Genomic DNA, 53027 nt, shown 5'->3' with positions numbered 1-53027 from the left:
TGATGCTCTTTCGTGTAGTTGTAAATGAAAGTAGCCTACACTTAGTCAACGCCACACTAAGCCAGCTTCCTTAACTCCTCCTTGTGGGTGACTGACTAGCATCTCTGAAGCCATAATGTGGTTGTGCTCTGACCTACCTTCTCTATGAAGACAAAGTTGAATTTCTAGTAAGTGATGCCTACAAAGGAGTATTCGGGTACTACACTGTTGGCTGCAGCAACCCTTGTGCTGGAGTTTGTCACAGCTTATCCTGCTGCCTACAGTCAAGTCTCACAGCCAGCTGCCACCATCATTGTTCTCATCATCTGTTCAGGGGTCTGAAATGTGTCAGAATTGATGAAAACTAAGCTAGAGCTATTCTTGCAAATCTTTGCAGAACTGTAAGTAAAGCCAGGACTACAGCTGCACTTGAAAAATTACAGAAAAAGACTTGGGTCAGCATTCAAACAAATACACCTTTATTTACAAACAGAAAATGAAACATGGCCATCACACCAAAGTCTGGCATATTTACAGCATTCAACTGTAGGATGGAAAAGAGATTGTTACGTAGAGAGTCAGGAGAAAGGAGGAAGTTTCCTGTTGAATTCAGAGGAGATAAGCTGTAATAGGCCAGAAATACCAGATTTTTAAAGATGAGGTTTCAGGGAACACTAAACAGGCTGAACTGAGCAGGTAGAGATGTAGCTCCTGTAAAGCTTTTCCTTAACTCCTCCAGAAGAGGAACTGCTAAAGCAGAGGTGAGTTTGAGTGCCGGTGCACGAGGATCAAGGGAGAGGAGGGGTGTGATTTTTCCTGTTAATGAATGGTGAAGAGCAGCAGGAGACAGTCACGGGCTTGTACAGGCAAGGGGCACTGAAGTCGGCTAGCTGGAAAGCAGCCTGCTGCAGAGCTCTGAAAGGTGGCACGGAAGAAATGGGGAAGGCCTACTTCCAGTCCAAGAGACAGGAACGTGAGAGCGGCCAGCACGGATGTGAGCTCCCATCATGCACTCCATGTTTAAAACTCCCTTGGGGCTACCTGCAATCTGTGCTTATTTTTTCTTTAGTGAGCTTTTCAGCTTCTTCTCTGAGGACAACTGTTTCCGTACCTTCTCCTCCTTTTTTCCCAAGTTTTCATAAATTGTTGTCTCTTTCTGCCTGCAAGACCAGGAAGAAAAGGGAAAAAGTGAGCAGAAGGAAAAGCCTAGCCAAGCCAGCAGGTAAAAAGAGCACTGCCAGCAGCAGACATAGATTAGCCTTGGGCTTACACCAGCACTTACTTAGAGGATTTTCGCGAGACCTTGGCATGCAAATTCTTCACTGCAGGTGGGTAGGAGATGTTCCCGTACTCTGACTCATTTTGCTTGCTTTTCTGAGACTATAAGAGAGAAAACCTAAGCTGAGAAGAATGGGGTCTGGGAGAAGCATGAGAGGAGGCATAATGGAAGAACTGTGGTTGTTTAACCACACATGTATCACACTAGGATCTCAGTAGAGGTTGGTGGATTGCTGAGGTCCACAGGCACTGTGTGCTCTGCCCATGGGTGGCCCAGAGGTGAGCAGCAGGAACACACGTGCATCCTTGTACAGAAAGGATGAGAGGGGCAACACATTTCTGGAGGCACCAATGAACTTCACTGTCCTGTGCTGGCTAAACAGCATGAAACAGCAGCAGGTAGTGAACGCTGTCAGAGGCCACAAGGAGAGAAAGGATGCTAGTATCAGCAAGTAGGAGAAAACCCTTTTCACAGAGGTTCGGGAGACAACTACAAAACCAGGATTGGGAAGTCAAAGATAAAAGGAGAATCACAAATCTTTGCTTGTTTTAGATTCAGCCTGTAACTAAACCATGCTTAGTGAAGTTATATAGAATGTAGTTGAAATAGTTGCATTAAAACTTACTGCTTTTTAGTGGTTCAGAAGAGGGTGGCACTTGAGCTGCTGCTATAGTCCCCTGAATTTTAAAGGGTTGGGGAGAAGTCTCAAATCTTGGTTCATTGTCATAGTTTATGTAGGTCCCAAAACTAGCTTCACACTTAGGAAATGGAGCACTTGGGCTCAGGGTCAACACCATGCAGGGCAATTCAGAGGACAGGAAAGCCTATTTTCTCACCTGGATAACTTCCAGCTTTTTCTTTGTTGTCTCTATGAACTGGCAGATGGCCATGTAGATGAACTTGTACTGGGCTTCAGTCTGCACCATCCCTGAGCGCTGGGCCCTCACCATCTGGATGGTCTTCTGGATGTCAATGTCACAGTCCAGCCCTACCAAAGGGCACCAGAAAAGCTTTAGATGCATTTGCTGACCACCTCCCTCCCAATTATCCACCAAAAACAGTCACCGTGGAGCTCATTCAAGAAATTTTCACCTCCCTTCACCCCTGAGAGGACCTCCCATCCTTTCTTCTTGCTCAGGCTTTTCCAAGCCTGGCTCTGGAGGAAAAGCTCAGGCTCAGGGAAGGCAAAAGCCACACTAAGTGGGTACAGTTCAGAGAATGAGCAGCTGCCACAGACCAAGGATAGCACAGCTTTCTCAGGGTTGTGGCTCCCCTCCACTGAGACCTTTTGCTGCTGGCATTAAGCTCTACTGGGTAGGCCAGTTTACTTCAAGACACACTGAGGTCCTCTTACCCTTGGTGGAGATTGTTTCCACTATCATATCAATGACGATGATAGTCCCAGTGCGGCCAATTCCAGCACTGCAGGGAGAGGACAAGCAGAGATCAGAGCTGCCTATGCAGTTACACCTACATCCACCCAGCTACCATGGTCCTGAAACAATGTGCAGCTGCTTCTGGGGAAGGATGCAGCACTTACAGCAGCTGTTCATCACTGCCACAAAATAATCAAAGATCCAGCAGGCAGTAGAGTTTGGTTTGGGGACATCAGAAAGGAGTAAGGATTGTCAGTGGATTCAAGTCCTAAGGAACAGCTAGTGCAGCAGGACAAAGACTTAGCACCTTGCCCTATGGAAGGGATGGAGAATTATTCAAACCTCAGTCTTTGTACCAACCTGCAATGCACCAGAATAGGCCCAGCATCTGGAATGCTCTCCTGCTTCTGGTTTATTTGGTCAAGGAAGCTCAGCACTCCTCCTGGTTCACTGGGGACACCATGGTCAGGCCAGCTCAGGTACTGGTAGTGCCAGATCTCACGCACAGCCTCACTCTGACAATAAAAACATCTTACTGGTAAAACTGCAGCCCAGTCCTACCCATGGCCTCTGTCCCCGGAAGAGCTGGGTCTTAAGCCAAAGGCCCCTGAGCACTCCTTGGTGATTTTATCAGTGGTACAGCCCAAAACGGGTGGCACCACAGCACCCATAGTTCCCAGCCTTCGACATATAGTGACTGTTAGACCCATGAGTAACAGAGCAGTCCCCAGCCAAGCACACTCACATTATCTATTGGACACACAGAGAGATGCCGGAGTTTGTATTCCAATGCGTCGTGCTCCCCAACGTTCTCCACAAGGTAGGGACCATACTCTTTCATGCTGCCTGCCTCTGGCCAGTAGGGCACACATTTATTCTGTGTGGACAAAGGAGGTAAAGTGAAGACAAGCAGGAGGCAGGAGAGAGAATGAAAACAGCCACGACTGAAGAGGAAAAAAGGGCAGTTCCAAGACACCTACTTACCCGTCCTTTTTCTACCTCCCGTGTGGTCATAACAATAATATGTGTGTTCTCCTGCCACACCATTTGCCAGAAGTCATTAACAGTGGTGTCCAAACAACCTTGGCTAGCAATATAGGTCTTGGTGCACTCATCTGGACTGATCAGGTTGTTCTGTGGAAAGGGAAAGATCAGGAATGCTGCAGGAACTGGCAGTCCCACTGCGGGCATACAGCCACCTTTGAAAAAACTCACCTTTACATAGTTGGCATTGATATAGTCCGATCCAGGGATATTTGGGTCCCTTCCTTGGAGGATGACTCTAGAGTGATCAACTAGGGGTGCAATGAAGAATAAACAGAGCAATGAGATACCCTGTGACCTACCACACGAAGCTCCCTCACTGACCCGTGTCACCTCATTAACGTTGCCCAGCGTACACAGCACGCCTCAGATTTTCACCTCTCTTTCTCTTGGGTCAGAGCAATCTCAGTGTGTACTTCTACCTTTCTCCTCCCATTAGCTAGTCTGATGCATTCCTCCCTCCTTCAAGAGCATGAAAAGGCTGTGAGCTTTTATCAGCTTTTAAATTCTCTATGCTACAGACTTTGTAATCCACTCTGGAGGACAGAGCAGGCTGAGGCAGGGCCAGAGGTGACTTGGACACCTCTTCACTGCCTGTCTCAATTTCTGTTCTTTTTACAGTGGAGAAGATAGACTCACAGGGCAAGATGTTCTTGTATCGATTCTTGCTCTTGTTTTCAGGTCTCTGGCCCTCATGACGGTCAAATAGTTGTTTGGCTTCCTGTTTTTGCAGGCTCTGAAAGCAGGAGAGAGAAAGTTATGGCAAGGTCACAATGACAGGGTAGGTGGACACTCAGAAAAACAGTGGTAACTTTGGGGATATGTGGGCATGCTTGTCGAGGAGTGGAGAAATAAAAAGTTAACCTAGCCTTGGAAAGTCCAAGGTTCGTGGTCTGACTGTATTGGTGACTAGTTCTAGCAATGAAAAAGTACATTTCTACCTCACTGGGTTCACTTAAAGATAATGCTTACTCCTAAGATCTACACAGACTTCTTTCACAGATAAATTGACATTAATTTACAAGATTACCTGAGAAATTTCCAAAAAGAAATCAGGGATATATTGATAAATGGTGCACAGGAACAAAAAGCCAGAGTAATATCCCCCCACTGTTTCTTACATCAAATTCCTCCCAGAATCCAGCCTTTGATGTTTCCTCAGATAGACTCTTCTTGTTCAGTTCATGCACTCTGTTCTCAATGTCAGCAGCATTCACCCTTGTAGCATAGTAGGGCTGGGGATGGGAAAATACAACAGGTTGGCATGAGAGGGAAAGATTGCTGCAGATCAAAGTCTCCCTTGTGAAAAAAAAGGAGAGAAGCACAGAGCAAAAACAGTGAATCCCTCCAAAGGATCCTTGAGAAATGGAGGAAACAGAATTTACCTGCTTCAGGTATACAAAAGAGCCAGACATCTCTTCAATCCCAGTCTTCTTGAAATGCTCTACAAGATCTGCCAAGCTGTCAAACTTCTCAGTACCTCCAATTGTGTAACGCCCATTCTAAATGGAGAAAGTACATGTTACATCCATAACACTCCTACATGTGAAGCTGATAGTGCTCAGGAAGAAAGTGGAATCTGAGGTTCAAAGTCATAGGCACCACTTTGTGCCATCTAGAAAAAGGTCATCACTGAGTTCACAGTGAGCTGACTCCTTAGCGGATGGAAGCCTGGAGGAGGTACTGCCTTCAGTTCTCATTGAAGGCCAGTTGCTTTCTGTCCTTGAAATCTCCCTCCATCTCCTGTATCACTTCACACGAAAAAGAGAGGAGTACTTGTTACAGAGGGGTGCAACAGCCTCCAGAGTAAGTTAAGAGACCTTGCTCCACCTCTGACAAGAGCTTTTAATTCTTTTGATAAACTCATCATTAGACTGTGAATCCTCCTGTCTCTTTCACTACACTCTCTGTGCTGGAATTCTCAGACACATTTGCATCCTGCTTCCTTTCATGTCTGAGCACCCAGCACTGCCAATGGTCATCCAGTCCTAACTGAGGTCCAAATTCATGAACACTGGTCATCAAGATAACAAGGCTTTTGAGAACAAGACCAGCAGAGATGTAGAAACATATTCCACTCCCTTAGATGTAGAAACATATTCCACTCCCTTTTCCTTTTGCTCTCAGACCTGCTCACCTCACACATGACTTTGATGTGGGTGACTTTGAGCCGCACCCCAGAGGCACTGGTTGCTCCAGCTGGTGGAGCATCAGACCCAGGTTTAGGTTGGTCAGTCAGGACAGACAAGACAAAATCTCCAGGTTTGCTGAGGCTCTCCCGCACCAAGAATGTCCAAGGGGTGGCTTTGGCCTGGAGAAGTGACTCAGCTGCAGCACCTGACAGATGCCCATGGTACCACCTGGAAAAAATAAGAGAAGGTCAGAAGAGAGACGGAGATGCAAGAAAGTGGATGTCCTTGAGCTGCTAAGTGCATGACAGCAACACTGGGGAAGGAGAGCAAGGTGGATGAACAAAGATGAGGGGAGAAACAGAGGAATGAGGAAGGGAGGGATATTGACAGAGGAACAAGATCTTAGGAAAAGCTAGTAACACAGCAGTTAGACAGCTGACAAGGAAAGGAAAGAGTAAGAGATGAGTGGAGCTAGGAGGGACCAAGGAGCAGAAAGTACAGTGGGAAAGCATCAAGTGTGATCCATTTGTGTTACACATAAAAGCACAGGTAAGCAATGTTCACTGGCTTTCAGATCAGTTCAGGGAGGGTATCTGTGGGTTTCAGTATCCCTGAGCATTATCAGGATTCTAGCCTCACTGCTGCAGGATGCTTTGGAAATTCAAACACTAAACATAAAAGAGCTAGGCCCCTAGTGAGTCAGAAACAATCCCAACAGATTTAGCAGCACTCAGATGGCTTTGTTGAGTTCAGACCCAATAAAGAACCAACCTAGGGAAAGATCCTTTTCTTGGAACTCTAGTAACAGTTCTGTTTTTTGAAATGCAGCTGTCTTTCCAGTCAATGAATGGATAATTCCCATTCAATGAGCACATCACAATGCAGCAATCAGACTAGCCATGGGGACCATTGCAGAAGGTGCTGGGGGCATTACTGAGCTGACAAGTAGGGAGACACATGCAAATCGTAGCAAGCTGAGATGTAGTGAGATGTTCTGAAGCATCCCACTCCTCCCAGTACCACTTTGCTTGTGTAGGCTCTGCTGGATCTGGATGTATCTGAACCCAGGGGCCACCACAGCCCCAGGTGCTTCTGTGCTGGGCCCTTCCCACCTAGGTATCAGAGAGCAGATTTGGGCCCTTCTCCAGCAAGGATGGGTCTGGCTTAAACAGCCACATCTGACTCTGGGACAGCCTCATCAGCCACTGAAGCCATGCACTGGGCTCTGTGTTTGGAGGCTTAGAAGCTGCCATGCAACTGTGGGCTGTGCTCATGCAGCTCTGTCCTGCTCAGTAATGCTCAGTAACTGCAGCCACCACCATTTTGGCCATCTCCCCGGTGTGCAGCATTTCAAAAGCAGGTATCTCTTGCATCAGACTGACTTGCAATGCCTCTTCCTGCTCTGCTCACTTCAGGTACTGCAGTAAGCACCAGACATGTTCCATACATCACTGCACACACTGCAGTCAAGGCCAGGCAGACTCTGAGTGTGGGCAGAGCCGCAGCAGCAGGTTTGCTGCCCATTGAGTAACTAATGATGGAGGTCTGGGGCGGTAGTGGTATTATTATGGACTTTGAATTGCTACAGCTCTTCAGCTATCCCCAAGAATTAAAATCTAGTTCAGGAGCCCTTGCCACAACCATAGAAACAGTCAGGGTGTTCATTCACCCCTGCTCTGTCCAATGCAACACATCCTTCTACACATCATCTAAGAATCATTTTGAGAGCAAGATGTCGCAGTTACCATGCCTCAGCTAGTTGGGGGTAGCTTTGATTTCTATTGATCCTCACCCCATTCACTGCAAGATGTAGCTGGGGACTTCCACTGCATGGCAGTTATTAATTTCTGAACCTCTTCCCAAATAAATGTCCAGCCAACATTTGCCCTGGGGAACATCTGACTGCCTTCTTGATCAGGAATTGGGTCTAAGGGCCACCCCTCCACAGGTAGGAAGGAGTTAATGTGTCCTGTTCCCCCCTTCCCTCCCCCAGCAGAGCCCAGCTCTTCAAACCCACGTGATGGAAAATCACTTGGGGAGAGAGTGAGAGGAGCTTTCGTAAGAGCTGGGGGGAGAAGTTTCCAACCGCAGGAGGAAAGGAGGAAGCTGTAAGGCCACAGCCCAACGGCCTTGAGTGAAGCGGACAGCCAGGACACAGGGGCAACCCAGGGTGTACCCAGCTGCTTCTCATTCAGCACTGCAACTCCCTGTCCCTGGGTGCACAAGGAGGATCTGTCTGCTCCCCATGAAGCAATCTGTCCCTACACCAGAGTATGGCATGACACTCCCCGACCTGCGTCAGCAAGCCCAAAAGCAGGATGCAAGGGCAAAACCACCTGATTTGATTTAGGAACTTAGTGTCAGAGAGATATGCAAAGTGGGGGCAGGAAGAGACTCAACAGGCCAGGAATAGCAGGTGAATGTGGGCCCCACTCAGCCACATGAGTCAGCTAGGCCTGAACGAGCAGGTCTGGGGAAGGCTGAGGGCTCCCACACACCGTCGCCCCCACGTACCACTGCGGATACATATAGCTAACACCACAACCCCTGCTTTTTATGAACTGTACATAAATCACAAACACAACAAGAAACCAAAAGTATAAATAGATCCCCATCAGCTCTGCTCTGATGTCAAGTTATGTCCAGCTACTGCTGAGGATGGTGTCCCTATGGAAGCACAGGAGGATGCGGTAGCTGGGAGATGCTTTTTGCAAGGTTCTATCTAGAAACGTAGGCAAGGCAGAGAAAAAAACATGAATCGTCATCACAGACACACCAATGCTTGGTTTTCTCCATACCTCTCTGTAGTGGGATCAGAACAGTTGAGCGGATATCGCAAGTCAATGATGGTTCCATCTTTGTCTTGCAGTGAGCCCTGTTGCTGTGTGTAGTATTCAACCAGTTCTGAAAGTGTGGCAAACTTCTCTCCTCCGTATAGGTCATAGAAATCCCCAGTATTCTGGATACGGATGTGAGTTACTTGATCACCAACCCTGAGGGATGATGCACAGAGTATTCCGGTGAGGCAGTTGATATATAAAAAACAAAATCTGGAACCCCTGCCTGCATCACCTCCTACCATAGAACTGCAGCAAACCATCCCAATGGAAGGAGATGACTGAAAAAATAAGCTCCTGAGGAAAGTTAAGGGAGTGTTTACAAGGTACTGAGCAGCTCAGATCCTTTTACAGCTTGCAAAGAAGCTAGAGGAATAAGGACAGGTTGAAGGAGAGACTGTAGCACAAATGAGGATCTAAGTACTTTGTATATGTAACCTTGGGAAGACAGCAGTTGGGGTCCAAGTTACCTACCGAACTGAAAGGGAGAAATCCCCTTGATTCTTTCGACTGGGTCTAGCTAGAAAGCTCCCATGGACACCTCGTCCCTTCAGTAAGGCTTCAGCTTCCAGCCCACTCAGGTCACGATGAAACCACCTAGAGAAGGAGATGAAAACAGAACCAAGTAAACAGAAAATGACAGGCACTACTGTGGATTATTGTACAGTGAAGAATGGCTCCCAGTCATCTTCCTTAGGGATATCTATGCAGGCAACACCCACAACAGCATCAACACCCTTCATACCCACAACCTCCCCAAGCCTATGAAGGATTTCAGTTGACATGCAGCTATCAGTGCGATCCCCTCTGAGCTGCCCTATTTTGCTGGTTCCCCTGCCTACACACACACACATGCACACACTTCTCAGACCCTCTTACCTCACCATTGTGAAAGAAAAAAAGAAGAGGAGGTCAAGTAGCTATCACCAAAGCAACTCAAAAAACTCAGGGGAAAAATCTCTTTGCACTGCTGAGAAAAGGGAAGTCGGAGATCAGCGATGGAGCAACCAGCACCACGTTGTTTCTGCTTCGCTTGGGAGCTGGCCATGTATCTCTCCTGAAGTCTACTATTAGTCCGTTCAATCCCTCTCCATCACTGCTTCTGGATACGTGCCTTGATCTCCTGGCCCTCTGTGCACGGCTGTAGAGCACAGGCAGGAGCAACCTGGTGTGCAGCTGGGCACACGCAGCTCCAGGAACAGGAAGCGCTCTAAACCATCAGCTCCTCAGCCCCAAGCTGCTTTGCACAGACTTCTGCTTCTCCTTTTGTGTCTTTCCTCCCCAGCCCCCTTGTCACTCTCAGGCTCTTGCTCTTTTTTTTTTTTTTTTTTTTTTTTCACATCAAGTTTGACTCTACAAGTGCTTCTTGGGACTTAGCTGTGGTCACAAATTTAGATTCTGCAAGACCTCCGTTACCCTTGTTTTCCACGAGGTCAGTAAGAAACAAAAGTGCTCCCAACCCAAAGTCCTTCCAGCAGTCCTAAAGCTCTGTGGGGCTGCTCTCAGCCATGCAGATGAAACCTCCATGACCTCAATGGGCAGGTAAATATCCCATGTGCTCTAAACAGGTACAGAGGGAATCTGAGTAAAGCCAGGTCTGCAGATTTTCAGAGGCATAGGCTAGCACTCCAAGCACAGCACTCTACAGCCTACCTAGAGGGTACAACTAAAGAAACTCTAAAGGGCTGGGGGGCAGATGTTGGAGAGAACCTAGAACAGCAGGCAGAAAGCAGGACCATCAGCTACAGCCTATGGTGGGCCCGCACAGCAGCAGCAGAGCTTAATCTAGGACCTTCAAAATTGTAGTACAGCATACTAAGGTCAAAGCTGTAAATCCATACATCCAGATAAAAAGAAAGAAAACTGTTTCCACCTAACTACAGCTAAAGTACACGACTACTCTTTTCCATAGCACTGATTTTAAAGTCTGAAGTTCTCATGAAAGAATGGGAGCAGTGTATGGCCACAGAAGGCAATCCAGCTGGTGAAGGAGCATGACTCTTCCCTCTCACCATCTTCACCATGTGTGGTGTTGGCAGTAGGAACAGCAAGTGACTTGCTCATTTCAAGTAGCAGCAGTAGACATACCACGACTGTGAAATCTTGCAAAGAACTGAACGGGCTGTTCACAATGGCCAAGACATACAGAAACTAACACCAAAGGGAAGTACAGGAGACACAAATGGGGAAACTAAACTTCATTGCTAGAAAGACAGATCAGGCAGCAAAACCAGCTTCCTTTGAAATACTTCCAGTTTCACACAGATGATAAGCTGGGATGCGGTAAGCTGCAGGAATCCAGCTGTACTGACTTAAAACTGATATGAAAAAAAGGAAACTTTTAAAGGCACAGAGACTTAATGAAAAAAAACCTTACACAAAGAACATACTGCACCTAAATAAGCTCAGAACCACACAGTCATTTGTTCACTCCCTGCTACCAGTGGGGTGAGGGAGAGAACAGAAAAAAAAAAATAGAACTCGTGGGTTGAGGTAAAAACTACTTACTAAAACAGAAAGACGGGAAAAAAAGAATAATAGTTATGATAGTAACAATATATACATACATAACAAGTGATACACAAGCAATTGCTCACTACCTGCCAGTCCCCAGGCAGCTCCTGCCTGGCCATCTCCCCACCGCTTTCAAGTTTTTTCACACAAAGCCATATGGTACTGAACATCCCTTTGTCCAGCTTAGGTTATCTGTCCTGATTCTGTTTTCTCCCAGCTCCCCGTGCCCCCTCAGCTCCCTCACTGGCAGGACAGTATAAGAAGCAGAGAAACTGAAATGTCCGTGGCTCTGTGCAGCACTGCTCAGCACCATCTAAAAACATTAGTGTGTTACCAACATTGTTTTTCTCCTAAAAACAAAACAGCATTATACCAGAAGTGATGAGGGGAAAATCAACTCTGGATGGTTTCACACACAGCAGCATGGGACATGGGGACATGAGTATGTTTCCAGTCATTCAGCGGTTGCTTCCACCATTGTAAGCATATGTCACTTGCCATGGCAGGTTTGTGAGAGTGTAATACAGTAAACCTGCCATGTCTCCTCATATTTATATTTTATCTCCTTGGCTTGCTTAATTCTAACACCTTTCACATTCATGGCTAACCTTTGCAATAGCATCCATGGTCAAGTCCACTCCTTGATCCTGAGCCCTTCTACATATTGCATTTCTTTCATGATGGCCTGAGGTATCATGAGCCCATGGAGCTAGAAATAACTCAGCCTTATGTTGCCACTCAAGGTCTACCTGAGCTACTTCAATCCCAGAAGCCCAATACATCTGCTGGTTGTTATGATGTTCAATGGTGGCACATTTCTTGGGTATGTGCACATCTAAGTGACATTCCTTTACAACCACGTTCTCTACCCAAGCAGCAATAACCTTCCACAGTGCAGTGGCCCAGATGGGTTTGCCACTGCCCTGTCAGTTGTTCTGCTTTTATTATTGTAAACACTCCCACAGGGCATCTGCTATCACCCAGGAGTCTGTGTAGAGATACAGGACTGGCCACTTCTCTCTTCAGTAATCTCTGAAGTAGTTAGGTGGCCTTCACTTCTGCAAATTGCCTCAACTCACCTTCAGTAGCTTCTGCAACTCATAATGTAGGACTCCATACAGTGGTCTTCTACCTCTGACACTTCCCCACAATACAGTAGGGCCTATCAGTGAACAAAGCATATTGCTTTTCACTCTCAGTCGCTATTACATAGCAAATCATAGAATACCTCAAGTTGGAAAGGACCCATAAGGACCATGGAGTCCATCTCCTGACTCCACAGAAGACTACATGTCTGAAAGCATTGTCCAGATGCTTCGTGAACTCCAGCAAACTCAGAACTGTGACCACTTCCCTAAGGGGACTGTTCTGGGGCCCAACCATCCTCTAGTGAAGAAGCTTTTCCTGATATCCAAACAGAACCTTTCCTTTTGCAGCTTCATCCCATTCCCTCAGGTTCTATCACTTGTCATTGGAAAGAGGAGATTGTCATGAGGAGCTGTAGGCCATGATGAGGTCTCCCCTCAGTCTCCACTCTTCTTAGCTAACAAATCCATAGACTTCAGGCACTCTTCATGTACCTTCCCCTCTAGACCCTCCACCATTTTTGTAAGCCTTTTGGACACTCTCTAATAGCTTTATGCCCTTTTTGTACTGTGGCACCCAAAACTGAACACAATGATCAAAGCAAGGCACCATCAGTGCAGTGTACAGTGGGATAATAACTTCCCTTGACTATCATGCAATGCCATGCTTGATGCACTCCAGGATACAGTTAGCCTTCCTAGCTGCCTGGGAACACTGACAACTCATGTTCAACTTGTTGTTGACCAAAATCCCCAGATTTCTTTCAGCTGGGCTGCTCTTCAGCATCTCATCCCCTAGTATGTATGTACAGTCAGAATTACCCCTTCCCAGGTGCAGAATCTGGTGTTTGCTCTTGTTAAAATTCATGTGGTTGATGATTGCCCACACCTCTAAATTGTTTAAATCTCTCCACAAAATCCCTTCACCCTCAATGGAATCAACAGCTCCTCCCAATTGAACATTGTTAACAAACTTGCTCAGAATACCTTCTAGTGCTACATCCAAGTCATTTTTGGAAATACTGAGAACTGGCTCTGAAATGAACCCTGGGGAACCCTGCTGGTGACATGCCATCAGCCTGATGTAACCTCATTTACTATGACTCGTTGGGCACAACTCATCAGCCAATTGCTCACTAATCACATTATGTTTTTATCTAGCCATATGGCAGACATTTTGTCCAAAATACTATAAGAAACAGTATGAAAAGGGATCCCTCTGTCTCTCCAGAAGTACAGATGGGTTCTGCCCCTTTAGAACTTGATGGCATTACAGTACTCTGTGCACTGGTGTCCACTAGAGCCACTCCTGTGGTTCTAATCCACACAGCCCAATAAAACTGATTATCCCTTTCCTCCACCTGGATGGAGGTAGGGCACCTCTGGTTCTGATTACTGTATTAATTACTTACTTGTGTATGAGAACCAGAAGGTACTTTGTCAATGTCAGAAATAAGATCAGATCATCTGTTCTTGTCACGGTGTTGTCCGTGACAGTGACCCAAAGGAAACCGAGAAGGGAGAGGGGAGAGAAAAAAGAAGCTGCGTCAGTGGCCGCGCGGCCGCCCGAGCAGAGCCGCGCTCCGGGAGGGGGAAACGGGGGAATGGATGGGTCTACAAGAAAACAACGGCACGATCTGAGAAGGAACGGTAACTTTACTAAATCTAATAAAATTGAACAATTGGAAGAGAGAGAAAAATTTTCAAACCAAAAGCTATGAGCTTACGCTAAGGAGGACCCGCAGGGGAAGCACACGTGCTGAACCTCCACGGCAGCCCAGAGCAACGAGCCCAGACCGAGCGCCGCCTGCATCCGGTGCGGAGCTCCGCCCCTCCCCTCTGCTGCTCCCCCAGCATTAACTCCTTCACTGCTGCATGATGCTCTGATGTGGAATACCGGCATCAAAACCACAAAACCACAACATTCCACCCCTTATTCCACATCATCACATCATGCTTAACACACATCTATACATAACCAAACAGTAATAACATGAGTTACATAGAAACATATATATATATATATATATACATACATACACACGTAATTACAGACTGCATTCCCCCAGCATCAAATTCCCTTGTGGGACACACTGGACGTCCCCATTTTTATCCATTACCCACCAGGTGCACCCAGGTCCCTGCGCAAAAACGGTTCCACGGAGGGGTTTGCCCTTTCCAGAGGCTGGAAGGACCCACACCGCTTTTCCCAACATGCTCCTCACATGTACCACAGGGACCTTATCTCCCTCTATGGTCTGTAGGGAGCCGGACTGTGTAGGACCCTCTCGGTTGACTGATCCCCTAGTGTTGACCAGCCAGGTGGCTTCTGCCAGATGCTTCTCCCAGTGCTTGAATGTCCCACCACCCATTGCTCTCAACGTGGTTTTTAACAACCCGTTGTAGCGCTCGATCTTACCAGCAGCTGGTGCATGGTAGGGGATATGGTAGATCCATTCAATGCCGTGTTCTTTGGCCCAGATATCCACAAGAGAATTTTTGAAATGAGTCCCATTATCGGACTCAATTCTCTCTGGAGTGCCATGTCTCCATAGGACTTGTCTCTCGAGCCCTAAGATGGTGTTTCGGGCGGTAGCATGGGGTACTGCGTATGTCTCAAGCCACCCAGTGGTCGCCTCCACCATGGTGAGCACGTAGCGCTTACCATCGCGAGTTCGTGGCAAGGTGATATAATCAACCTGCCACGCCTCCCCATATTTATACTTTTCCCATCGCCCTTCCTGCCAGAGGGGTTTCATCCTCTTGGCCTGTTTAATTATGGCACATGTGTCACAGTCATGGATAACCTGTGCAACGGCATCCATAGTTAAGTCCACCCCTCGGTCTCTAGCCCACTTATAGGTCGCATCCCTTCCTTGATGGCCTGAGGTCTCATGGGCCCACCGAGCTAAAAATAGCTCTCCTTTGTTCTGCCAGTCCAAATCGATCTGAGACACCTCAATTCTGGCAGCTCGATCTACCTGATGGTTATTTTTCTGCTCTTCAGTAGCTCGATTCTTGGGCACATGAGCATCTACATGGCGCACCTTTACACCCAACCTTTTTGTTCGGGCAGCAATGTCTTTCCACAGTTCAGCAGCCCAAATAGGTTTACCCTTCCGTTGCCAGTTGTCCTGTTCCCACTGCTGCAACCACCCCCATAAAGCATTTGCCACCATCCAAGAGTCAGTATAAAGATATAGCATGGGCCACCTCTCCCGTTCAGCCACATCTAAGGCCAGCTGGACGGCCTTTACCTCCGCAAATTGGCTTGACTCTCCTTCTCCTTCGGTGGCCTCTGCAACTCGTCGTGTGGGGCTCCACACAGCAGCCTTCCATCTGCGATGCTTCCCAACAATACGACACGATCCATCAGTGAAGAGGGCATACGTCTTTTCATTCTCTAGTAGTTCGTTATATGGTGGGGCCTCTTTAGCACGTGGTATCTCCTCTGATGGGGATGTTCCAAATTTTTTGCCTTCAGGCCAGTCCATGATCACCTCCAGGATTCCTGGACGGTTGAGGTTCCCCATCCGAGCTCGCTGTGTAATCAGTGCAATCCACTTACTCCAGGTGGCATCGGTAGCATGATGGGTGGGGGGAACCTTTCCTTTGAACATCCAATTCAGCACTGGCAGTCGAGGTGCCAGGAGGAGCTGTGTCTCAGTACCAATTACTTCAGAGGCAGCCCGAACCCCCTCGTATGCGGCCAAAATCTCCTTCTCAGTTGGAGTGTAGCACTCCTCTGAACCCCTGTACGCTCTGCTCCAAAATCCAAGGGGTCGGCCTCGGGTCTCCCCAGAGGCTCTTTGCCACAGACTCCAAGTGGGACCTTTCTCTCCAGCAGCAGTGTAGAGGATGTTTTTCACATCCTGTCCCAACCGAACTGGCCCCAGGGCCACAGCACGGGCTATCTCCTGCTTGATTTGCTCAAAGGCCTGCTGCTGTTCAGGACCCCATGCAAAATTATTCTTTTTCCGAGTCACTTGATAGAGGGGGCTTACTATGAGGCTGTAGTTTGGGATGTGCATCCTCCAAAAACCTACTACACCCAGAAAAGACTGTGTCTCTTTCTTGCTAGTGGGTGGTGACATACTGGTGATTTTGTCAATCACATCTCCTGGAATGTGACGACATCCATCTTGCCATTTAACTCCAAGGAATTGAATTTCTTGGGCAGGTCCCTTCACTTTGTTCCGTTTAATAGCAAAACCAGCACCCAGAAGAATTTGGATTATTCGCTTTCCTAACTTCCTCTGCTGTATCACCCCACACAACAATGTCATCAATGTACTGGAGGTGCTCAGGTGCCCCACCCTGTTCCAGTGTGGTTTGAATCAGCCCATGGCAGATGGTTGGGCTGTGTTTCCACCCCTGGGGCAAACGGTTCCAGGTGTACTGAACGCCCCTCCAGGTGAAAGCAAACTGTGGTCTGCACTCTGTGGCCAAAGGAATAGAAAAGAATGCATTGGCAATGTCTATAGTGGCATACCACTTGGCTGCTTTTGACTCCAGTTCATACTGCAGCTCCAACATATCTGGCACAGCAGCACTCAGTGGGGGTGTGACTTCATTCAGGCCACGGTAATCTACCGTCAGCCTCCATTCTCCACTGGCTTTACGCACCGGCCATATGGGGCTGTTAAACGGTGAGTGAGTCTTGCTGATCACTCCCTGGCTCTCTAGCTGACGGATCAAGTTATGAATGGGGAGCAAGGAATCCCTGTTGGTGCGGTACTGCCGTCTGTGCACTGTTTTTGTAGCGATAGGTACCTGCTGCTCTTTCACTTTCAGTACCCCCACAACAGACGGATCTTCTGACAGGCCAGGTAAAACAGACAGCTGCTGAATGTTGTCTGCATCTACAGCAGCTATTCCAAAAGCCCATCGGTACCCCTTGGGATCCTTGAAATGTCCCCTTCTGAGATAGTCAATACCGAGTATGCATGGAGCCCCCTGTCCAGTCACTATGGGATGCTTCTGCCAGGTTTTACCGGTGAGGCTTATTTCTGCCTCCAACACAGACAGTTCCTGAGAACCCCCAGTCACTCCAGAAATATGAATCAACTCTGTCCCTTTATAACTCGAGGGCATCAGAGTGCACTGTGCACCAGTGTCCACCAGTGCCTTATATCTTTGTGGCTCTAATGTGCCAGGCCATCTAATCCACACAGTCCAATACACTCTGTTATCCCTTTCCCTCCCCTGGCTGAGGGCAGGGCCCCTCTATTGGTTACCTGCAGTGACGGGAGCAATTTCATTGGTGGCTGATCTCTGCTGTAGTTCTCTCACCCGTGCTCGCAGTACAGGAGTGGGTTTTTTATGCCACTTCCTCATGTCCTCTCCGTTTTCTCGTAGGAAGCTCCACATGGACACATGTGACATGATGTTACTGCCGTCATTTGCTCGTGCAGAGGGGCGGTTGCCTTTGGTGGCCGAGACTTTCAACAGTTTGATAAATTGCTTCATCAGATTCTTTGCGTCATGCTCGTCTTCATCAGGTGTTTCCAATACTGACACAGGTTCATCCCTATTCATCAGTAATGACAGTTCGTCCAGTATAGTTTTCTGTGTCTCCTTAATCTCACCTACTTCTTCTGCTACTATAGCTGCAATGGAAGCACGTGATGGTGGAAACTGCTGTTCAAAGTTTTGGAGTGTAATAGTCAATTCATAAACTGGGAGTCTCCTGTCTTGACCCTCGAATCTATGGAACATTGCTACCAGTGTACTTGCGTACCTCTCTGGTGCTGTTTTTGAGAGCTTGCGATATACATCAGGTGTGCACCTTACTCTATCAGGATCACGGTCCTGGTGTGGGTTGTTAGGGACGAAATTGGGATCATACAGCATCTCTACTACGGCTGTTTCTCTCAAAAATTGGATGCCTTTCTCCACGGTGTTCCATCTTTCCACCTTAGGCTCCAGATCATCTTTGTAAGGGTATCTATCCTTTACAGCCACTAGTACTCGTTCCCAGAGGGTAGCGACTCCATTCAGACATCTGCCAATTCCTCTGTCGATAGCTGGGTCTCGGGCAATGCTTGCCAGTTGGCGGGCTTCACTGCCATCTAGGGACACACTGCTGGCACTGCTGTCCCAACACCGCAGCAACCAGGTGACAATAGATTCACCCGAGCGCCGTACAAACTCCTTTCTTGAACCTTGTATTTCAGTCATCTTTAGGGGCCGACGAGTAGTGGTAACAGTGACTCCATCATCATCGCTGTCTTCTCCATGTCTCTCACTTTTCTTAGTGGCCTTTTTAGGTGGTGGTGGTGGTGGTGGTGCTGAGGAGGGCCCCTCGCCTGGATCTTCCTTTTTTTTCTCTGCTTCTTCTTCTTTCCATTCTAGGCGCGAGGACGGCCGTGTCCATTTCTGGCCTTCCACAGGGGCAACCGACACTGATACCGGTGCTTCCTGTGATTGGTTAGGTCTAACTTCAAGGTTCTCATTTTTGCTTTGGACCTTGGTTTGGAAACCATTTCTCTCCAGAATATCAATTATGGCTCGATAAGCACAAGCCAGACCCCAAACAATACATTCCTTCTCAGATCGTCCTGAGTCCCATGACTCCTTACCTAAACACTCACTGAATTTCTCAGGGTCCCACAGGTGCTCAAGATCAAAATTGCATAACACCGGGGGTCCCCACGCTTCTAATTTCTTTCCTAATTTTTTCCACCTTCCCTGCCATTCAACACTCTCTGGTTTTGAGGAACGCTCCCTCCACATGATGTAAATTACTATTGCAGAGAGTGCATGCAGAAAAACAGATAACACAGTTGCCACAACTGCCGGGCTGACATCCTGAATATAGGTAAAGACCTGAAAAGAGTAATTGGAAACCGTTCCAAATGCCGCATAATCTGTCACGTTAGCCAGGGTGTTTAGGTAGGAGGCATGTAACCCCCTCAGCGCACTAAAGTAGCTGTATATCCACATTACTCCGGTGCTGAACGCGAGGAGCTTAAAAAGACGCCAGCATGCTGTAAGGTACATGAAAAGCCTTAGTCCACTCTGCACCAGATTTACAATGGAGAGCCAATACTGCAATGCCCGCATTCTCCACCAATAATTGTCACGGTGTTGTCCGTGACAGTGACCCAAAGGAAACCGAGAAGGGAGAGGGGAGAGAAAAAAGAAGCTGCGTCAGTGGCCGCGCGGCCGCCCGAGCAGAGCCGCGCTCCGGGAGGGGGAGGGGGAAACGGCGGGAAGGGATGGGTCTACAAGAAAACAACGGCACGATCTGAGAAGGAACGGTAACTTTACTAAATCTAATAAAATTGAACAATTGGAAGAGAGAGAAAAATTTTCAAACCAAAAGCTATGAGCTTACGCTAAGGAAGACCCACAGGGGAAGCACACGTGCTGAACCTCCACGGCAGCCCAGAGCAACGCGCCCAGACCGAGCGCCGCCTGCATCCGGTGCGGAGCTCCGCCCCTCCCCTCTGCTGCTCCCCCAGCATTAACTCCTTCACTGCTGCATGATGCTCTGATGTGGAATACCGGCATCAAAACCACAAAACCACAACAGTTCTATCTAGGTACATTTTGCTATTTGGAAACTGGAACAGAAATTTTTCTGGAAGAACTCCCTTTTTTGCTTGTTCTTCCTTGCAACTCATGTTTCCATGCTTACAGAGTCAAGGTGGGTTTTCCATCCCACCCCTCATATCTTATCTGTGGTCACACAGGTAAAAACACAGGGTGACAGTGTGGTGTGTACCCACTGTATCCTCTCTTTTGAGCACAGGAACACTTACTTCTAATAGCTGAGATAATGGTTTGTACAGAACAGGGAGAAAACTTACACTTTTTATTTGAGCCACTGAACCAGTTTTTCTACAGCTGACACAGGTCTGTAGGGAGAAAGACAGATTTTCCTCATATTGTTGAGGGAGTCTAGCCACCTCATCCACTGCTAGTTTTTTTTTTGTTGTTGCTATTTTTCCAGGTCATTGCTGACAGAGTGATGGCATATGATGGTGGTGCACTCCATACACATCTCTGCCAAATAGACTGAGGGCACCTCATATCATCTAGATCAAGGGATAACTGTCCAAGTAAATATAACACAATCTCTAGCACAGCTAATTCCATCAGGCACTGGATACCTTCCTCCATGGTAGTCCATTTGCATGGGTAGCATAGCAGATCTTCCTTGAAAGGTTATCTTTCCATTGGGTGAAGACTTGTGTTCCTTTTCCATTTGCTTTGTCAATACCACCTTCCTTAGAAAGAATCCCAACTGCCTGGCTTCACTGCCCACTAAGTCTAGACTACTGGCCTTTTTAGCCCAGCATCAGAGCAGTCAGGTGACAACATGCTCATCTGGACAGTGGCTGAAATCTTTTTTTATATCTTGCAGCTCACCCAAGGTTAGGGATCAGATGTTATGCCTCCTGTATGAGTTCTCTCTCTCCCTGCTCCTCCCATTCTTGTTATGGCCCTGTTTCATCGACTTCATCTTCATCTCCTGTCTTAGCAGGAGTTTCTTTTCTTATTAAATTAGCTGACATTTTTGCAGTCATTTTAACTCTTGTGCATAGGAACAACTGATACTGGCAGTGGTTGGTTCTGTGGATGAACTGCAGAGCTTGTCACAGGGACTGGAGTAACCACAGGGCCTGTTGCAAGAGGTTGGAGCAACCACAGGGCCCATCAGAAAGGTTAGAGCAACCACAGAGTCCATCACAAAGACTGGAGCAGCTGTAGGGCCTGTCACAGTGCTTGGAACAACCTCAGGGCCTGTTGCTGGAGTTGGAGCAGTTGCAGGGTCTATCACAGAGTTGGAGGAGTTGCAGGGCGCGTTTTTTGCACTGTCATCAGATTCAGAGGTACTCTCTTCCCTTCGAGGGTGCTGAATAATATTGACAAAAGTTCAGTAGGCATTGGTTAGGCCTAACAGTGATTTGTGTCTCTCTAGAACTGTGAGGGCCACACCTTTAGGATGTGTTGTTGTTCAGGATTCCGCAATTGTCCAGGAGTGAAGTTTCTGCAGACCCCCATCACCCTAGACACCTGTACATACCACCCCACACTCCCTGTGCCATTCATATATATCCCACCTCAGAACAAACTCTTGGGTGATATTCTTAAAACAGTTGCTTAATCTTAAACAAAACTTGAAACAGATTCACAAATCAAAAGGAAGACAGAGGTTTGAACATTCCAAAGACGTTCTGAATTCTCAAGAACTACTGTAACTAGTCTAGGGAATGAAGACAAATGTAAAAGAAAGGGAGGCAGAGGAAACTGGAAAGTATCCTCCCTTGTTTCTCCCAGAGGAGACAAAGCAAAGAGTATACTTACTAATATTCTCCAATATATGGTTCCCTAGGCACAAAGATGACTGTAATGCTGAGCACAAACACCAGATTAGTTTTCCAACCAGCAACTTTATCATATCCTAAGCCAAGATCACACAGTACAGCAAAATGACAACCCTACCAACACTCAGAGACAGTAAACAACGCAGTGGGTAGAATAAATAGCAAGTAAGGTGCTAAATAATATAGTTCCAAGAAAAGGCTCTGAAAGTACTCTGCAAATACTGAAAACATTAGCAGAGTAACTACCACAACAACCACAACTCCATTTTAATATTCTCTGGTCAAATCTGCTGTTAATTTTTCGAGCCTCCTGTTGAGAGCCAAAAGGACTGTTGAGGTTTAACCTGGCAGGTAACGAAGCACCACACAGTCATTCACCTACATCCCTCTCTCTCAGAGGGATAAGAGAAAGAATTGGGAAAAAAAATAGTAGAACTCACAGGTTGACATTAAAAAAACTATTTACTAAAACAGAAAGAGGAAGAGGAAGAAAGGACAATAACTATGACAATAATAAAATATACAGACAAAACAAGAGATGCACAAGCAATTGCTTACCACCAGCCTACCAATGCCCAGTTATCCCCTGAGGAGTACCTGCCTGCCCAATCAACTCCCCACCATTTTCAAATTTTTTCACATGATGTCATATGGGAGTATGTACCACAAAATTATAATTGAGACTCTAACATACTATCGCAATATAATTAACAGGTCAGAAGATTTCAGCAAAGAGACTACTCTTATGGTGTTTGGCTTTAAGTACCGTCAGATAGTAGAACCTCATCTTGCAAATTATTTGTGGAGAAAAGCCATAGCTAGCACAGAAACAAGCTTAGAAGACAGGATAAACGAAGTACATAATTAAAAGGCACCTCCACCTGAACTACTGTTGAAAAAGACACTGAGAAACTGGGTGCAATGCAGCATTGGGCCACCAGGGTAACAAGGAGCTTGGGTTCACCACAGAAAGTTAGGTTTGTTCAGACTGAAGAAAGGCTGCTTGGTAAGGAGTTTTAATAGCAGTCTGAAACTACCTGTAAGTGCAATGGGGGGTTTAGAGATGATGGGGTCTGATCCTTCTCTGTGGAACACAGCAAAAGAAAAAGAAGTAAGAAATGTAGTTTGCAGTGAAAAAAAATCAGATTAGACATCAGAAAAAATTATACATGCAACAAGGGTGGTTCAGCAATTACATCAAGTGTCTAGAGGGACTGGGGAAACTCTGCTCCTGGAGGTGTGCAAGAACTAACCTGAAAAAGCTCCGAAGAAACCTCAACTATTGAGCTTTAGAGATGGCTCTGCTGTGAGCAGAGTTGGACTAGGCCATCTAGAGGTTGAAATGGCTGCCAAAGGAACAGTAGAAGAAGAATTTATGCACAGAGGTCTTTTTCCTTCCCTGTACTCCCTAAGTCTTTGTTTGCAGTTAGTATACTCAATTGTCAAATCCGTAAGAAATTTAGCATATTTTGTCAATGAGTTCCATAGGTAAACCACCTCCTTTGGTTTGCTTATAACGTGTTCCCTTGCACATTTTTAATAACACTTCATTGCTGTAGAAAGAAAAATCAATCACCTGATGGATATTCACTCCACCCACTCATGATTTTATAGACCTCTAAATTCCGTATCCTTCTTTACCTGTTTCCCAGGCAGAAGACTCCAATCCTATTTAGATGGCCACCATACAAAGCTGTCCTTCACCAAATCATCTTTATTGTCCCTCTTTGAGGTGTTTCCAACTCTGTTGCATTGTTTTGGAGAAAAGGGCAAAGGGTGGCTTAGAAAAGAGCAGTGTCAAAGATGCTGGTGAGACAGAGGCAGACACGGTGACCACTTCTGCTACTTGCTCACCACAACAGAGCATTAAGCTAACATGCACATGGACTTGTATATTATCACTATCTTACTCCTGAGAGGTTACAATTAGCTCACATCTGTTTCACATGTACATTCTTAGTTAGGTTGGTATTGGGACTAACACTATTAACATCTCTGTTGCTGATATGGACAGTGGGACTGAGTGCAAGCTCAGCAAATCTGCCAACAGCAGCAAGCTGTGAGGTACCCTTGACACATCGTAGGAAAGGGGGGACCTCCAGTGTATTGCCATCCAGGGGGACTTTGGCAGGCTTAAGAGTGGGCTTGTGTGAACGTTATGAAGTTCAGCAAGGCCAAGTGCAAGATCCTGCACCTGAGTCCAGGCAATCTCAAGCACAAATACAGGACTGAGAACAGAATAGAACCAGGGAGTGCTGGTGGATGAAAATGCTGCACTTGCAGCCCAGTAAAACAACCATCTCTGGGCTGCATCAAGAGAAATGTGGCTAGCAAAGAGAAAGAGGTGATTTTTCCCTTCTACTCCACTCTTGTGAGACACCACCTGCAGTACTGAGTTCAGCTCTGGGGTCCCTAGCACAAAAAGAGCATTAACCTGCCGAAGTAGGTCCAGAGGAGGGCCAGGATGATCAGAGGGCTGGTACACCTCTCCTGGAAACCCAAATCTACTGAAAGATTTGGGGTTGTTCAACCTGGAGAAGACTCCTGGAAGACCTTACTGTGGCCTTACAGTATCTAAAGAGGGCCTGGAAAGATAAGGAGGGACTTCTTATTGGGGTCTGTAGTAATAGGACAAGCGATCAGGGTTTTAAACTAAAAATTCAGATTAGATATTAGGAGAAATTTTTTACTCTGAGGCACTGGAATATGCTGTCCAGAGAAGCTGTGGATGCTCCACTCCTGGAAGCGCTCAAGGCCATCTTGGATATGGCCCTGGGCAACTGGAGCTAGTGAGTGGCAACCCTGCCCACAATAGAGAGGGCTGGAACTAGATGATCTTTAAGAACCCTTCCAACCCAAACCATTCTATGATCCTGTAAACATTGCTTTACATATGCCTATATTGAATTTCATCTCCTGATGAATTGCCTGCTCATTCATTATCATAAAGTTCTATAATTATTGAGTCAACTTCTAGCCTCTTATCCTGAATAACTTTATAAAAACAGATAATGCTCTCACCTCACTGTCCAGGCTCTATTTCTAGGTCTTTTGGAAATATACACATAGTTCAGGTCAGACCCTTATCATGCCACCACTGATAACTTCCATTTGCTATAAAACATGGATGCTTATTCATACTTTCCTTTTCCTATTTTCTACAGGGTATTCACTGAGGAAAAATGTCACCTTCTCTTTTATGCCATGGATTTATCTTTATTTGAATCCTTACATGAGGCAACCTTGTCAAATCCTCTTTTGGACCATCATCCTATAACCTGCCCAAGCTAGATGCTCTGTCAGATCATGTGACCACCTGTCAAAGAGGTTTTATTCACAGACTGGTGCAAATCACATTTCTTTACTCCATACCACTGCAGTCCTCAAAACAGAACACTCATTTATGCTGATGGTAAAGATTTCATGCCCTGCTCTTCCACGAAGGAGAATTAAAATTGTAGCAAATCAAAAAACAATAGGATTAAAAAGGTCAACCACCTGACAACCCTCTGTACAAAGACATTTTGAAATGCTGCAGCTTCACAGCTTGCAGAATAATTGCAGTGGGCTGAGCATCACAAATTGTTCGTTCATTATCAAAGTGAAGAGCAGCAATGATAACAGCAACAGCAGAAACACCAAAACTCTAGTCCTCCAGCACCTTGCTTAAGGTGTATTTTTCCCATGTGTGCTCAATTCCTACTGCCAGTGTTTTTGTTTTCCCACCCAGCTCTGTTTTCTTGCCTTAACTAACTCACTGAACACTCACCCGCAGGATGGCATCAGGATCCTGTCACGCGGATCCCCACTGATGGGGTTAACAGCAGCTGCTGGAGGAAGTACCACACCCCTAAACCAGGGGGTCCTACAGGAGAAAATAAAGCAAGATTGGAAGTAGCAGGTGTGGACCTGTACCCTGCTGCCATGGCTTGGTGATCATGGCAGTCGGTGTCAAAGCTAAGGAAGGAGCAACTGACAGCTCTTTGAGTTTGCTGTGCGCCCCGTGACTCACCCGTGTCTGATCCACACAGGCAGGATCCTGACTGAGCTCTGGGCAGACTAAAGGTGGTAGCTCTGGGCTAGGCAAAAAGCAGGCCCCGAGCAGAGGGCTTGGTTTTCACCATTTGCAAAACACTTCCTGGGCTGTAGTTAATAAATAACTAGAGGGGTGGGGAAAGGCCAGGCTGGGAGAGGTAAGTAGACACGGAAGGGATGGACTGATCTTCCTGCCTCCTATTCACTGCTCACGCCCTTGCCAGCTACATTCCTACCTGGTTTGTAACTGAGGCATAGAAAGCAAAACTCAACACAGCTCTCACAGCCCTAGCTTGTTCTCCCAGCCTGGGAGCCCTGCTTTGCTCTCAGCCTTTCCCAAAGACCCAAACACTTCCATGGGCAACAGGCACATGTGCCAGAAGGCTAAAAATGATGCACTTTGAGCTCCTTCCTTCATAAAGTGAAAATAACAAAACTTCTCACTGGGGAGAACCCACTCCTCTAGTCACAGAAAATGCAGGATAGTTATACATTGCCTGCATCTAAAATGAGAAAGCACAGCCCTCCCTCTCTATGCCAGTCCTTGCTACATCATGTTGCCAGTTTTATCATGAAGTCTGACAAATTTGACCACACATTTAGACAGAAAACATGAATACAGCCACTGAAGCTCATTGTAGGCATGTATGGGAAAGTGAATGAATTAGCAGTACTGACTGCTTGTGACAGCAGTCTTAGCTGCATTTACGTTACTTGCTGAACAGCATCTTAGGGACAATATTGTGTTCAGGAACACGATGACTAGTATGCTTCAAATAGCACTTCTGTAAGCGTTTGGTCTTGCAAAAACGCTTTGACAAGCTGGGAAACCACCAAGTAAACCTTAGTATGAACAAGTGCTGTATTCTGCACCTGGGATGAGGCAACCTTGGATCTGTGTACTGAAAAGGATCTGGAGATTCTGGATAACAAGATAAAACCGAGTCTCAAAGAAGCATAAAGGTCCTCAGGAGGGGAGGAGAGGGGCAGGGCTGAGCCCCCCTCTCAGGTGTCTGATGGGAATGGCATGGAGCTGCATCCGAGGAGGTCAGACTGGGAGTTAGGAAAAGGGTCTTCACCATAGGCAGTGGGGCCCTGAACAGGCCTCAGGTGGCCCTAAGCTGCCAGGGCTCAGAAAGCACTTGGTGTTATTCTCAGACATAGGGTTCAAATTGAATTAGGAGTGGTGCTGCATGAAGCCAAGGAGTGGACTCAATGGCCCTTGTGGGCCCCCTCCAACTTGGCATAATCTGATTCTATTCTGTGATTGTAGAAGATTAGCACCTCTTCAATAGTATTAAAAAAGAAAGTGACTTAGCTATGAAGTGTTGTACTTTCACACTAAGGCTTGCATCAGCAAGTGTTATCTTCTGCAGGCTTGGTACGTGCCTGCCCCTTGTACCATATGCTCTGGCCTCACCACACACCACTCCGACTGCCCTGCATCGGGAAGAACTACACCTGCAGAGCAGCACCAGCTTATGCCCACTCCTAAGACAATGAGGGCACTTTCAAGGCATCTTTTATTCACATCCAGTCACACAAACGCGCACAAAGAAGCCGGCTCGCCTCACGTATTTATCCTCCCTCGTTTAACCGCTCAGTTTGCCGGGGCTGGCTGAGCAGCAGCGCACACAGCCCCAGTCACCAGCGAAGGCTCCGAACGGAGCCCCGGGGCCCGGCAGCGTCACGAGGCGGCCACGCCGCCAATGCCAGCGCCGTGCGGCGGCAGCGTCATGGGGGGCAGGAACATCGCCTTCAGCTTTCCCGACATGCTGGCGATCTCCGGGTCCTGCGACTCGTACGACTTGATCAGCCGGGCGAACTTCAGCACGCCTGCGAAGGGAGGGAGGGAGAAAGAGAGGGAAGGACAGCGCTGGGCGGGACGCGCCCCGGCCCCGCCCGCCACGACCGCACACCTTCGCCGTCGCTGCTGAAGCCGTAGGCCTTGATCACATCCTGCTGGATCTGCGTGGCCACGGGCAGCAGGAACTGCAGCATCTTGCCCATGTCGTTACACGCGTTCTCGCGGGCCTCGTCCATGCGCTGCACGTTCTCCGGCGCCCCGAAGGCCTTGATCACCTCGGCCAGCACCACTGCGGTGACACAAACCCCTGAAGCACCGCACCATTCCACACCCTCCGCCCCCCCAAGCTCTCCACCGCCCACCTTTCGCCTGCTCCGCGCTGAGCGCCGGCGGCGGAGCCTGCGTGGACGAGGCCATAGCGCCCAGCACCGCTCCTCTCCAGCCCCAAGGCTCACAGCGCAAGCGCCGCCCAGCGTGCAACCCCACCCTCTCATTGCACCGCAGTGTGTGGCTTCCCGCGGGGCGGGAAACCTGCTAGACAAATACTAAAAGAGCTGAAATCACTGCAGGGAAACGCCTCGCGCGGGGTCCCACAAGGCGCAGACCTGCCCTGCAGTAAGGGTGAGCTTGTCGCGAGCCCCGAGCCGCGAGCCCCGAGCGGCCCCGAGCGGCCCCACGCTCTCCCACGCACCCACTGCCCACTGCCCGCTCCGCGCTGCCGGCGGCCGCCGCAGCCCCGCGCCGCAGCCCCGCCGCGCCGCTCCGGTCGTATGCAGATCAGACGCGTCCTATTGGTGCCGCCGCGCCAAAGCCCCGCCCCGCGGAGAGGACGGGACCAACCGGGAGCGCGCTGCGATTGGCGGGAGGAGCGGCGCAATGGTGGGGGGTGGCCCTGACCCCGTGCCCGGAGCGGGTACGTGTGAGCGCTGAGCGAGAGAAATGAACACAACGGAGTCTGATTCTGGAAGGGTTTTCGTTTGTTTGTTTGCTTTTCTTTTTAAGAGCTTCATATATATATTTATATATATAAATTATTAGAATGTGTGGTGGGGAGTGCATGGGGAACGTGGTCGGGGGGGGGGGTTCCATATCTGGGCCATGGGTCGGTTTCCTTTTCCTTTTAATGGTTAAGTAAATATATATATGGGGACCGCTCGAGTTATACAACCGTGAGATCAGACACGCACGCGGGGAAGGGGGCACACGTTGCTACATCAAACTGCCACGTCTAATAGGATGTGCATGAGTCAAAGTACACCAAGTGGGGGGGCGAGGGCAGGGGTGCCACTGGAACCAAGGGGAGCCTGTGGGACGTGGCCGTCCATGAGGTGTGGGGGAAACACGGCCGCACCCAGCAGTCCCACAGCGCTTGGAACCCAGCAGCTGGGAGCTGCCTTGGCAGCGGGCGGCAGTGCCGTGGTTTCAAGGGTCCAGGATCGCACTGCTTGCATCTGAAGGGAGGCTGGAGAATGAGGCTCATCTGAACAAGTTCCGTGTAGCTTCTCGGCATCGCTAAGCAGTATCTTACACCTACAGTGTGGGGGAGGAGGAGGCATCTAGAAGAAAGGCTCCACTGGGTTTGGAGGTGCATCGTGGCTGCAGCTCCTGCTCGCAGAAGCAGGAAAGGAGGCATCATGTGCATACAGTCCCATGAGTCCTTTTCTATTTCATACAGCTGCTCCCACAAAACGAAGGATGGAGCTGCTGTAATCTTGAATTCTCACCAGTCTTTGTCTTCTTGAGCTCTTTGTGATGCAGATTTTAATTCCTCGAGAGCTCTGCTGAAATCGTGGAGGGATCCTTTCAAGTCCATCCCTGGTGTTGCAGTCCCTTCCCGTATGCTCTCCTTCACATTCTACTCCCAGGATGCCATACCATAGCTCTGTCCCATCCTTTCTTGCAGTGTGCTGCAGGGTAGGATAGACAGCGTCACTGCAGCTTCCCCTCCCCTGGGATTTGGTTGATTCACAGAAAGACATGGGGATGTCGTGATGACAGCTGGAGTCCATTTAAAGGGGTTTGTCACTTTCCTTCTTCAGGTGACTAGGTTAAAGGAAAGAAACAAGGTGATTGTGAGAAAGAAGATATGGGGAGAAATTATTTAGTATTGTGCAAATGCCAGTTGCTAGCCTAGTCCTGCATGGCAGTGCCAGCTTGGGAAACCGTGTAAATCCTCTATGTAAGAGGTGCTATCCAAAACATAACATGCTGCACTTCTCACTCAACATGCTTCTGTGAAAGCCTTTCCTTGGCAAGGGCTTCCAGCCCTTTGAATGCTTGGCATTTTGGCAAGGATATCAGTTGTTCATCAGCATGTGTGAAACAGGTTGATTCCCTGTCAAGAACAGGAGCTGAAGCCCCACCACAGCCTCTGGCCAACAGCTCATAGCTGTACACCACAGCAATCAGTTCCCAGTGTCAGAGTGGGGTCAGTCTGGAGTCACACTCATACAGGAAAACATAGCTCCAACCCCACTGCGTACACAGACGTGTCCCTACCCCAGTGCTTCTGCCACGCTAAGTCCAAGCGTGAGCTTGGTGCTCATACCTGTAGTAATCCTCTTGGGTGGGGAGCGGCACTCCATGCAGAGGGTGGTGAGCATGGAGCCACTGCTGCTGCTCCAGAGCCAGGCGCTGCAGCTCGGCCGACTGCGCATGCATGGCCTGCAGCTGGTGTGCTGCTGACATGGGCGCTGAGAGAGACCCCGGCAGGTCTCTGTAGGGAGCAGCTGCACCAACAAACGAGAGAATGAGCAAGTTATTGTCACAGCTCCATCACAGAATCACAGAACTGTAGGGGTTGGAAGGGACCTCTAGAGATCACTGAGTCCAACCTCCCTGCCAAAGCAGCTCCCTAGACCAGGTTGCACAGGTAGGCATCCAGGCGGGTCTTGAACATTTTTGCCCATGTTCGTAATGGAGCAGTCAAGGCTCTACAGCACTTAGTCTTCCAGTCTTGTCAACATGCACTGTACTATGTCCATCCCACACCATGCCAGAGCTCTGCCTCATGGACCTCCACCCATCTTGTGTGACCCCCCATTGCCATCCTGCCCCACAGAGCTCCACTGATGCCCTCTGAAGGGGTCAAGCAGATCTGAGAGCACTCTTACCAAAGAGCTGGTGGCGCAGCACTTCGTTCTCATGGAGAGGGTGAGGGAGCAGAGGGTTGGGGATGGTGCCAGCTGGGTATGGGATCCGGGTGAGGTGCGATCCCGAGGCAAGGGGGTCAATCAGAGGGTGGACAGAGGCTGAGGCTGGGAAGAAAAGATGTCAAAAGGTAAATGTACTGTACTTGGTAAGTCATAAAGGAAAGAGCACGGGACACAGCTACAAAACACACATTTTTATCTTGATATCCTGCAGAATGAGAAAATGGAAGGGACCACAACTCCATTCTGAAGGACAGTAGCCTCCAGTTCCTTACCATTAGCCATTTTTCTCCCCTATCCCATCCCAAGAGTGGCACAAGCAAACTACAGAGCCAACATCTCCTGGCATTAAGGATGCTCTTGAGGCTGCCGTTAGACCATGCTCTTAGCAGACCCTAGGGTGAGGAATGCAGTCCACAGCCCAAGAATGTGGTGGAACCAGTGTTCACATGGCATTGCATTCTAAAGGTTCCAAACTAAAAGATGCGGTACAAGCAGTCCTGCTCTCCACCAAGCAGCAAACTCATGTGACATTTGCAAAAGATGCCAATGCCTTTCACAGGATGGGAGGTCCAGTGACCACCAGGATGACCTTTTCTGGAAGAGCTGGGGCTGGGGCCCTCAAACCTTGCACCAGCAATATTTGGGCTTTCCCAGAGGCAGGGGGATGGGAAGTAGCAGGAGCAGAGCACTGCTCTGTGCAGTCCTTACCTGCATGTATGGCATCCTGCTGGTGGAGGTGGAGGTGGGAGTGGATGTGGGAGTGCTGATGGTGATGAGGTGTCACATTGAGCATCTGCAGCCGGGCCAGTGGGTCATTGCTGAGAGCAGCCACCCGCTCGGCGTGCTGGCGCTCAGCCGCCAGGCGCTCAGCATAAGACATGTCAGGACGCAGAGTGGGGCCAGCTGCCAGCGCCAGCCTCTCCCGCTCCAAGTGGCCCAGCCCTGGGTGGAAGGGAAAGGCGGGATGGAGACCGGGAGCCGTCTGCAGGCTGAGCCCACCATGGCGTGGGAACGGATCCATGGCAGCAGCTGGCACAGCATGGAGCTGCTCCAGCTCAGCTGGCTTGACTTCAAACCCAGGCTTGAGGCGCTCACGCAGATCCCGGTCTCTCAGGTCTCGCTCGCGGGCTTCCCGCTCCCTCAGCTCCCGCTCCCGTGTGGCCGGGTCACTGCTGTAGATGGCCGGCACATTATAGCCTAGCAGGCCTGGGTCAATGGCACCCAGTGGCACATAGAAAGGGTGGTTGCGGTTGCTGGGGGACATGACGTGGGGCCGGGCATATTCGCTGAGCGTGCGCAGGGCCGGGGTGTCAGGGCCCAGGTAGGGGGGCACAGTTGCCACAGCGCTGCCCTGCTCAAAGGAAGGGCGATGGGGGACGGGCCCCAGAGAAGAGCACTCCACTGGGCGGCCCTCCTGGGCCATCTTCTGCAAGAGAAGCAAAGAAACAACATCAGGATACCTATGGCCCACAGCCAAGGGCAGCCTCCAGCATCCTCTGGACCTACCACGCTCCTCTCCAGCTCCCGCTCCTTCTCCCGCTCCCGCTCCTTCTCTCGCTCCCGTTCCCTCTCTCGTTCCTTCTCCTCCCGAGCCTTCTGCTCTGCCTCCCGACGCACTTTCTCCACCAGGTCTGCCCTCTTCTTGGCCAGCTTGGAGCCATCAAGGGGCACGAAGTACAAGTCTGTGCGGGAGCAGGAGTTGAAGCCACGGTCCAGGTGCTTGTTGAATCTGAGGGGACCAAATGTAGCGTGTCAGTGCAGGAGGAACAGGGACAGGACAGGGTGGGGATCCCCCTGCCCCTACCTGGCCGACTGGCTGGCGTGGCTTGGTACATCCACCACTTTGGGTGGCGGCGAGGGGCTGCGAGCAGGTGGCACAGGGCTCTCTGGAGGCTCGTACTCCTCTGATGGCTCCTGCTTAATCTGAGCAGCACTGAGCGGCAGCGGTGGGGCTGGGGTGGCTAAGCTCCCTGGCAGCGGTGGGGCAGGTGGAGTGGGTGAGGCGGCCTTGTACCCACCAGCAACAGGGGAGGATGCTACCCGGTAGCCTGGGGGTGTTGCAGCCCGGAAAGGGGCAGCTGAGGAAGCTGGGGGAGAGCTCGGCTTGTAGGGAGCTGGGGGCTGGAAGGTGGGGACAGGAGAGGCCGCACATTTCCCATATGGGGCTACAGCTGACGGGGGCATTGGGGGTGAGACAGTCTTGTAGGGGGCTGCAGATGGGGAGGCCATGGTAGTGATGACAGTAGAGAGGGTGGTGGCTGCAGAGGTGACTGGAGGGCCAGCCCCATGGGCTGGGGAGGGGGGCGGTGGTGGTGGGAAGGTGTAGGTGGCAGGACTCTGCCCTGGGGGGTGAGTGCATATAGAGGGGTAGCTTCCCTGGGAAGAAGTGGAGGAGGAGGAGGAAGAGGAAGAGGAGGAGGAACAGGAGGAGGAGGAAGAAGGGGCTGTAGCAGCTGAGGGAGCTTGGCTGTAAGTGGCCTGGCTGTGGGGAGGGTAGAGGCGCAACCCATATGTGGCATGAGATGGATGATGGCTGTTGGACTCCAGGGCGTGGGGGTAGCCCCCAGGGGGCTGTGGGGGGGCTGCTGCTACGGCTGGGGAGACCCCCCCACCACTACTGTGGCCATGGTGGTGCTGCTGGGGCGGTTGCTGGTGATGTGGAGACTGACTGGGGAAGGAGGCAGGGAGGTGGGAGCTGGCATTGCCCAGAGGGCGGCTGTAGGGGGGAGGGGCCTGGCTCCATACAGGCTGTGAGGGTAGGGAGGGCTGGGTGTACTTGGGGGGCTGGCTGGACACTGAAAGGCCGCTGGGCGGTGGGAAGGAATGCCCATAGGAGGCAGTGTAACTGGGCAGGGGCTGGGTTGGGGAAGGCTGCGGGTACTGAGCAGAGGAGCTGGAGGGTGGCAGCGGCGGAGGGGCATAGGGGTAGCGTGAGGGGGCCAGGGGCTGTGCCTTGTCCTGGCCCATCCCGTGGGGTGATGCCAGGTGCCCACTCAAGGCCTGCCCTGCCATCCCTGGGGAACTGGAGGCGGCTGCCACGTTGTTCAGTGGGCGTAGGGCTGGTGGGGGTGGCAGGTTGGCTGAGACATGGGGGAAGGAAGGTGTGGAGGCTGGGGGGGCAGGCGGTGCGTTGGCTGGGGATGTCTTCTGAGGGGGCAACCCCCCAACCACTGATGCCAGTGAGATGGGAGTGGTGGGCGGTGGATTGTGCTTGGCGCTGAGGGTCTGCTCACGGCCACCCGGTGCTGAGAGGCCTCCTGCTCCACCAGTGATTTTGGAACCAACTTGAACCACATTGGGTGTAGGGTAGAGAGGAGCATGGGTGGAGGTGGAAGAAGAGGAGGAGGAAGAAGAGGAGGGGGCAGAAGTGGTGGCAACAGCAGAAGAGGAGGAGGTGGGTGTCTGTGGGGCTGGTGCCTGGAAAATGCGGGAGGCCTGGCCCTCCAGCTGGGAGTGGTAGCCACCAGCAGTGGGACCCTGGGGGTGGGCCTCGGCTGGGAGGCTGAAGCCAGGCTCAGGTGGACGGGCCAGGCTGTCAGAAGTGGGGGCAACTGGAGGGCTCTGGGGGAAGAGCGGAGGGTGATGGTAAGAGAGGGATGGGCCCTGGGACAGCACAGAGGAGGAGTCGGAGTCATTCTCCACACTGCCAGGGCTGTAGACACTGGGCGAGGTGCTCCTGTTATCCTGGTCAATGTCCCGTGGGTCGCTGCTCATCTCATCATTGAAGCTGTGGCCATCGAGGCTGTCAACGTCAGAAGGAGATGGAGGGCAGGGTAATTCCTGAAGCAGTGAGAGGAATGAGAAGTTATGTGACCTCCCAGACCATGCGTGACACTTTTCAATCTCATCTTCCTCTGCTATTCCTAGCATTAGAAAAGCACACTGAGGGAAGGAGGCTTCAATTGGCAGTGTATTAAAAAGACCAGCACTCCTCAGAACAGCAGCTCAGGTGTTCTTGGGTACTTCACTACACTCTTGGGGAGGAGACAATGATGGACATATCACGTTCAGAGTCACAGTAACCACTACAGATGTGGCTGAGACTTAATGCACCTACGACATCCCAGCACCACCACTGGTGATAGGCTGCTGGCCAAGGTATGAGCCAGTGCTACCACCAGGTGGCACAGCAAGGGGAAGGAGGTAGTGCTGCCCACACAGCCCCCAGACCCACAGTTCTCCTGTGTAGGGCTTTCCTTAACACCTTGCTCAGGTGACAAGACTGGCTCCCTGGCCCTCTTCCAGTCCCTGCCCTGAGCACGTCCTCTCTGCCCCACTCCTTACATTCTGGGGCTCCCTTTTTGCTTCCCGTTGCCCTCTCCGCACCACTGCTGGGTGATTAAGCAGTTAATGCAGACAACTAACAAGTGAGCCTCAGAGCTTACAAAAGCAGTTCAACTGAAAAAAAAAGATCACTGCTGGGCTGAGCAGCGTCCACATGGAGAAATTACATAGGTACAACTGCAGGTGTCACTTGGGCTCTGCCTGCAGAAGAGCTGCAGAGCACAATCTGAGGTGGCAGAGCTATCGAGCAAACAGAATCTCAAGCTAGGCAGGCATGGGCAGCACAGGTACAGTCCAGAACATGCCAGTGAACTCACCTCAGTTTTGGTTTTTTTAGGAGCACTGCTGTCCTCCCCCTCACTTTCAGAGATCTCTTCTGTTCGGCCCTGCTTGCTGCCCTTGGGGGTGCAGGATTCCTCCACCCGGCCTTTCTGCAAGGCACAGGAGAGAAAACAGGGAGGTGAGAGGGCCACAGGGAAACCTCCAACTCTGCCTGGCTTTGCCAGCCATCAGCAAGCAAGGAAAAGCACCTTGTTGCAGACCATAGCAGGCAGTGGGACACTGTAGTGGCAACACTGAGACAGGATATGGTAAAAAGCAGTACTGAAAATGGAGATATCAGGAAGTACAAAGTGCTGGAGATAAAAGATGGGAGCCCAACCCCTACAGGTAGTTAACTCAGCATGGGCTACATGGTAGATCCCATCTGGTCTGTGTAGCTGGATTCCCAAATGGGTCATGCTCATTCTGGGCAGCCCTCTGGCACTCCACAGCCACATACTACTTCATATTACCTTTGTTGCTTGTCGGGATTTCTCAGCTTTGCCATCACTGCTGGAGGTGCTTACACCACTGGGGGAAGCTCGACCCCGTGACCTGAGCTCCTCTCGGGGCCCTGGAGTCTCTTTCTTTCGTCCACTCCGCATAGACATCTGGAGAGAGATTATCAGATCAGTTCTGCTTTGGACCTCCCTCTACTTCTGCCCTGTCCCCTGCCCTCCCAAAGCCCTGTATCCTGGCACTCCACTACACCAAACTCATGTTCACCAGCTTTGCTGCGAGCCTCACTCCCAACCCACAGTACTTGCTGGGCTCTGGGTTCCCACCTCCCTCTTCCATCTTATGTACCGAGTCCTTGTTCTGTCGTGTCTTCATTCTTTTGGGTGTGGGACCCCCATTCTCCTTGGCACGGCTTGATGAAAACATAAATTTTTATCGCTCTGCAGCCCCCTTCCACTGTTCTGAGGGAGACTGAGGTGGGCAAAAGCAGGTCTTCTGGAAGGGAGGGCTTACAACAGCAAGGCAACAAGACCCTGGTGGGCACTGGAAGGGAGACAAGAAGATGAGAGGGGAGAAACAGTGAGTAGTCTGTGGGACATCCTTTTGTGGTTGGTTATAGAAATATGACAAAATTATTCCTGTTTCTTTAGTTATTATGCACAAATGCAAGGATCTTTACCAAGAATGCAATAAACTTTCCCATTAGTAGGAGAAAAGATTTGTTAGCTGTCATCTCTGATTTCCAGTTTCTAGGACTCATACAAACATTATGTGAGGCAGTCAGGATGCAACAGAAATTTTTCTAAGGAAGCAGGGAGGAATGATTTATAGGTATTTTGATTTTCCACTGAAATAGTTCTAGTATTTCCATTTCCTTGTTTATTTATCTTCAGAGAGATAAGAGTTTGTTTTTTTAACCAATAGGCAAATGCTTTAAAATGCCCCTCGTCACCAATTTTCTGACTTCAGAAGTTCTTCTTTGCACTTGTCAGTGCAGTAAGTTCTCCTTAACTGGCTGCACATTATCATTAGCTAACTGTGTAACAAGTCCCCCGAGATCTCTGCTGCAAGGAGGATGATATAGCCCTGACCTCCCCAGACCATGTGCTTGTGCTCACATGTACCAGCATGTTAGGGCAACTGTGTGACAGGTCTTGCTCTCTGCTGTCCAAAATAGGTGTAAGAACATTCATTTAGCTTTGTTGTTGCATGCCACAAACAGCATCGTTCTGTTTAGCTTGAAGCATCTCCTTAGATGTCCTTTCTCCCCATACACTCTGCTGTTTCTCTGTGTGCCAGACAGTGCCATACTCAGAAATGCACAGCACTGTGCACCAGCAGGAAGATTTCCAAGCTCCCTCTGAATAAACTTACAGATCTGTGCCGTGTCCTGAGAGCGCTGTTAGATATTTAACACTCTATGATGCCAGAAGCTTCCTAGTTCAGAGTACACAAGCACCATAATTCTGTTAGCCTGGGAACTGTGCTGGAGTGAGTAAGGAATGCTGCTCCTAAAGCTGGTTTGCTTGGCTCCAGCTCAGGACCCTCTGCACTGCCCTGTACTGCACAGGTGTATCCAAAGAGACTGTCTTTCTCCAGTCTGTTGTACAAGCTCCTGTACCCAGCATCTGGGATGGACAATCTGCAAGACAACAAAATTTGTCCTGTGGCTGAAGCATCAGGAAACATATACTCGTCTTCTGGGTTATATGCTTGGCACTGGAAGCATTGGGAAGTTTGGGGAATAAGTCTAAGACTTGAGAGTCAGGATTCCTAGAATGCATCCCAGATTTGGAAAGGTCAGCCTCTAGCTGGCCAGTGACTTCTCTCCAAAGGGAGCTAAATCCAGAGATCAGAGGAAAAGCAGGGGATGGGAGAGCTCATGGCCCAGCTGCTGAGTCACACGGCCTGAATCGCTGCTTTCCACTGCCTCCATCTCTCTGCTCATAAAAAGGAAGTAATTTCCCTGATCTGCTCCTTGTGGGGTTCCTCATCTTCCCTGTCCAGTGCTGAGACACTCATATAGAAGGTAGTTGGGAAGAACAGGGATTGTTTGTTTTAATTTCATTAATATTTTATTTGACCCTCACCATGAAAGCCACAGGGGACTCATCCAGCATTAATTCTCACACACAACAATTCATTAACTTAGACCTCTTCTTTAATAGAAAAATAGTTCACAGTGTTTGAGAACTGACCTATTGTAGCCAGGGCATTCTCCCAGTCCCTATGAATTTGTATATTTTACAGCACTGCTTTTCTGACATAACCTGGCTTTCAGCTGCTAATTCAGTCAGTTACAGTTACACTGCTACTAGAGTATATTCCAGATTAGCACCTAGATTTACTATTTCTGACAAGAAAGGAGTGCTGTAAGGAAGGCTATCCTAGCTGAACTCAACCCTAGTGCACGCCACGTTGGCAGCCCTTGGGTACCAGCTCCACACTGACTGAATATAGTGCTAGCAGTAGCCCACCACCACCATGATGCTGCTCTTTATTTTGCACTCAGCAGCAGTGCCACCCACAGCTCCCACAGTGGACACTGTCATGTGGTGCAGAGGACTCACTTCAGCCTTCTAGCAGCTCCATAATAATGACGACGGCTGTTTACTCAGGAAAGGCAAATGCTTACTGAAACCTTCATTTCTAAAGGAAATATCGACTCTGTATTTTTCTCAGCTGTGGAATACATATTTCCAAACAAAGCCAGAAGCAAATGGGTACATTTCAGTAGACAATCATTAACCACTGGCGTAGAAGTTTCTGCCACTAAGAGGGTTAAGACTTTTCTAAAGCAAAACTGACCCACAAGTTACTGGGCTTAGCACAGCAATGGCTGTGTCAGAGGTCACACCAGAGGATCACAGTGCTGCTTTTAATGTTAACATCTCCAAAATAAAAGTTTGCAGTAGGAACCCTGGCAATTAACAAAGTGTAAAATCTGGGCTACATCTAACCCATCACAGAAGATCCCTTTAAATACCTCTGAAGAGTTCTTACCACCCTGTGGTTTTGTGAAAATGAGACATTTGGTAGTGCTGCCTTCAAAAGGATTACTTTTTCCTGGCCTTGTGAAGCCCTTCACAAGTTAAACTGAGTTAAGAGGCACTGCGAATTGCTACTTTCTGTTTGTATTTGTATAACCCAGCTCAGTCAGGCACACTGCCAAGAACCCACCATATTCTCCTGCAAGCCCCATGCAGCCTCCAGCACTCAACAGGCATTCCCACATGGCACCCAAAATGGATCCTTCTTCTCCAGCCACCAGCCCTGTTTGGTTCCCTGCCCTGGGCAGGCTTTCCTGCCTGTGGAGGCAGCCAGAAGGCCTGGAGCTGCTCTGCTGGCGGATCCAATGCACTCCACTCTTCACAGGCTGGGGTGTGAAGCAGCTCTTCACAGCTATCTGAGCTGGAAGAAACTCCAGCCCTAATGGGACACTCTCAAGTTTTACCTACCTATATGCATAGTCTTGTTCTCTTAGAAAGTCACATTAACGTCCTCAGTTCTGTACATAATTTATACACTAGATTGAGAGTAAGAAAATAAACGTTCATAGATGGCAGCAGAAGCACAGACAGCCTAGAACAGTGTCTGGGGATTCGCCTGGGGTGGTAAGTGATAAACAACCCTAATACTCCCTAGAAAACTTGCATGTCTATACCCAGATGTACACCCCACACATGCTGCCAGCAGCAGGGAGGCAGTTTCAGTGAGACAGGGAGAGCCTGGAAGATGCCCCAGGACCGAATCAGGCCTGATGCTCACTCGTAGGATCAGTCCCAGAATGGGCAGCTCAAACCCAGGGCTCCAGTCTGCCTGAGGTCAAATGACAGCAAAGTCCAGCACTGTTGGGCAGATCACATCCATAGGTGGGGTCACAATGCAAAGATGCATGACCAGACATATAGCCTGGCCAGAGTTATCTTCCATTATGTGACAGTCCATGGAAAATGTCTTTTGACTGAAAAGTCAGTAGAGTTCCTCCTTTTGTCTAAGCACAGATGTTCAGACGTTCAAAATCTCGTGGGTTTTTTGAGAGTTTGTTTTGTTTTGTTTTGTTTATTTTTCAGTTGGGAATCATCAGAAGAACACAGTGACAATTCCTTAAGCCTTTTTTTTTTTTTTTAATTTAAGAACTACATCCAAAAGCCTATGTGAAATCAAAGGCATTTGGCTTGCCAAGGTAGGGTCTTAGAGAGATTCTCCTTCTCTGCAAATTATTAGCTTCAAGTTCATATCCTGCTTTTCTCTCCCTTCTCCTCCAAAAGGATGAAAAGGGGTGGTGAAATGAATACAGTAGTTTTACAACATACTGGAGATGCAGAAAAGTATCCTGAAAACAAGATGTGACGTGAACCAGCATATTGCCCGTGGAGGGTAAAGACCACTCAGAGGTGAGCACCCACTGGAGCAGGATTGCCAGGGACACGTACAGAAGGGGGGAAAAGGCAGTAGCTGACATATCTTATACTGCACAGTGTTTCCAGGCAGTACATTTTCAATTCCTATTCCCACTTTCTTTACCTCTAAAATGAGGTAAAAAATCCTAGAGATTCAGCTGGGGTTAACTACTGTGGAGTAACTGAAAATAAAAAGTTTTATCTAAAATACTTAAGTCAGACATCCTGATGTGTGACATTTCCTAATGGCTATTTACCTGACTTTGTGCACAAATCCTGGTGTTTTTGTGCAGGACACACAAGAGGGAGGGAAGAGGAAAAATGCTATGTCCAGCGTTAGATAGCGGTAAATTAGTGTGTCAGGACTCAGGTTGCAGTCTTATTGCCAAGTGTATACCAAGTGTGAAAATGATTGTGTAAGTGAAAAGATTAGGATGCCAAAATTACTGAATATAAAGATGGCAGTGGGCAAATTCTTGTGGCTAATATTATCTTGGTTGCAAATATTCCCATGACTTGCAAATTTTATTTTATTTTATTTTATTTTTTCATGTAGTAACTTTTGTTATGAGGAAGCATGCTTGTGTGACACTGAATGAAAGGTATTAATTGACACAGGTATTTTTCTGGCTCCTACAGAATGATTTAGAACAGCTGGTGGATGCAGGGTCTGTGAGCGCAGGCTGGAGACTGGATTAGTGAAGGAGTAAGATGGCAGACCTGGTCATATAATTATCCTCCAATTAAAATTCCTGCCTACTCAGTGAGCAAAGTTTAACCTCATCTCTCTCCCCAAAATAACTGCAGAGCTGGGGGATCCAGCTCTCCCTACTGGAGCTGCCAGAAGTTTAATAGCAAACGCACCACATTTTTCCTTGACCTCCCCAACCTTCCTGCCCATTTCCAGCACTCACCTCCTGTTGCTGCACAGGACAGTGTAAACTATTGTTATGGCTCAGAAATCAGAATGTATGAGTTCAGCACAAGAACAGTGATGGTTTCCAATTTTAGTTATCTTCTGCAAATAAAAAAATACATACACACACACATATATATATGTGTGTGTGTGTGTGTGTGTGTGTGTATACCACTGAAATTCCATCATATTCTTCTAGCTAAACTAAAATCAAAGAATCATATAAAATGTGTCACTATGAAACATTTTAAAATAAACTTAACCAATACATGTAAATCTACATTTTTCATTCTGTATCAGAGGTCAAATTATACATAAATACAACAAGTGAACGAACCCTCTGTCATTTAGGTCTAACTACATAAATACTAAAATAATGCTGGAGCTCAACTTCAGTCACTAGGTTTAGCCTTTATCTTGTATATTTCATAACAACAATTCTTGTTTACAAGTTCACTTGTCATGACACCTAAGAGCCTCTTCACCCTGTAAAATAATAAATAAAAATGAAAATATTCCCATTTCAAGAAATAAGGCCAGATAAGAGTACCAAAATATCAACTTTTTACTGGCACTCTAAGTGGATAAAGCCAGTTTACCTTTTTTTAAAGTCTGTATTCATGTTTTGTTTTCTTAATCCTATACAACCAGGAGATATAAAAATGTTAAGTATGAAAGCTGCAATTCTGGGAGTTCCACTCAATAACAGCAACAACAACAAAAACATATCTGAGAATAAAAAATATTTTCTGATGAGAAGAGTGACAGATAAAAACAATTAGAGCAAGAGCAAGGTAATAAATAATAAAAACGTATCCGTTTAACAACAGCTTAACTTACAGCATAGAAGAGGATATTAATTTTTGCAAAAGCAACTGAAAATGAAGTTTGATTCACTAAATGAAGGTTAGATGTACTAAAGAATGTTACTTTAATGGTAAGTTGATTCCTGAGGGCACAGTAAAATGACTGTAAGTATGTAACAGATTTACTTAAAAATCTCAGAAGAATTATTCAGCCTTTCCAGAGGAGAGTCTCTGGATCTCCTGGAGATATAGGCTGGCAGGGCTTGCAGAGGATCACAAAATGCAACATAGAGTGGGATGGAAGCTAACAAATGCATGACTGAGAGATGGGACACATCACCACCTCCATGCTCACTATTTTAGGAAGTGGAGCACCCTCTATATTTGCAAGGCCTGAGCAAAGCTCACCCCTGGAGCTGTTTAAGAGCCTTCTGTAATTAATATTCTCCTTTTTTTTTTTTTTAAACTTGAATTTCCCTTTACTAAGGAATGCAAAATAATTTGCTTAAAGACATCAGAAGCCAGTTTGCCAGAGACTCAAAGATTTGGGTTGGACAGGAGCTCTAGGGTGTCTTTTCCAAAATTCTGCTCATGGCTGGACTGGCCACAAATCTAGGTGGGCTTGCTCAGACATGTCCCAAATACCTCAAAGAGCAAAGCCTCCTCAACTGACCTGGGGCATCCAGCCCAGTGCTGAAACACCTTTGGAGGGAGGAGAGGGAGATTACTTATGTTCAGTCATAAATTCTTTGCCACAGCTTTTGATCGTGGCTCCATGTACCATGGCTCCAAATTGCTGGTACACGGACATTATCCACCTGTTGACCTGTCATGGTTCCAGGCTTCTGCTCTTAGTCTTTATTGAGAGATATTGCTGGTAACCTTACAGCTGTAGGATAAACATAATAATACAGCCACACCATCCACCCAGTCCTCATCTAACAAATTAATGAATGTCATGGATCGCCATTCCTTTCTGCAAAGGCATCTTGCTCTGCAGCTGGAAGAGGCAGGCCCAGGCCATGGTATGGTTCCCTGCTCAGACCTTCTGTCCCAGGCAAACCAGTTGGAACGAGGAAGACAAAAAATAGCTCAGGAGCTAAAAGGGCTCACCCTGTAAATGGATTTGAATGAATGAAGTGCTGAAAGTATCAGGCCAGATGACAGAAAAGGTGAGAACTGATAGAGAAGGATTGTAGGAGGACTTTCCAAGAGGAGTGACTGAGCAACCAAACGGCACGTGAACTTCCATGTACATGAATGTAAAGTAACGCACAAAGAAGCTAACTCAAGAGTGATATCCTTGGGTTATGGGAGGCTGACCCATGAAAATGTCACCTTGGCATTCAGTGGCTATCAAGAAAATGAACAACCTAGTAGAAATGAGCAGAAAACAAAACAGTGGATGCCATTATGCACTTGCATAAACACACGCTTTGCCCACATGTGCTTGCAGTTATGTTCCTTCTGCAGAAACTAGAAAAGGAAGATGCATGACTGAATGGATTAAATATCTTTGGCCATGATAATATTTAAAAAAAAAAAGTACTAAATGATGGTGTGAGGTCTGTAAAGCCATATGTGAAAAGTAGAAGTTGGGTATAAAAAAATTTTTTGCTGTCTTTTCCAGTACATGAAATGAGGACCATCAGATAATGCTACAAAGAACAAGTTCAAAATCAACAGAAAGAGACAGTTCTTAAATTGGGTGGCTCACTGCAAAATTCTCAATGAAGGACTTTGTGAGTGCTAGAAATTTTCATGGGCTCAAGAGGAGACAAAAGTTCTGTGCAAGACAGAGTATCTGAAGCTCACTGAATAGCGGGAAACCACATCCAGCCATGGCAGTCCCTGCACTGAAAATGGCTACAACCTGCAGGAGTACCAGAGGAAAATGGTATTTAAGCTTGTTCTATATTATTCATTTTCCTAAGTATCCAACAGTGACCACTGCTGGAGCAGTTAACTCTGAATGAGATGTCCGTTATTTAGTAGCATGAAGAGCTGAGAAGAAACAACAAGCAAATCTGCCATTAGAACTTCTGCTCATCAGTAGGGAACACAGGAGAGGAGAAGGATTTAGTAATCACAGGAAGGCTAAGGAGATCATTATTATTTTGAAGATATCAGGCAAGTATTATGAAGCAATGAGTAAGAAAGTATGAATGCCAAGGGACTCTGAACTTGTCAGGCAGCCCACACAATGCTTTGGTTACCCATCATCTTTAAAGATCAAGGTGTATTACAGAAGATACTGAAAGTAGTTTCTAGAATACTGAGTGACACAAAGAATCTGTCATGTCCAAGACCTATAAAGATACTTCTTTTCTAAACATCACAATATAAAAGCTTAGGTCATGCAATTACTGTCTGCAGAACACCAAAAATTAAAAACAAAGAGTTACATGGGATACTTAAGCTAAGGAAGAATGTGGGTATATATAAAATGGCTGACAACAATGTTAAGATGGAAATGAGAAAACTCGTATCCACTTGCTGAAACTCCAGAACAGCTTCCCTGGAACATAACAAGGGTAAAATAAAATCTTTGTTATTAACACAGAACGCACTAAGTTTGAAAAAGAAAGTAGCTGGCATGCTACCTGGAGGGAGTGGGGGGGGGCTGGGCAGGGGGGTCAGGCAGTGACCTGAGTACAGCCTTCAGATTCTCTGTTTCTAGGAATTCACGACTGACAGTGAAGCCAGTGTGGCAGCCATTTCTGCAAAGGGCAAGAGTCTGAATGGGAAGAAGACAGACAGACAATCCAGGAGGAAAGGAGAGAACTAGGGCCAAGGAGATGAGCAGAGGAAGAGTTGAGCTGCAGGCACAACATGTCAATAAGCTCTGAGTCACTCCTAGTTTGGAATCCTATAGATTGTTCTCAGTCTACAGAACTGGCTAAGTGGGATGATCCTGCTCTCAGCTGTAGGGCTGAGAGTAGGGAAACCCAATAGTTTGTCACTGGAAGATTTAGATGTGAAATCCCCTGAGAAATCCACCCAAATCCCCTGTTCACACCAAACTGCAAGGCTACAGGAAATCTTCTTGAACGTCTCAGGGAACAGTTTCCTCGGTCACACAGGAACCCGTGCCAGCATTGATTTGCTCTTGGGAGAGGAATAGAGGTTTTGTCTTACCTACTTCACCAAGTTCACAACGAACAATTGGATTTAGATTTTGCAATTTTATAAAATCAGAAAACACGATGATTTTGGTTGAGTCAAGACCATGATACAGTACTAGAAGCATTAGAAGTCACAAACATCTAAAATTCTCCCTGATCCCAAAAGATTTCTAAATAACCAATTCATGTAAAAATGCTGCAGTTTACATAAGCATAAACTTCCTTACAGAACCACAGGTACAGGCCTCCAGCTATCAAGTAGGCAACTGAGCTCATAGCCATGATTTTTACCATGTAAAGCCCAAACTGGATAGCCAGGGGAAAAGACAGACTGGCAAATGAAAACACTGCCCAAGGCATATTAAACATATCAGGCATTAAAAGCATTGGGTAATCGTCATGAAGCAGCACTTGGCAACCTGTGACCTAGTGTACAGATATGGCAGGAGCACAACCTGTCCTGCCAAAACGACCTCATGCATGGATCCACTGTCAAAAAGCATACTTCCCAAAGCTTGCCATTGACAGACAACAGTGGATCATCATGGAACTCAGTGGCAGTTAGTGAAGGCACCAACCAAGCTTGCAGGTAGTACTGAGGCAGAATACACAGCACAGATCAGGTGGCATTACTGCAACAATGAGGGTGCATAAAAAGACAAGCATTTTAATTACGTAAGTTTTCAACATGAAGGACAGAAGAATGTAGTATGCTTTCATGGATGAAGATTTGAGGATAAAAGGAAGCTCTGAAAAGGCCTTGTAATTAACAGTTGATAGCAAACTGAACGTGAATTCCCAGCACAGGACTTCTAAGGGGGCCATTCCTGAGCAAATGAAATTCACCAGTATATAAAAGAGAGGGATGCTCTTCAAGAACAGGAATTGATAAACATTTTTACCTGACTACGTACAGGACTGGTGAGGCGTCTGACACACAAGCCTTATGAGAAGCAGCTGAGGGAGCTGGGATTGTTCAGTGTGGTGAAGAGGAGGCTCAGGAGAGCCTGTATCACTCTATAGCTACCTGAAAGGAGGTTGTGGTGAGGTAGGGGTCAATCTCTTCCATGTAACTAGTAGTAGGACTAGAGGAAATAGCCTCAAGTTGCACCAGGGGAGGTTCAGTTTGGACATTAGGAAATACTTCTTCTCTGAGAAAGTGGTCAGGTGTTGGAAGTCATGGAGTCACCATCCCTGGAGGTGTTCACAAAACATTTAGATGTTTCACTTAGGGTCACGGTTTGGTGGGAAATATTGATGACAGGTAGACAGTTGGACTGGATGATCTTAGAGGTCTTTTCTAACCTTGGCGATTCTAAGATTGTGTACATAGTTTTATTTTGCACACTTCAAAAATGATGCTGACAAATTGAAAGCTTTCAAGAACAAGAAGGAAGATGTGAGGTCTGTAACTCCCTCTTCACAGGAAGAGCCATAAGAAGCTCAACATGTTTAGTTTATTAGATAAAAGGTTAAAAGGTGATGACCATGGCCAATGAGTATTACAAAGGCAGAATATTTCTGATAGGAAAGAGCTCTTTGATTAAGTAGATTTACAAACCAAAGACCCTAGATTTAATGCATAGGAGCTGAAGCTAGAAAAATTTCAGACAAGCGTTGTAAAATCTGAAAACTGGGATAGATTAATTATTTGAAAAAACCTGCCTGGGGATCTAGTGTATCGCTAGAAATCTTTAATGATTTTTTTTCCCTTTTCTTCTAAAAAATGCTCTAATGTTTCCTGTGAAGACCCCCAGGTAAAATTCCCTGCCTTGTGCTATGCAGCGTAGAAGCACAGTTAGCTAACTGGAACAGGTTTTTTTTAATGCTGAAGTCACTAGAAGTCACAGGGGGGTTGAGAAGGGGCTAGTTCTGGGTGAAAGTGTACTTTGAAACATTGGTCTAGCAACGTATAAGTAAAGCTTGATGAACAATCATCTGTGTAGACTGTTGGCAAGCTCTGAATAATTCTGAGGAAAATCACTTCATCTGTTGCACTGTCTGAAAGAAAAACAATAGCACACACAATATACTACTTTACAGAAACAACTTTATATACAATATACTACACCATACAATTTCTAGTTAAAACTTAATATACAATATATTATGATGCATATTGTATGTGATGTATTATATATGCATGTAATGTGGTATGTATATATATATATATATATACACACACACATACACACACTCACATGCATGTAAAATATATATACAAAAAGAAATGAAGGTTGTTCAAATGGAACTTTCACTTAAATGATCTACAATGCAGAAAGACCTTGTGGAAGAAAGAAGGTATCAGCAAGTGGCTTGTAAAGCAGTGAAGTACATGACTAACATTTTCCAGCTAAACTGATCTATGATGAACAATGTCACTAGGACAAGAGACATAGAGGAAGATTGAAAGCAACCAGTTACCCTTCCTCAGCAAAGCCCAGTCAGAGCAACATTGGCTAAAATTACTCAGAGAAGATATTGCAGTTACCCTTTGGTTTGTAGGTGAAAATACCGCCACAGCAATCAATCAAACATTTATGTTTTTACAAGAGACAATAACAAATCAATGTTTGCTGCCACAACAAACAAAGAAAACAGAACGTAAGAAATTTCTGCAGCAGCAAAGCACCATCAGAACTGGAAGGAAGGCAATGCTTCTGAAGGGACTGTTTCCTCACAAAACTAGCTAGTGTCAAATTTCTCGTATGTACCAAATCTTCTCTGCCAAGAACTCTCAAGCCCACATTACCTCCCCAGGCTAATACAGAGGTAAATCTCGAATCGCTTGGGTTGAAAACATCTCCTCACATCTCACCATTCTCCACATGCTTCGTGAGGAGGATATGGGCTGTAGGCCCATAGTTGTCCACTACATAACTGGAAGGTCAGAAAGATCCTCCAGCTTAGCATTACATAAAGGGCAGTGGTACACGTATCCAAGCAACACGCCTGGGGATCTCTGCAGCTTCAGTAACTCAGGCAAGGTCTTGAAATGCAGTACCTCATGTTAACGTTAAAAAACCCACTATGATCAGGCTGTGGCCACGTGAACTAATTCTGCAGAGAACACGTACCCTAGATGTAGCTCACTTACATAAGAGCATGACTTCTTTGGAGATGCTTATACTTTCACATTTGGAACTTGAATTGCCTTCTCCTTTGGACTACTGGCCCTTCAAGAAATTTATATCACATTATCATTCTGTACTTCACTAGCAACAGTCTGCAGGAAGTAAAGGTAGAAGACTGATAATGATAAATGCAGGTAATATACTTGATATTTCCATAACATCTTCTAATGGAGGAAGAAGGAGGTAAAATTTTTTTTTTAAAATCCACCACAAGTAAGAATGCCGTTTATTTGTCCAAAAGAGAACATTAATAGAACAGAGACAAAATAGAACTGACAGAGGAGGAAAACCGATTCTCATAAGAACAGGCAGACACCTAAAGAGAAAAAAATAAAAGACTAAGTAAACATGCAGGTAGATATTTAAGAAGGGGCAGAATTGAATAAATGCTCAAATCAATTGCGGACACTTCATTTGCAAAGGTATTACAACACAGATCCTGCACATTAATTCTTCCCTACACAGCTCCAGATTCCACAGTGTCTACATCCATCAGCTCTACCTTCATCCTCCAGAATCATGCTGATGAATGTGAGGAAAACCACAGCAGGGAGGTTGAAACTACGTGAACTTTCAAGGCCCCTTCCACAAGCCTTCCTATGGCCAAGGAGCAATAAGGAAAGCATTCATGGAGCTACAGAGGCTGAACTTTGAGAAGAACATAACCCACTATATCCTTTCCAGGTACAAATAAAGCCTCCCCATGTTGAAGAAAAATACCTATTGGGTTACTCTTGGTATAACAATCTTGCTGGGCTACGGAGTCATCACGTGCATGCTTGGCATTGTTTTGGAATACAAGTATGTGCACAATGGACTTGACTGTGAATCCTTCTGCAGTCAAATCTGAAGGTGAGAATGTAAGAACTTTTTTCAGAGGTACCAAAGGGGTACGAAGTTTGGGGGAGGAGGTAAATTCATACGAAAAGACATAAAAGCAGGCCATCACAGCAGGTTAAACCTGTTGATCTTCTTTATTAGAATTCAGTGCACGTTTAATTTTCAAATGTTTGGAGGAGTTTTATCATGTCCAGCAGGAACCATGGCACTGCAAATTCACTCCTCAAAGCCATGCTTGAAATGCTCCATTGTGAATCAACTGGAAAAGTATGGTTTGAAAGACAAGACTATTCCTCAAAAAATGGAGAAAATGCACAAATCACTGGTTATGCAGTCACCAGTAACAAAAATAAAAACAAACAAGCCAAGAGCTAGGAAAGAAGGATGAAATTCCTTCCATCCATTTGACTTCACATTTACAAGCGTCCTATCCATGGACAATGATTTTGGAGTTTCAGCCCCTCCACTCCCTCAAGGATGCACGTACAGCACAGCAGCGATGCACAACACTGGTGGCTTAAAAGGAAGGAGATACTTGCTTTCAACTCAAACAATGGTGGGACTTGAGTTCATAAAACTGAGGCAATCCAGAAAGGCATTCGGCTGTGCTCTGACATGAATGCATTGATTCCTGAGGGAAGACAGGGCTGATCTCTGAACCTTTAAGCATAAGCACAACGGAAGGTTCCATAACCATGTTCCACCATGCAGGTGGCACAAGATGAATGACAGATTCAACTGCACTCCTGCTACACACCTTAACGTAACGGCCTGCTACTTTCCCCTCACTTTTTCAGTGCTAGAAAGCAAAGAGGCTCCCAAGCCATCCATCCAGTACAACAGCCAGGGAGAGATATTCACAACAGATTTGAATGGCTAGCTCCATGGGTAGATGTAGTTCATGAACAATCGCAGCACTGCAAAACAGACTGTGCAGACAAAAGAGAAATTCTCACAAGTAGCTGCACTAGCAACTAAGTAACTTGCTGCAGAAGTCAGGGCAGCCACAGCACTGAGGCAAATGCAATTGAAGATGCTGCTCCTTTCAAAAGCAACTTCAGATCCTCACCGCAGCTAGCAGGAGGCAATCGACAGATCTCAACTGCAAGCAAAGCAGCGTGCAAAGCAGTGCCACAATGACCAAATGGCTGCCTCTCCAAAGCACAGCCGGCAACTCGCTGGTCAGCAGCCACAGAAACGTTGCAACCTGGCATCTGCGAGCCAGCAGGGCAAAGCAGTGACCCGCTCGACGGCACAGACAGAAGAGTGGCACGGGAACACAACTGCCACCATTCCCACGAACCAGGAGAGCCAACGAGCACCCCAGGACGGGAAGTGAGCACCAACGCCCGCCAGATGCCGGCACCCGCAGGGCCGCGCGTGCAGCCCGGTCCTCCGGCAGCTGCTCCTCTCTGTGAGCAGGGCAGCAGGTCCGCCCGTGCTGCGGATGGCAGCGGCGGTGCGAATCCCGCTCCTGCACGGATGAGCAGCAGGGAGGGAGCGCGCGCACTTGGCGGTACGCCGCTTCCCCGGCTCAGAGCCCGCTGCGAACACTGCTTGAGGGCGTTATTGCTGCTCCCAAGCTGCACCTGGAAAGCGGGGACAATAAGAGGCACTCCAGGAGGAGGGAATCTCGTCGAGATTTTTCGGGCCGGCAGGAGCCCGGCCGGCAGCGGGAGGGCTGATTCCCGTCCAGCATTGTTTTATTTCAATTCCCGCACGGCTCCGAGCTCCGCGCTCGCAGCTCCGGCCCATCCGCCGCCTCGGGGGCACCCCTGCCCCGGCCCCCGCCGAACTTCGCTTCGCCGGGAGGGGGTTCGGCGGGCGCTGACGTCACGCCGGGAAGCGGCGGAGATGGGGGGGTGAGGGGGGTCCCCGCCCCGGGACCCCACGGCGGGCTCGCTCCGAGGGGAGGGCTGGGTTGGGCTGGGCAGGCGGCCCCCCTCGATAATTTACGATCGTTCCCGGCTCCCGCTCGCGTGGAGCGGTTCGCGCCGGAGCCACCGCGATCCGGCCCCGGCCCCGCCCGCCGCGTCCGCGCGAGGGAAGGCACCGCCGGGGGCCCTTCCCCACCGCCACGGGGGTTACCGCGTCCCGCCCGCGCCCCTCGCCCCGATCCGACAGACGGACGGAGGGAGGGAATCCCCGCGAGTGGGCGAAAATGACAGCGGCCGTGAGCGGGCGGGGGACTCACCGGCGGCTCCGGAGGGGAGGTCGAATGAAGGGAGGAATGGAGGAGGAGAGGAGCGGGGGAAGGGATTTAAACGATACCCCCCTCCCCCTTTCTTTTTTTTTTTTCTTTTTTTTCTCTCTTTTTTTTTCTTTTTTTCTCCCCTTTTTTCCTCCCTCCTCCTGCTCCGCGTTCCCCCGCTCTCTCTTGTGCCTCCGGGATCGCGGCGGCGCGGGGGCAGCGGCTCCGAGGGGGGGGCGGCGCCCCCCGTCCCCGCCGCGCCCCCCGCTCTCAGGCTCCGCCGCCTCTGCCCCGCTCGCCGCCCGCCTCCCTTAGCCACCTCCCATTTCCGAAGAGCCCAGAACCAGTCCCCCCCCTCCTAACCACCACCACCACCCGGCCCCGTCACCCCCGAGCCGCGCTCGCCAGCGCGCCCGTCCCCGCCTCCCCGCCGCCGCCAGCGCAGCTCTGCCCCGCGCCGGGAGACGAAATGGCCGCGGACTCCCCGCGGCGGGGGGCGGGCGGGCCCGGGGCGGGGCGGCCGCGCTCAGCATGCGGCGCGGGCCGGCGGCCTCCCATCCCCCGCTCCGTTACCAGGCAACGGCACAAAGGGAGAGCCTCGTGCGGCGGCCGGAGAGGCACCGGCGCCCCGCGCCAGAGGAGGCCGCCTCGGGCCGGGCCTCTGCGCGGTCCCGGGGACCGGGAGCGCCCCGCTTTTTCCCCCTTTTCCCCTCGATAAAGCGAGGTAGCCATCTCTGGAGGGTCAGGTCCCACCTGGGCTATGTGCGGTGCTGGCAGGAGGCACCGGGCGGGCGCTGAGGGGCCGTTGGCCGCTACCGGGAATGCTCTTTTAAGATGCGAAGGAGACTGCGCCGTTACAAAGGGCTCAAATTCAGGCAGAATGTTAAAAATGTGAACAATTCTCCCCCCACCCCCCCCCGCCCAAGTGTGGTCTCCTCTGCTTCAGGAAAATGGGCTGGCTGCTGCCGCGCTCCGTTGTTGACCAAGTTCAGCCTCACTGAGGGTGTGCATGGCCATCTTGAACAAGTTGAAGCACAGGAGGACTTCTGGAAGGGGAAGTGGGCAGCCAAGTGATCCTGTTACCCAGTAGAGCTCAACCCCAGCACAGCAGAGCCGCAATCTGCTCTGGGCAGGCTCAGCTATTGCTGGTAAGCACCAGGGAGAAGCCAGGGGTGACTGTGTGCTGCCCTCAGCTTCAGACTTTGGGAGGGGATTGGTTGCATGAGCAAAACCAAGCGCTGTGCTGCCGTGTGTGCCTGCACGCAGCAAGGAGAGGGACTTGGTATGCACAGGGGGAAGTTCTGCTGTGGCATTTGAGTAGCCTTCATGTACGCAGTCACAAAACCTTTCCTCGGCAGGACCTCCTGTCAATCAGCGAGCAGGCTGGATGTTGCTCTCAGTGGGCGTTTGTTCAGCACTCCTTATTGTCCGTTACATGGCTCCGAGCATTATTCACTTGTACAGCATCCAAACCTGGCACTGAATGCAGATGTAATAATCTCCCCGTGGGTTTTTCTGTAGTGCTAATCAGAGCTGCACCCAAGCATTTTACAAACATTCCTAACAATGTCCCAGCAACATTCTTGCAAGCTTTTATTCCACACCCTCTTCCCAGTGGTACAGTGCCACTACAGGGCCCATACTTCCCCTGGACTCAGTGTCTCTTGCTCCAAAGCCAGCTCTGCTGCCAGGCGCCATGCCATTGCAAAATATAACACAATATAAACATGCCTCATGTCTCCAGCTGTCATTCATTTTTCCATCTATGCTTCTCCTCATCCTATCTCATTGCCTTGACCCTTGCTGAGAGCCTCCACCCTGCCAGCAGTGATGCTGGGGTGCTTTTATTCACCATTACTTTCCGATCTCCCAGTCTGGAACAGAGGATTGAAAAAGCTACAGCCAACATTTGCGAAAAAATCTTCACTGATTTTGGATTACCAGTATGAAACATTTCAGAATGCTGATTA

General features: G+C 48.4%; 3 protein-coding genes and 1 non-coding gene across 6 annotated transcripts; all 4 read right to left on the bottom strand.

The window, feature by feature from the left end:
* Positions 1 to 435: 435 nt before the first annotated feature.
* Positions 436 to 25443, bottom strand: PTPN6 (protein tyrosine phosphatase non-receptor type 6). 2 transcript variants are annotated; one of them, XM_065742199.1, is made up of 15 exons: positions 25351 to 25443; positions 9122 to 9244; positions 8609 to 8803; positions 5816 to 6038; positions 5064 to 5180; positions 4800 to 4913; positions 4318 to 4414; positions 3850 to 3929; positions 3619 to 3768; positions 3380 to 3511; positions 2995 to 3149; positions 2613 to 2680; positions 2095 to 2246; positions 1262 to 1359; positions 436 to 1139 (listed from the first exon to the last, which is right to left on the bottom strand). In XM_065742199.1, exons 1-15 carry the CDS (start codon positions 25362 to 25364, stop codon positions 1034 to 1036), a joined length of 1824 nt encoding a protein of 607 aa, XP_065598271.1. In that variant the 5' UTR covers positions 25365 to 25443; the 3' UTR covers positions 436 to 1033. The 2 variants fall into 2 exon arrangements, with proteins under 2 accessions (XP_065598271.1, XP_065598272.1); XM_065742200.1 differs by lacking the exon at positions 25351 to 25443 and adding an exon at positions 9527 to 10229.
* Positions 25444 to 27091: 1648 nt separating this feature from the next.
* On the bottom strand, positions 27092 to 27888 carry CUNH12orf57 (chromosome unknown C12orf57 homolog). Of its 2 annotated transcripts, none has more exons than XM_065740981.1 (3): positions 27786 to 27888; positions 27536 to 27712; positions 27092 to 27423 (listed from the first exon to the last, which is right to left on the bottom strand). In XM_065740981.1, exons 1-3 carry the CDS (start codon positions 27838 to 27840, stop codon positions 27209 to 27211), a joined length of 447 nt encoding a protein of 148 aa, XP_065597053.1. In that variant the 5' UTR covers positions 27841 to 27888; the 3' UTR covers positions 27092 to 27208. The 2 variants fall into 2 exon arrangements, with proteins under 2 accessions (XP_065597053.1, XP_065597054.1); XM_065740982.1 differs by having other exon boundaries at positions 27215 to 27452.
* Positions 27889 to 27929: 41 nt separating this feature from the next.
* Positions 27930 to 27989, bottom strand: LOC136053377 (U7 small nuclear RNA). The gene has a single exon (XR_010622638.1). It is a non-coding gene; the product is annotated as a U7 small nuclear RNA (small nuclear RNA).
* Positions 27990 to 29045: 1056 nt separating this feature from the next.
* ATN1 (atrophin 1) lies at positions 29046 to 51402 on the bottom strand. The gene is made up of 10 exons (XM_065742185.1): positions 51061 to 51402; positions 35991 to 36185; positions 35657 to 35794; positions 35180 to 35293; positions 32383 to 34358; positions 32085 to 32307; positions 31287 to 32004; positions 30537 to 30680; positions 29972 to 30152; positions 29046 to 29466 (listed from the first exon to the last, which is right to left on the bottom strand). Exons 2-10 carry the CDS (start codon positions 36066 to 36068, stop codon positions 29433 to 29435), a joined length of 3606 nt encoding a protein of 1201 aa, XP_065598257.1. The 5' UTR covers positions 36069 to 36185; positions 51061 to 51402; the 3' UTR covers positions 29046 to 29432.
* Between the last annotated feature and the right edge of the window lie 1625 nt (positions 51403 to 53027).

Source organism: Cyrtonyx montezumae, unplaced genomic scaffold (genome assembly GCF_038088225.1).
Source record: "Cyrtonyx montezumae isolate F1298 unplaced genomic scaffold, pur_monq_1.0 scaffold_3, whole genome shotgun sequence".
In the NCBI taxonomy this organism is placed as follows: Eukaryota; Metazoa; Chordata; class Aves; order Galliformes; family Odontophoridae; genus Cyrtonyx; species Cyrtonyx montezumae.
Note: the sequence above shows the minus strand (reverse complement) of the source record. Positions and strands in the feature narration are given on the sequence as shown.

Excerpts from the sequence above, each read along its gene's own strand:
- CUNH12orf57 (XM_065740981.1), bottom strand. The coding sequence starts at position 27,840 with ATGGCCTCGTCCACGCAGGCTCCGCCGCCGGCGCTCAGCGCGGAGCAG. Across the intron at positions 27,713-27,785 it reads CAGCGCGGAGCAGGCGAAAG|TGGTGCTGGCCGAGGTGATC; the intron begins GTGGGCGGTGGA and ends GTGTCACCGCAG. Across the intron at positions 27,424-27,535 it reads CTTCAGCAGCGACGGCGAAG|TCGTACGAGTCGCAGGACCC; the intron begins GTGTGCGGTCGT and ends CGGCTGATCAAG.
- PTPN6 (XM_065742199.1), bottom strand. Across the intron at positions 5,181-5,815 it reads ACATCAAAGTCATGTGTGAG|AATGGGCGTTACACAATTGG; the intron begins GTGAGCAGGTCT and ends TTCTCCATTTAG. Across the intron at positions 3,930-4,317 it reads ATACAAGAACATCTTGCCCT|TTGATCACTCTAGAGTCATC; the intron begins GTGAGTCTATCT and ends TTGCACCCCTAG.
- ATN1 (XM_065742185.1), bottom strand. The coding sequence starts at position 36,068 with ATGTTTTCATCAAGCCGTGCCAAGGAGAATGGGGGTCCCACACCCAAA. Across the intron at positions 35,795-35,990 it reads CACGACAGAACAAGGACTCG|ATGTCTATGCGGAGTGGACG; the intron begins GTACATAAGATG and ends ATCTCTCTCCAG. Across the intron at positions 29,467-29,971 it reads ACCCAAGAGGATTACTACAG|TCACCTGAAGAAGGAAAGTG; the intron begins GTATGAGCACCA and ends CCTTTAACCTAG.